Here is a 72,089-nt window from a genome sequence, read left to right as displayed (position 1 = left end):
GAAGAGACAGAGAAGAGACAGAGGAGAAGAGACCGAGGAGAAGAGACAAAGGAGAAGAGACAAAGGAGAAGAGACAGAGGAGAAGAAGAGACCGAGGAGTAGAGACAGAGGAGAAGAGACAGAGGAGAAGAGACAGAGGAGAAGAGACAGAGGAGAAGAGACCGAGGAGAAGAGACAAAGTAGAAGAGACAAAGAAGAAGAGACCGAGAAAAAGAGACAGTCGAGAAGAGACAGTCGAGAAGAGACAGAAGAGAAGAGTCAGAGGAGAAAAGAAAGAGGAGAAGAGACCGAGGAGAAGCGACAGATGAGAAGAGACAGAGGAGAAGAAACAGGAGAAGAGACAGAGGAGAAGAAGAGACCGAGGAGAAGAGACAGAGGAGAAGAGAAAGAGGAGTAGAGACCAAGGAGAAAAGACAGAGGAGAAGAGACAAAGGAGAAGAGACAAAGGTGAAGAGACAAAGGAAAAGAGACAGATGAGAAGAGATAGAGGATAAGAAACAGGAGAAGAGACAGAGGAGAAGAACAGACCGAGGAGAAGAGACCGGGAAAAGAGACCGAGGAGAAGAGAAAGTCGAGAAGAGACAGAGGAGAAGAGACCGAGGAGAAGAGACATAGGAGAAGAGACAAAGGAGAAGAGACAGATGAGAAGAGACAGAGGAGAAGAAACAGGAGAAGAGACAGAGGAGAAGAAGAGACCGAGGAGTAGAGACCGAGGAGAAGACAAGAGAAGAGACAGAGGAGAAGAGACAGAGGAGAAGAGACCGAGGAGAAGAGACAAAGTAGAAGAGATCGAGGAAAAGAGACCGAGGAGAAGAGACAGTCGAGAAGAGACAGTCGAGAAGAGACAGTCGAGAAGAGACAGAAGAGAAGAGTCAGAGGAGAAAAGAAAGAGGAGAAGAGACCGAAGAGAAGCGACAGATGAGAAGAGACAGAGTAGAAGAAATAGGAGAAGAGACAGAGGAGAAGAAGAGACCGAGGACAAGAGACAGGAGAAAAGACAGAGGAGAAGAGACAAAGGAGAAGAGACAAAGGAAAAGAGACAGATGAGAAGAGATAGAGGAGAAGAAACAGGAGAAGAGACAGAGGAGAAGAAGAGACCGAGGAGAAGAGACAGGAGAAGAGACAGAGGAGAAGAGACCGAGGAGAAGAGACAAAGGAGAAGAGACAGATGAGAAGAGACAGAGGAGAAGAATCAGGAGAAGAGACAGAGGAGAAGAAGAGACCGAAGAGAAGAGACTGAGGAGAAGAGACAGGAGAAGAGAAAGAGGAAAAGAGACCAAGGAGAAGAGACAAAAGAGAAGAGACAGATGAGAAGAGAAAGAGGAGAAGAAACAGGAGAAGAGACAGAGCAGAATAAGAGACAGAGGAGAAGAGACAGAGGAGAAGAGACCAAGGAGAAGAGACAGAGGAGAAGAAAAAGGAGAAGAGACAGAGGAGAAGAAACAGTAGAAGAGACCAAGGGGAAGAGACAGGAGAAGAGACAGTCTAGAAGAGACATTAGAAGAGGCAGAGGAGAAGAGATAGATGAGAAGAGACAGAGGAGAAGAAACAGGAGAAGAGTCAGAGGAGAAGAAGAGACCGAGGAGAAGAGGCCGAGTAGAAGAGACAGGAGAAGAGACAGAGGAGAAGAGACCAAGGAAAAGAGACAGAGGAGAAGAGACAGCGGAGAAGAGATAGAGGAGAAGAGACAGATGAGAAGAGACAGAGGAGAAGAAACAGGAGAAGAGACAAAGGAAAAGAAGAGACTGAGGAGAAGAGACAGAGGAGAAGAGAGAGAAGAGAAGAGACCGAGGAGAAGAGACAGAGGAAAAGAAAAGACCGAGGAGAAGAGACAGAAGAGAAGAGATAGAGGAGAAGAAACCGAGGAGAAGAGACTGAGGAGCTGAAGAGACAGAGGAGAAGAGACTGAGGAGAAGAAACAGGAGAAGAGACAGAGGAGAAGAAGAGACCGAGGAGAAGAATAGACCGAGGAGAAGAGACCGAGGAAAAGAGACCGAGGAGAAGAGACAGTCGAGAAGAGACAGTCGAGAAGAGACAGAGGAGAAGAGACAGAGGAGAAGAGACCGAGAAGAAGAGACCGAGAAGAAACAGAGGAGAAGCGAAAGAGGAGAAGAGACCAAGGAGAAGAATCAGGAGAAGAGACAGAGCAGAAAAGAGACCGAAGAGAAGTGACAGGGGAGAAGAGAAAGAGGAGAAGAGACCGAGGAGAAGAGACAGGAGAAGAGAAAGAGGAGAAGAGACATGAGAAGAGACAGAGGAGAAGAGATCGAGGAGAAGAGACAAAGGAGAAGAGATAGATGAGAAGAGACAGAGGAGAAGAAACAGGAGAAGAGTCAGAGGAGAAGAAGAGACCGAGGAGAAGCGACCGAGTAGAAGAGACAGGAGAAGAGACAGAGAAGAAGAGACAAAGGAGAAGAGACAGATGAGAAGAGAAAGAGGAGAAGAGACAGAGGAGAAGAGACTGAGGAGAAGAAACAGGAGAAGAGACAGAGGAGAAGAAGAGACCGAGGAGAAGAGACAGAGGAGAAGAGAAAGAGGAGAAGAGACCAAGGAGAAGAGACAGAGGAAAAGAAGAGACCGAGGAGAAGAGACAGTCGAGGAGAGACAGTCGAGAAGAGACCGAGGAGAAGAGACAGAGGAGAAGAGACAGAGGAAAAGAAGAGACCGAGGAGAAGAGACCAAGAAGAAGAGACAGAGGAAAAGAAGAGACCAAGGAGAAGAGACAGTCGAGAAGAGACAGTCGAGAAGAGACCGAGGAGAAGAGACCGAGGAGAAGAAGAGACCGAGGAGAATTGACAGAGGAGAAGAAACAGGAGAAGAGACAGTCGAGAAGAGACAGTCGAGAAGATACAGTTGAGAAGAGACAGAGGAGAAGAGACAGAGGAGAAGAGTTCGAGCAGAAGAGACAAAGGAGAAGAGACAAAGGAGAAGAGACAGAGGAGAAGAGACAGTGGAGAAGAGACAGCAGAGAAGAGACCAAGGAGAAGAGACAAATGAGAAGAGACAGAGGAGAAGAAACAGGAGAAGAGACAAAGGAAAAGAAGAGACCGAGGAGAAGAGACAGAGGAGAAGAGAAAGAGGAGAAGAGACCAAGGCGAAGAGACAGAGAAAAAGAAGAGACCGAGGAGAAGAGACAGTCGAGGAGAGACAGTCGAGAAGAGACCGAGGAGAAGAGACAGAGGAGAAGAGACAGAGGAAAAGAAGAGACCATGGAGAATTGACAGAGGAGAAGAGAAAGAGGAGAAGAGACCGAGGAGAAGAGACAGAGGAAAAGAAGAGACCAAGGAGAAGAGACAGTCGAGAAGAGACAGTCGAGAAGAAACCGAGGAGAAGAGACCGAGGAGAAGAGACCGAGAATAAGAAGAAGAGACCAAGGAGAATTGACAGAGGAGAAGAGAAAGAGTAGAAGAGACCGAGGAGAAGAGACAGATGAGAAGAGACTGAGGAGAAGAAACAGGAGAAGAGACAGAGGAGAAGAAGAGACCGAGGAGAAGAGACCGTGGAGAAGAGACCGAGGAAAAGAGACAGGAGAAGAGACAGTCGAGAAGAGACAGTTGGGAAGAGACAGGAGAAGAGACCGAGGAGAAGAGACCGAGGAGAAGAGACCGAGGAGAAGTGACAAAGGAAAAGAGACAGGAGAAGAGACCGAGGAGAATAGACCGAGGAAAATAGACAGAAGACAAGAGACAGTCGAGAAGAGGCAGTCGAGTAGAGACAGAGGAGAAGAGACCGAGGAGAAGAGACCGAGGAGAAGAGACAGAGGGGAAAAAAAAAGTGGAGAAGAGACCGAGGAGAAGAGAAAGAGGAGAAGAGACCAAGGAGAAGAGACAGATGAGAAGAGACAGAGGAGAAGAAACAGGAGAAAAGACAGAGGAGAAGAAAAGACCGAGGAGAAGAGACCGAAGAGACAGGAGAAGAGACAGTCGAGAAGAGACAGTTGAGAAGAGACAGGAGAAGAGACAGAGGAGAAGAGACCGAGGAGAAGAGACCGAGGAGAAGAAGAGACCGAGGAGAATTGACAGAGGAGAAGAAACAGGAGAAGAGACAGTCGAGAAGAGACAGTCGAGAAGAAACAGTTGAGAAGAGACAGAGGAGAAGAGACAGAGGAGAAGAGTCCGAGCAGAAGAGACAAAGGAGAAGAGACAAAGGAGAAGAGACAGAGGAGAAGAGACAGTGGAGAAGAGACAGCGGAGAAGAGACCAAGGAGAAGAGACAGAGGAGAAGAAACAGGAGAAGAGACAAAGGAAAAGATGAGACCGAGGAGAAGAGACAGAGGAGAAGAGAAAGAGGAGAAGAGACCAAGGAGAAGAGACAGAGGAAAAGAAGAGACCGAGGAGAAGAGACAGTCGAGGAGAGACAGTCGAGAAGAGACCGAGGAGAAGAGACCGAGGAGAAGAGACCGAGGAGAAGAAGAGACCAAGGAGAATTGACAGAGAAGAGAAAGAGTAGAAGAGACCGAGGAGAAGAGACAGATGAGAAGAGACTGAGGAGAAGAAACAGGAGAAGAGACAGAGGAGAAGAAGAGACCGAGGAGAAGAGACTGTGGAGAAGAGACCGAGGAAAAGAGACAGGAGAAGAGACAGTCGAGAAGAGACAGTTGGGAAGAAACAGGAGAAGAGACCGAGGAGAAGAGACCGAGGAGAAGTGACAAAGGAAAAGAGACAGGAGAAGAGACCGAGGAGAATAGACCGAGGAAAATAGACAGAAGACAAGAGACACTCGAGAAGAGGCAGTCGAGTAGAGACAGAGGAGAAGAGACCGAGGAGAAGAGACCAAGGAGAAGAGACAGAGGGGAAGAAAAAAGTGGAGAAGAGACCGAGGAGAAGAGAAAGAGGAGAAGAGACCAAGGAGAAGAGACAGATGAGAAGAGACAGAGGAGAAGAAACAGGAGAAAAGACAGAGGAGAAGAAAAGACCGAGGAGAAGAGACCGAAGAGAAGAGACAGGAGAAGAGACAGTCGAGAAGAGACAGTCGAGAAGAGACAGTCGAGAAGAGACAGGAGAAGAGACAGAGGAGAAGAGACCGAGGAGAAGAGATCGAGGAGAAGAAGAGACCGAGGAGAATTGACAGAGGAGAAGAAACAGGAGAAGAGACAGTCGAGAAGAGACAGTTGAGAAGAAACAGTTGAGAAGAGACAGAGGAGAAGAGACAGAGGAGAAGAGTCTGAGCAGAAGAGACAAAGGAGAAGAGACAAAGGAGAAGAGACAGAGGAGAAGAGACAGTGGAGAAGAGACAGCGGAGAAGAGACCAAGGAGAAGAGACAGAGGAGAAGAAACGGGAGAAGAGACAAAGGAAAAGATGAGACCGAGGAGAAGAGACAGAGGAGAAGAGAAAGAGGAGAAGAGACCAAGGAGAAGAGACAGAGGAAAAGAAGAGACCGAGGAGAAGAGACAGTCGAGGAGAGACAGTCGAGAAGAGACCGAGGAGAAGAGACCGAGGAGAAGAAGAGACCAAGGAGTATTGACAGAGGAGAAGAGAAAGAGGAGAAGAGACCGAGGAGAAGAGACAGAGGAAAAGAAGAGACCAAGGAGAAGAGACAGTCGAGAAGAAACCGAGGAGAAGAGACCGAGGAGAAGAAGAGACCAAGGAGAATTGACAGAGGAGAAGAGAAAGAGGAGAAGAGACCGAGGAGAAGAGGCAGATGAGAAGAGACTGAGGAGAAGAAACAGGAGAAGAGACAGAGGAGAAGAAGAGACCGAGGAGAAGAGACCGTGGAGAAGAGACCGAGGAAAAGAGACAGGAGAAGAGACAGTCGAGAAGAGACAGTTGGGACGAGACAGGAGAAGAGACCGAGGAGCAGAGACCGAGGAGAAGAGAACGAGGAGAATAGACCGAGGAAAATAGACAGAAGACAAGAGACAGTCGAGAAGAGGCAGTCGAGAAGAGACAGAGGAGAAGAGACCGAGGAGAAGAGACCGAGGAGAAGGAATGACCGAGGAGAAGAGACAGGGGAAAAAAAAGTGGAGAAGAGACCGAGGAGAAGAGAAAGAGGAGAAGAGACCAAGGAGAAGAGACAGATGAGAAGAAACAGAGGAGAAGAAACAGGAGAAAACACAGAGGAGAAGAAAAGACCGAGGAGAAGAGACCGAAGAGAAGAGACAGGAGAAGAGACAGTCGAGAAGAGACAGTTGAGAAGAGACAGGAGAAGAGACAGAGGAGAAGAGACCGAGGAGAAGAGACAAAGGAGAAGAGACAAAGGAGAAGAGACAGATGAGAAGAAACAGGAGAAGTGACAGAGGAGAAGAAGAGACCGAGGAGAAGAGACAGGAGAAGAGACAGAGGAGAAGAAACCGAGGAGAAGAGACAAAGGAGAAGAGACACATGAGAAGAGACAGAGGAGAAGAGTCAGTCGAGAAGAGTCAGTCGAGAAGAGACAGTCGAGAAGAGACAGGAGAAGAGACCGAGGAGAAGAGACCGAGGAGAAGAGACAAAGGAAAAGATACAAAGGAGAAGAGACAGAGGAGAAGAAACAGAAGAAGAGACAGAGGAGAAGAAGAGACCAAGGAGAGGAGACCGAGGAGAAGAGAGAAGAGACAGAGGAGAAGAGACCGAGGAGAAGAGACAGAGGAGAAGAAACAGGAGAAGAGACAGAGGAGAAGAGACAAAGGAAAAGAGACAGGAGAAGAGACCGAGGAGAATAGACCGAGGAAAATAGACAGAAGACAAGAGACAGTCGAGAAGAGGCAGTCGAGTAGAGACAGAGGAGAAGAGACCGAGGAGAAGAGACCGAGGAGAAGAGACAGAGGGGAAAAAAAAAGTGGAGAAGAGACCGAGGAGAAGAGAAAGAGGAGAAGAGACCAAGGAGAAGAGACAGATGAGAAGAGACAGAGGAGAAGAAACAGGAGAAAAGACAGAGGAGAAGAAAAGACCGAGGAGAAGAGACCGAAGAGAAGAGACAGGAGAAGAGACAGTCGAGAAGAGACAGTTGAGAAGAGACAGGAGAAGAGACCGAGGAGAAGAGACCGAGGAGTAGAGACCGAGGAGAATTGACAGAGGAGAAGAAACAGGAGAAGAGACAGTCGAGAAGAGACAGTCGAGAAGAAACAGTTGAGAAGAGACAGAGGAGAAGAGTCCGAGCAGAAGAGACAAAGGAGAAGAGACAAAGGAGAAGAGACAGAGGAGAAGAGACAGTGGAGAAGAGACAGCGGAGAAGAGACCAAGGAGAAGAGACAGAGGAGAAGAAACAGGAGAAGAGACAAAGGAAAAGATGAGACCGAGGAGAAGAGACAGAGGAGAAGAGAAAGAGGAGAAGAGACCAAGGAGAAGAGACAGAGGAAAAGAAGAGACCGAGGAGAAGAGACAGTCGAGGAGAGACAGTCGAGAAGAGACCGAGGAGAAGAGACAGAGGAGAAGAGACCGAGGAGAAGAAGAGACCAAGGAGTATTGACAGAGGAGAAGAGAAAGAGGAGAAGAGACCGAGGAGAAGAGACAGAGGAAAAGAAGAGACCAAGGAGAAGAGACAGTCGAGAAAAGACAGTCGAGAAGAAACCGAGGAGAAGAGACCGAGGAGAAGAAGAGACCAAGGAGAATTGACAGAGGAGAAGAGAAAGAGGAGAAGAGACCGAGGAGAAGAGGCAGATGAGAAGAGACTGAGGAGAAGAAACAGGAGAAGAGACAGAGGAGAAGAAGAGACCGAGGAGAAGAGACCGTGGAGAAGAGACCGAGGAAAAGAGACAGGAGAAGAGACAGTCGAGAAGAGACAGTTGGGACGAGACAGGAGAAGAGACCGAGGAGAAGAGACCGAGGAGAAGAGACCGAGGAGAAGAGACAAAGGAAAAGAGACAGGAGAAGAGAACGAGGAGAATAGACCGAGGAAAATAGACAGAAGACAAGAGACAGTCGAGAAGAGGCAGTCGAGAAGAGACAGAGGAGAAGAGACCGAGGAGAAGAGACCGAGGAGAAGGAATGACCGAGGAGAAGAGACAGAGGGGAAAAAAAAGTGGAGAAGAGACCGAGGAGAAGAGAAAGAGGAGAAGAGACCAAGGAGAAGAGACAGATGAGAAGAAACAGAGGAGAAGAAACAGGAGAAAAGACAGAGGAGAAGAAAAGACCGAGGAGAAGAGACCGAAGAGAAGAGACAGGAGAAGAGACAGTCGAGAAGAGACAGTTGAGAAGAGACAGGAGAAGAGACAGAGGAGAAGAGACCGAGGAGAAGAGACAAAGGAGAAGAGACAAAGGAGAAGAGACAAATGAGAAGAAACAGGAGAAGAGACAGAGGAGAAGAAGAGACCGAGGAGAAGAGACAGGAGAAGAGACAGGAGAAGAGACAGAGGAGAAGAGACCGAGGAGAAGAGACAAAGGAGAAGAGACCGAGGAGAAGAGACAGAGGAGAAGAGTCAGTCGAGAAGAGTCAGTCGAGAAGAGACAGTCGAGAAGAGACAGGAGAAGAGACCGAGGAGAAGAGACCGAGGAGAAGAGACAAAGGAGAAGAGACAAAGGAGAAGAGACAGAGGAGAAGAAACAGAAGAGGAGACAGAGGAGAAGAAGAGACCAAGGAGAGGAGACCGAGGAGAAGAGAGAAGAGACAGAGGAGAAGAGACCGAGGAGAAGAGACAGAGGAGAAGAAACAGGAGAAGAGACAGAGGAGAAGAGACAGTCGAAAAGAGCCAGAGGAGAAGAGACCGAGGAGAAGAGACAGAGGACAAGAAACAGGAGAAGAGACAGAGGAGAAGAGATCAAGGAGAAGACACAGAGGAGAAGAGACCAAGGAGAAGAGACAGAGGAGAAGAGACAGCGGAGAAGAGACAGCAGAGAAGAGACTGAGGAGAAGAGACAGAAGAGAAGAAACAGTAGAAGAGTCAGAGGAAAAGTAGAGACCGAAGAGAAGAGACAGAGGAGAAGAGACCGAGGAGAAGAGACAGAAAAGAAGAAACAGTAGAAGAGTCAGAGGAAAAGTAGAGACCGAAGAGAAGAGACAGAGGAGAAGAGACCGAGGAGAAGAGACAGAGGAGAAGAAACAGGAGAAGAGACATAGGAGAAGAAGTGACCGAGGAGAAGAGACAGAGGAGAAGAAACAGAAGAGACAGAGGAGAAGAAGAGACCGAGGAGATGAGACAGGAGAAGAGACAGAGGAGAAGAGACCAAGGAGAAGAGACAGAGGAGAAGAAACAGGAGAAGAGACAGAGAAGAAGAGACAAAGGAGAAGAGGCAGTCGAGAAGAGACAGTCAAGAAGTGACAGAGGAGAAGAGACAAAGGAGAAGAAACAGGAGAAGAGACAGAGGAGAAGAGACAGTCGAGAAGAGACAGTCGAGAAGAGACAGAGGAGAAGAGACCGAGGAGAAGAGACAGAGGAGAAGAAACAGGAGAAGAGACAGAGGAGAAGAGATCAAGGAGAAAAGACAGAGGAGAAGAGACCAAGGAGAAGAGACAGAGGAGAAGAGACAGTGGAGAAGAGACAGCAGAGAAGAGACTGAGGAGAAGAGACAGAGGAGAAGAAACAGGAGAAGAACAGAGGAAAAGAAGAGACCGAGGAGAAGAGACCAAGAAGAAGAGACCAAGTAGAAGAGACAGAGGAGAAGAGACAGCGGAGAAGAGACAGCGAAGAAGAGACAGCGGAGAAGAGACTGAGCAGAAGAGACAGAGGAGAAGAAACAGGAGAAGAGACATAGAAGAAGAAGAGACCGAGGAGAAGAGACCGAGGAGAAGAAACCGAAAAAAAGAAAAGACCGAGGAGAAGAGACCAAGGAGAAGAGACCAAGGAGAAGAGACAGAGGAGAAGAGACAGCGGAGAAGAGACAGCGGAGTAGAGACTGAGGAGAAGAGACAGAAGAGAAGAAACAGTAGAAGAGACAGAGGAAAAGTAGAGACCGAAGAGAAGAGACAGAGGAGAAGAGACCAAGAAGAAGAGACCGAGGAGAAGAGACAGAGGAGAAGAAACAGGAGAAGAGACAAAGGAGAAGAGACAAAGGAGAAGAGACAGAGGAGAAGAAACAGGAGAAGAGACAGAGGAGAAGAAGAGACCGAGGAGAAGAGACAGAGGAGAAGAGACAGAGGAGAAGAGACAAAGGAGAAGAGACCGAGGAGAAGAGACCGAGGAGAAGAGACCGAGGAGAAGAGACAGAGGAGAAGAGACAGAGGAGAAGAAACAGGAGAAGAGACAGAGGAGAAGAAGAGACCGAGGAGAAGAGACCAAGGAGAAGAGACCGAGGAGAAGAGACAGAGGAGAAGAGACCGAGGAGAAGAGACAAAGGAGAAGAGACAAAGGAGAAGAGACAGAGGAGAAGAAACAGGAGAAGAGACAGAGGAGAAGAGACAGAGGAGAAGAGTCAAAGGAGAAGAGACAAAGGAGAAGAGACAGAGGAGAAGAAGAGACCGAGGAGAAGAGACCAAGAAGAAGAGACCGAGGAGAAGAGACAGAGGAGAAGAGACCGAGGAGAAGAGACAAAGGAGAAGAGACAAAGGAGAAGAGACAAAGGAGAAGAGACAGAGGAGAAGAAACAGGAGAAGAGACAGAGGAGAAGAAGAGACCGAGGAGAAGAGACCAAGGAGAAGAGACCAAGGAGAAGAGACAGAGGAGAAGAAACAGGAGAAGAGACAGAGGAGAAGAGACAAAGGAGAAGAGGCAGTCGAGAAGAGACAGTCGAGAAGTGACAGAGGAGAAGAGACAAAGGAGAAGAAACAGAAGAGACAGAGGAGAAGAAACAGGAGAAGAGACAGAGGAGAAGAGACAGTTGAGAAGAGACAGTCGAGAAGAGACAGAGGAGAAGAGACTGAGGAGAAGAGACATAGGAGAAGAAACAGGAGAAGAGACAGAGGAGAAGAGATCAAGGAGAAGAGACAGAGGAGAAGAGACCAAGGAGAAGAGACAGAGGAGAAGAGACAGCGGAGAAGAGACTGAGGCGAAGAGACAGAGGCGAAGAAACAGGAGAAGAACAGAGGAAAAGAAGAGACCGAGGAGAAGAAACAGAGGAGAAGAGACCAAGAAGAAGAGACCAAGGAGAAGAGACCGAGGAGAAGAGACAACGGAGAAGAGACAGCGAAGAGACAGCGGAGAATAGACCGAGGAGAAGAGACAGAGGAGAAGAAACAGGAGAAGAGACAGAGGAGAAGAGACAGAGGAGAAGAGACAGAGGAGAAGAGACGGAGGAGAAGAGATGGAGGAGAAGAGACCGAGAAAAAGAAGAGACCGAGGAGAAGAGACCAAGGAGAAGAGACAGAGGAGAAGAGACAGGAGAAGAGACAGAGGAGAAGAGACTGAGGAGAAGAGACCAAGAAGAAGAGACCGAGGAGAAGAGACAGAGGAGAAGAAACAGGAGAAGAGACAAAGGAGAAGAAGTGACCGAGGAGAAGAGACAGAGGAGAAGAGACCGAGGAGAAGAGACAAAGGAGAAGAGACAAAGGAGAAGAGACAGCGGAGAAGAGACTGAGGCGAAGAGACAGAGGAGAAGAAACAGGAGAAGAACAGAGGAAAAGAACAGACCGAGGAGAAGAAACAGAGGAGAAGAGACCAAGAAGAAGAGACCAAGGAGAAGAGACCGAGGAGAAGAGACAACGGAGAAGAGACAGCGAAGAGACAGCGGAGAATAGACCGAGGAGAAGAGACAGAGGAGAAGAAACAGGAGAAGAGACAGAGGAGAAGAGACAGAGGAGAAGAGACAGAGGAGAAGAGACGGAGGAGAAGAGATGGAGGAGAAGAGACCGAGAAAAAGAAGAGACCGAGGAGAAGAGACCAAGGAGAAGAGACAGAGGAGAAGAAACAGGAGAAGAGACAAAGGAGAAGAAGTGACCGAGGAGAAGAGACAGAGGAGAAGAGACCGAGGAGAAGAGACAAAGGAGAAGAGACAAAGGAGAAGAGACAGAGGAGAAGAAACAGGAGAAGAGACAGAGGAGAAGAAGAGACCGAGGAGAAGAGACAGGAGAAGAGACAGAGGAGAAGAGACAGAGGAGAAGAGACAAAGGAGAAGAGACCGAGGAGAAGAGACCGAGGAGAAGAGACAGAGGAGAAGAAACAGGAGAAGAGACAGAGGAGAAGAAGAGACCGAGAAGAGACCAAGGAGAAGAGACCAAGGAGAAGAGACAGAGGAGAAGAGACAGAGGAGAAGAAACAGGAGAAGAGACAGAGGAGAAGAGAAAAGGAGAAGAGGCAGTCGAGAAGAGACAGTCGAGAAGTGACAGAGGAGAAGAGAGAAAGGAGAAGAAACAGAAGAGACAGAGGAGAAGAGACAGTTGAGAAGAGACAGTCGAGAAGAGACAGAGGAGAAGAGACTGAGGAGAAGAGACATAGGAGAAGAAACAGGAGAAGAGACAGAGGAGAAGAGATCATGGAGAAGAGACAGAGGAGAAGAGACCAAGGAGAAGAGACAGAGGAGAAGAGACAGCGGAGAAGAGACTGAGGCGAAGAGACAGAGGAGAAGAAACAGGAGAAGAACAGAGGAAAAGAAGAGACCGAGGAGACGAGACAGAGAAGAAGAGACAGAGGAGAAGAAACAGGAGAAGAGACAGATGAGAAGAGACAGAGGAGAAGAGACAGAGGAGAAGAGACGGAGGAGAAGAGACGGAGGAGAAGAGACCGAGAAAAAGAAGAGACCGAGGAGAAGAGACCAAGGAGAAGAGACAGAGGAGAAGAGACAGAGGAGAAGAGACTGAGGAGAAGAGACAAAGGAAAAGATACAGGAGTAGAGACCGAGGAGAAGAGACCGAGGAAAATAGACTGAGGAGAAGAGACAGTCGAGAAGAGACAGAGGCGAAGAGACCGAGAAGAGACCGAGGAGAAGAGACTGAGGAGAAGAGACCGAGGAGAAGAGACAGCGGAGAAGAGACAGTGGAGAAGAGACAGCGAAGAAGAGACAGAGGAGAAGAGACCAAGGAGAAGAGACCGAGGAGAAGAGACAGTCGAGAAGAGACAGAGGAGAAGACACCGAGGAGAAGAGACAAGGGAAAAGAGACCGAGGAGAAGAAGAGACCGAGGAGAAGAGACTGAGGAGAAGAGACAGTGGAGAAGAGACAGCGGAGAAGAGACTGAGGAGAAGAGACAGATGAGAAGAGACAGAGGAGAATAAACAGGAGAAGAGACAGAGGAAATGAAGAGACCGAGGAGAAGAGACCGAGAAGAGACCGGTGAGAAGAGACAGCGAAGAAGAGACAGCGAAGAAGAGACAGTGGAGAAGAGACCGAGGAGAAGAGACAGAGGAGAAGAAACAGAAGAAGAAGCAGAGAAGAAGAAACCGAGGAGAAGAGACCGAGGAGAAGAGACCGAGGAGAAGAAGAGACCAAGGAGAATTGACAGAGGAGAAGAGAAAGAGGAGAAGAGACCGAGGAGAAGAGGCAGATGAGAAGAGACTGAGGAGAAGAAACAGGAGAAGAGACAGAGGAGAAGAAGAGACCGAGGAGAAGAGACTGTGGAGAAGAGACCGAGGAAAAGAGACAGGAGAAGAGACAGTCGAGAAGAGACAGTTGGGACGAGACAGGAGAAGAGACCGAGGAGAAGAGACCGAGGAGAAGAGACCGAGGAGAAGAGACAAAGGAAAAGAGACAGGAGAAGAGAACGAGGAGAATAGACCGAGGAAAATAGACAGAAGACAAGAGACAGTCGAGAAGAGGCAGTCGAGAAGAGACAGAGGAGAAGAGACCGAGGAGAAGAGACCGAGGAGAAGGAATGACCGAGGAGAAGAGACAGAGGGGAAAAAAAAGTGGAGAAGAGACCGAGGAGAAGAGAAAGAGGAGAAGAGACCAAGGAGAAGAGACAGATGAGAAGAAACAGAGGAGAAGAAACAGGAGAAAACACAGAGGAGAAGAAAAGACCGAGGAGAAGAGACCGAAGAGAAGAGACAGGAGAAGAGACAGTCGAGAAGAGACAGTTGAGAAGAGACAGGAGAAGAGACAGAGGAGAAGAGACCGAGGAGAAGAGACAAAGGAGAAGAGACAAAGGAGAAGAGACAGATGAGAAGAAACAGGAGAAGAGACAGAGGAGAAGAAGAGACCGAGGAGAAGAGACAGGAGAAGAGACAGAGGAGAAGAGACCGAGGAGAAGAGACAAAGGAGAAGAGACCGAGGAGAAGAGACAGAGGAGAAGAGTCAGTCGAGAAGAGTCAGTCGAGAAGAGACAGTCGAGAAGAGACAGGAGAAGAGACCGAGGAGAAGAGACCGAGGAGAAGAGACAAAGGAGAAGAGACAAAGGAGAAGAGACAGAGGAGAAGAAACAGAAGAAGAGACAGAGGAGAAGAAGAGACCAAGGAGAGGAGACCGAGGAGAAGAGAGAAGAGACAGAGGAGAAGAGACCGAGGAGAAGAGACAGAGGAGAAGAAACAGGAGAAGAGACAGAGGAGAAGAGACCAAGGAGAAGAGACAGTCGAGAAGAGCCAGAGGAGAAGAGACCGAGGAGAAGAGACAGAGGACAAGAAACAGGAGAAGAGACAGAGGAGAAGAGATCAAGGAGAAGAGATCAAGGAGAAGAGACAGAGGAGAAGAGACCAAGGAGAAGAGACAGAGGAGAAGAGACAGCGGAGAAGAGACAGCAGAGAAGAGACTGAGGAGAAGAGACAGAAGAGAAGAAACAGTAGAAGAGTCAGAGGAAAAGTAGAGACCGAAGAGAAGAGACAGAGGAGAAGAGACCGAGGAGAAGAGACAGAAGAGAAGAAACAGTAGAAGAGTCAGAGGAAAAGTAGAAACCGAAGAGAAGAGACAGAGGAGAAGAGACCGAGGAGAAGAGACAGAGGAGAAGAAACAGGAGAAGAGACATAGGAGAAGAAGTGACCGAGGAGAAGAGACAGAGGAGAAGAGACCAAGGAGAAGAGACAAAGGAGAAGAGACAAAGGAGAAGAGACAGAGGAGAAGAAACAGAAGAGACAGAGGAGAAGAAGAGACCGAGGAGATGAGACAGGAGAAGAGACAGAGGAGAAGAGACCGAGGAGAAGAGACCAAGGAGAAGAGACAGAGGAGAAGAAACAGGAGAAGAGACAGAGAAGAAGAGACAAAGGAGAAGAGGCAGTCGAGAAGAGACAGTCAAGAAGTGACAGAGGAGAAGAGACAAAGGAGAAGAAACAGGAGAAGAGACAGAGGAGAAGAGACAGTCGAGAAGAGACAGTCGAGAAGAGACAGAGGAGAAGAGACCGAGGAGAAGAGACAGAGGAGAAGAAACAGGAGAAGAGACAGAGGAGAAGAGATCAAGGAGAAAAGACAGAGGAGAAGAGACCAAGGAGAAGAGACAGAGGAGAAGAGACTGAGGAGAAGAGACAGAGGAGAAGAAACAGGAGAAGAACAGAGGAAAAGAAGAGACCGAGGAGAAAAGACAGAGGAGAAGAGACCAAGAAGAAGAGACCAAGTAGAAGAGACAGAGGAGAAGAGACAGCGGAGAAGAGACAGCGAAGAAGAGACAGCGGAGAAGAGACTGAGCAGAAGAGACAGAGGAGAAGAAACAGGAGAAGAGACATAGAAGAAGAAGAGACCGAGGAGAAGAGACCGAGGAGAAGAAACCGAAAAAAAGAAAAGACCGAGGAGAAGAGACAGAGGAGAAGAGACAGAGGAGAAGAGACAGCGGAGAAGAGACAGCGGAGAAGAGACTGAGGAGAAGAGACAGAAGAGAAGAAACAGTAGAAGAGACAGAGGAAAAGTAGAGACCGAAGAGAAGAGACAGAGGAGAAGAGACCAAGAAGAAGAGACCGAGGAGAAGAGACAGAGGAGAAGAAACAGGAGAAGAGACAAAGGAGAAGAGACAAAGGAGAAGAGACAGAGGAGAAGAAACAGGAGAAGAGACAGAGGAGAAGAAGAGACCGAGGAGAAGAGACAGAGGAGAAGAGACAGAGGAGAAGAGACAAAGGAGAAGAGACCGAGGAGAAGAGACCGAGGAGAAGAGACAGAGGAGAAGAGACAGAGGAGAAGAAACAGGAGAAGAGACAGAGGAGAAGAAGAGACCGAGGAGAAGAGACCAAGGAGAAGAGACCGAGGAGAAGAGACAGAGGAGAAGAGACCGAGGAGAAGAGACAAAGGAGAAGAGACAAAGGAAAAGAAGAGACAGAGGAGAAGAAACAGGAGAAGAGACAGAGGAGAAGAGACAGAGGAGAAGAGACAAAGGAGAAGAGACAAAGGAGAAGAGACAGAGGAGAAGAAGAGACCGAGGAGAAGAGACCAAGAAGAAGAGACCGAGGAGAAGAGACAGAGGAGAAGAGACCGAGGAGAAGAGACAAAGGAGAAGAGACAAAGGAGAAGAGACAGAGGAGAAGAAACAGGAGAAGAGACAGAGGAGAAGAAGAGACCGAGGAGAAGAGACAGAGGAGAAGAGACAGAGGAGAAGAGACAGAGGAGAAGAGACAAAGGAGAAGAGACCGAGGAGAAGAGACCGAGGAGAAGAAACAGAGGAGAAGAGACAGAGGAGAAGAAACAGGAGAAGAGACAGAGGAGAAGAAGAGACCAAGGAGAAGAGACCAAGGAGAAGAGACAGAGGAGAAGAAACAGGAGAAGGGACAGAGGAGAAGAGACAAAGGAGAAGAGGCAGTCGAGAAGAGACAGTCGAGAAGTGACAGAGGAGAAGAGACAAAGGAGAAGAAACAGAAGAGACAGAGGAGAAGAAACAGGAGAAGAGACAGAGGAGAAGAGACAGTTGAGAAGAGACAGTCGAGAAGAGACAGAGGAGAAGAGACTGAGGAGAAGAGACATAGGAGAAGAAACAGGAGAAGAGACAGAGGAGAAGAGATCAAGGAGAAGAGACAGAGGAGAAGAGACCAAGGAGAAGAGACAGAGGAGAAGAGACAGCGGAGAAGAGACTGAGGCGAAGAGACAGAGGAGAAGAAACAGGAGAAGAACAGAGGAAAAGAACAGACCGAGGAGAAGAAACAGAGGAGAAGAGACCAAGAAGAAGAGACCAAGGAGAAGAGACCGAGGAGAAGAGACAACGGAGAAGAGACAGCGAAGAGACAGCGGAGAATAGACCGAGGAGAAGAGACAGAGGAGAAGAAACAGGAGAAGAGACAGAGGAGAAGAGACAGAGGAGAAGAGACAGAGGAGAAGAGACGGAGGAGAAGAGATGGAGGAGAAGAGACCGAGAAAAAGAAGAGACCGAGGAGAAGAGACCAAGGAGAAGAGACAGAGGAGAAGAAACAGGAGAAGAGACAAAGGAGAAGAAGTGACCGAGGAGAAGAGACAGAGGAGAAGAGACCGAGGAGAAGAGACAAAGGAGAAGAGACAAAGGAGAAGAGACAGAGGAGAAGAAACAGGAGAAGAGACAGAGGAGAAGAAGAGACCGAGGAGAAGAGACAGGAGAAGAGACAGAGGAGAAGAGACAGAGGAGAAGAGACAAAGGAGAAGAGACCGAGGAGAAGAGACCGAGGAGAAGAGACAGAGGAGAAGAAACAGGAGAAGAGACAGAGGAGAAGAAGAGACCGAGAAGAGACCAAGGAGAAGAGACCAAGGAGAAGAGACAGAGGAGAAGAGACAGAGGAGAAGAAACAGGAGAAGAGACAGAGGAGAAGAGAAAAGGAGAAGAGGCAGTCGAGAAGAGACAGTCGAGAAGTGACAGAGGAGAAGAGAGAAAGGAGAAGAAATAGAAGAGACAGAGGAGAAGAAACAGGAGAAGAGACAGAGGAGAAGAGACAGTTGAGAAGAGACAGTCGAGAAGAGACAGAGGAGAAGAGACTGAGGAGAAGAGACATAGGAGAAGAAACAGGAGAAGAGACAGAGGAGAAGAGATCATGGAGAAGAGACAGAGGAGAAGAGACCAAGGGGAAGAGACAGAGGAGAAGAGACAGCGGAGAAGAGACTGAGGCGAAGAGACAGAGGAGAAGAAACAGGAGAAGAACAGAGGAAAAGAAGAGACCGAGGTGAAGAGACAGAGAAGAAGAGACCAAGAAGAAGAGACCAAGGAGAAGAGACCGAGGAGAAGACACAGAGGAGAAGAAACAGGAGAAGAGACAGATGAGAAGAGACAGAGGAGAAGAGATAGAGGAGAAGAGACAGAGGAGAAGAGACGGAGGAGAAGAGACGGAGGAGAAGAGACCGAGAAAAAGAAGAGACCGAGGAGAAGAGAACAAGGAGAAGAGACAGAGGAGAAGAGACAGAGGAGAAGAGACTGAGGAGAAGAGACAAAGGAAAAGATACAGGAGTAGAGACCGAGGAGAAGAGACCGAGGAAAATAGACCGAGGAGAAGAGACAGTCGAGAAGAGACAGAGGCGAAGAGACCGAGAAGAGACCGAGGAGAAGAGACTGAGGAGAAGAGACCGAGGAGAAGAGACAGCGGAGAAGAGACAGTGGAGAAGAGACAGCGAAGAAGAGACAGAGGAGAAGAGACCAAGGAGAAGAGACAGTCGAGAAGAGACAGAGGAGAAGACACCGAGGAGAAGAGACAAGGGAAAAGAGACCGAGGAGAAGAAGAGACCGAGGAGAAGAGACTGAGGAGAAGAGACAGTGGAGAAGAGACAGCGGAGAAGAGACTGAGGAGAAGAGACAGATGAGAAGAGACCGAGGAGAAGAAACAGAAGAAGAAGCAGAGAAGAAACAGAGGCTTATTACTTGTCTGGACTTGTACTTTGTGCAGGGAAGGAAGGGAAACTCTGGACAGAGAGAATGACACATTGTATCAGCTGATCCCTGTGTGATACATCTTACAGGGTTAGATACACAGCTCAGCAGACAGTATCACACAAGATAGGATTAGATACACGGCTCAGCAGACAGTATCACACAGGATAGGATTAGATACACGGCTCAGCAGACAGTATCACACAGGATAGGATTAGATACACGGCTCAGCAGACAGTATCACACAGGATAGGATTAGATACACGGCTCAGCAGACAGTATCACACAAGATAGGATTAGATACACGGCTCAGCAGACAGTATCACACAGGATAGGATTAGATACACGGCTCAGCAGACAGTATCACACAGGATAGGATTAGATACACGGCTCAGCAGACAGTATCACACAGGATAGGATTAGATACACGGCTCAGCAGACAGTATCACACAGGATAGGATTAGATACACGGCTCAGCAGACAGTATCACACAGGAGAGGATTAGATGCTTGGCTCAGCAGACAGTATCACACAGGATAGGATTAGATACATGGCTCAGCAGACAGTATCACACAGGATAGGATTAGATACACGGCTCAGCAGACAGTATCACACAGGATAGGATTAGATACACGGCTCAGCAGACAGTATCACACAGGATAGGATTAGATACACGGCTCAGCAGACAGTATCACACAGGATAAGATTAGATACACAGCTCAGCAGACAGTATCACACAGGAGAGGATTAGATACACGGCTCAGCAGACAGTATCACACAGGAGAGGATTAGATACACGGCTCAGCAGACAGTATCACACAGGATAGGATTAGATACACTGCTCAGCAGACAGTATCACACAGGATAGGATTAGATACACTGCTCAGCAGACAGTATCACACAGCATAGGATTAGATACATAGCTCAGCAGACAGTATCACACAGGATAAGATTAGATACACAGCTCAGCAGACAGTATCAAACAGGAGAGGATTAGATACACGGCTCAGCAGACGGTATCACACAGCAGAGGATTAGATACACAGCTCAGCAGACAGTATCACACAGGAGAGGATTAGATACACAGCTCAGCAGACAGTATCAAACAGGATAAGATTAGATACACAGCTCAGCAGACAGTATCAAACAGGAGAGGATTAGATACACGGCTCAGCAGACGGTATCACACAGCAGAGGATTAGATACACAGCTCAGCAGACAGTATCACACAGGAGAGGATTAGATACATGGCTGAGCAGACAGTATCACATAGAATAGGATTAGATACAAGGCTCAGCAGACAGTATCACACAGGATAGGATTAGATACATGGCTCAGCAGACAGTATCACACAGGATAGGATTTGATACACTGCTCAGCAGACAGTATCACACAGGATAGGATTAGATACATGGCTCAGCAGACAGTATCACACAGGATAGGATTAGATACACGGCTCAGCAGACGGTATCACACAGGATAGGATTAGATACACGGCTCAGCAGACGGTATCACACAGGATAGGATTAGATACACGGCTCAGCAGACGGTATCACACAGGATAGGATTAGATACACGGCTCAGCAGACGGTATCACACAGGATAGGATTAGATACACGGCTCAGCAGACGGTATCACACAGGATAGGATTAGATACACGGCTCAGCAGACGGTATCACACAGGATAGGATTAGATACATGGCTCAGCAGACAGTATCACACAGGATAGGATTTGATACACGGCTCAGCAGACAGGATCACAGAGGATAGGATTAGATACAGATCAGCAGACAGTATCACACAGGAGAGGATTAGATACACGGCTCAGCAGACAGTATCACACAGGAGAGGATTAGATACACGGCTCAGCAGACAGTATCACACAGGATAGGATTAGATACACAGATCAGCAGACAGTATCACACAGGAGAGGATTAGATACACGGCTCAGCAGACAGTATCACACAGGAGAGGATTAGATACACGGCTCAGCAGACAGTATCACACAGGAGAGGATTAGATACAGATCAGCAGACAGTATCACACAGGATAGGATTGGATACAGTGGTGGAGTATCCCCTCAGTTGCAGGACAGGATGCTGACAGTGATGGGCAGGGAGTTTCCATCTTGCAGACATGTACCGGCTGTATGTACAGGACCTGTCTGACACCTCAGTAGCTGCCGGCCCTCTGTGCAGACGCTCAGCGATGGCTCCGCTGCATGTAGGTCCTTGATATTATCTCTTATCTGTTATCCTTGTGGTCAGGACTGATGTACAAGTGACAGCACTGATACCGGGGTCGCTGAGCTGTTATAATGGCCATACAGGTGTCCGGTACCATTATACAGAGGCAGCGTCAGGCGGCATTCGCTCCTCACACGCCACCACGACCCTATTAACCCCTTATGGACAAATTCAATGTTTGCTTTTGCTCTTTCCTTTTTTCCTCCCTGTTTTCCAAGAGACTTTTTATTTTTCCGTCCCCATCGACGTATGAGCACTTTACCGCATAATGTACTGAAAACCGGAGGAGAAAAATCCACAATTCCTCCATTGTTTTTGGGGTTTTGTTATTACAGCGTTCATTCTGCGGTAAAAATGACCCGACAATGCGATTCTCCAGCTCGGTGCGATCACTGCGAGACTAAACTTGTGTCGTGTTTTATTACTTTACCGATTTAAAAAAATTCTGAACTTTGTATAAAAAAAAATTGTTTTTCCTATTTTTCTAGGTTTGGTTAGTTTTCTCCTTGGATGGAGCTGTGTAAGCGCTTGTTTGTGCCGAGCTCTAGTTTTATCAATGTTATTTCGGGGAACATACAATATTTTTATTGCTTTTTTGGTGAAGCGGCGGAGAGCAAAAAAATGGCAATTTTTGGTTTTACGATTTGTTTTCTTTCCCGTTGTATTGCATCTGTCTGTGTCTGTCTGTGTCCAGCACATGTGTCAGGATGACACCATGTGTCCGGGTAAAGAACGTGTTTCCTTGGGCCTGCATCAGCAGCAGGTTTACACACAGACCCTCATCCTGTGTCCTGTGGAATGGCAAGAGAGACCCCCCCCTTGTCTCTAACATTGGCTTTTATAGCACCTGTCATTCCGCATATGGTAGTGAACTAAAAATACACACACAAATAGCGCATGTCAGCTAAAACCCAAACACGATGGCTGGTGCAATCTTATGTATGGTACATAATTCAGAATTAAGAATAAAATTAATATCAATAATTAATATTTAACAATTCCCCCTTTTTGAGGATGACAGACTTCAACTGAAATCCTCAAAGAAGATAGGTTCATCATTAGGATAACAGGATCACTTTTTCCTTTTCTTCTTCCTTGGCAATATCATTTAATTTTCATAATAATATCAATATCGGATTATTGTTATATAATGATGTGAATTCATGTTATGGTAAGCCGTGACTAATATTCATTTAATATGTATAATTATACTTCCCTAAATCTAAATCGAAGTAATCATGGGTCCAATCGTCATCATCTGATGTCATCGGGTCTTCGTCTCGTCTTCTTCTTGGTTCTTTTATAACACAGTCTTTGGATGAAAACTCCTTTGAAATAAATGATAGCATGTAGATATTGTACAGTCCATAATTGTATTCATTATTGTGCAGTCCATAAACTGTACTCTCTATTAGAAAGATCATGTGTGTCAATTGATTAGAAAACAAAGTCCCTGGATGAAATGTAGCTTTAATATCTGTGCAGTGTCACCTGGACTTACGTTGGATCGTCTTTGGATAATTCTGGAATCCTCCGTGTCGTCCGCAATGGTCTGGTGTCACTTTTGGAACAGATGTGACGTCTTTGGTCAGTAAAGCAAGGGTTAACTTGACACTTCCCTGCGTTATATAGCACCATAACCAGTACTCAGTCCTTTATATACAGGACACATATGTCAGGCTGGCAGAATCCTGACACTCCTTCATTGTTCACCAGCTTTCAGGTGATAGGAAACCACGGAACGTGATGAAACTTGAACACACCCCAGTTCATTCAGGATCATCGTCCTCTGCCGTCCTGGTGATCAGTGGTGTGAATTGTATTGTATGTAATGGACACAGTCTATGATCACTCAGCATTCACACCTGTTACCTTCTGAGACGTCCGGATATCGGTTGCTTCTTCTTGTAACTTTTGAGAATCTCTTTGATTTATAAATATGAAAAGTCTTTATTAAGATAGAATTCATAATTGCGATGTCTTGATTGAAGTTTTCATTCCCTAATCTGATACCAAATCTGGCAATTTTTCCTAACCTATAATATCACAGCGTACCATAGCAATCAATAATGTCCATCTAATTATTATCAAAATATTAAAATAAATTATGTTTGGAATAATAAAACAATAATAGATAGTAATTCATTATTAATCAAGTTCTTCATGTGATAGAACATTTTTATGTCATAGGTGTAATTACCTTTTCCAACCCATAGGTGTCAGTGTGTTTTGAAACAACAAGTGTTTATATCTTCTTTATTAAACCAATAATACCAAAGAATGTATGAACCAAAATGAATAAATATATGAATGAATGAATGGCTTGTTGTGTTTACTCAGAAAATGTAAACATTCGAACCATATCATCATTATATTTAATGAAGCAATATTCTTGTACTAGACATTACTTTATTAAATATTAATGTGTTTTCTCAATTGAGATATTGAACTGAAATAAAATAAAAAAAAATGAGAATTAAAAAATAAAAAATGGAAAAATAAGAAGAAAGTAAGAATAAAATTTAAAAATGAAAAATAAAATTAAGAATAAAAATAAGAATAAAAATAAAAATAAGGCCTTTATATGTTAATGGCAAATGCAGAGTAATAATATTCTTCATAAAAATATCCTTATATTTCCATTATCTGGATGATTTCATATTTGTCATAACCTTGTATCACCAAAAATGATTCAATTATGCAACTTTGCATGTAATACGATTCTTAATTTTACCATTGTACCTTATTAATATTTCTTCTTCATTAAAATGTGTGAAAAATAAGTATTGATCAAAAGTGATTATGTAATCAGGATAAAAAAAAACACATTTTCCCCCTTAATACCAAAAAATATTATTTTATAAAATAATTTATGTATCAGAACCAAATTAAAAATAATTATTCTTCTATAAATATTTTGCATAGATTTCATATCAATGTGTAGCATATATTTGTCTGAAGAGGTGTGTACCTATTTAGGTAACCATTAAAAATAATAATATCCTTGAATACTATAAAATTACCATGTGGAAAAATTATTCAAAATGTAAATTTACTTTATAAACCATTTTGATGTGCGGTTGCCCTTATCCACTATTGATTAAATCAAGAAATAATAATTACTAAAGAAATATAGAAATATATATTATGTAGATAATAATTAAATATGTATCATAATTTTCTCAGAATTAAATATATTTGTGTACCTTCACATAAAGAAACGTTTCTTTTCCTAGCACACATGAGGCCTCTGTCACACAAATCACACTTAGCAGCTGCTGAGAAATTCATCACATTTCACTCTGACTGTCACAGATTCGATCAACTCAAACATTCCACATATGAAGTTATAGATATAGATATATTTAACCCAACATTGTTGTATCCTATTTATCAATGCGCATAGTAAACTATTAAATTTAATATCTTAATATTTCTTTGAATATTCCCCAAGTACATATAATATAATATGAGAGTAATTCACTGAAATTTAGGACGCTTGAAAAAAAAAAAAAATACTCTTGACTTGCAAAAATAGAAATGTCTTAGATTCTTGTTTTACTGGCTGCCAGGTTTTAAGTTACATCAGCTGAAAATAGAATGAATGGGATTCTATACTATTTGCTCAAAGTTCAAAGGCCGCAGCTGTCACATGTCATGCTGTAAAGCTACTTTAGTTATAAAGCTCAAACGCTTCATGCACAGAAGAATTAAGTAATAAGTGTTACACATAATATAGTTCAACTAGTTATATTGTTATTATTTTAAAATGTTATACACATAAAATCATGCAATTTTTCCCAACAACCTGTGTGAATAAAGAAATAAATCCATTTTAGAGTTGCTTGATCAAATCCTGCTTTGGAATGAAAACTCTAAGGAAACATAAGAAATAAAATTAAATATCAAATTCATACAGAAACAGAATTATTTAAATATCTTATACATATATTGGTTCTAATGCAATTCAAAATATTGCTACTTTAATTTATATATGAGGTTCTAATTTATTAATTAATTATTTTAATTATATGACTATAAATATATATAAATACAATTATACACAATCTCTTCTTAGACAAGTATATATATATATATATATATATATATATATATATATATATATATGAACTAACAGATTATATATATATGAACTATTAGAAACTATGTAACTACAATTTTACTGTATAAAAGAATAAATAACTAATGATACATTGTATAACACTTTGATACAACATATAATTAAAAAATTTTCTTAGCCACTCCCTAAACCAAATCTTCTGTCTCTGTCAAAAATCTCCAGAAAAGGTCTGTTTAGAAAAGACATCTTTCTATCCTTCATAAGCTCAGATAACTGCCTGTCTCTGTCCGTCAATTTCGGCCATTTTCCTTTTTAGAGAGTCACAGTTCTGACTGAGTGTTAACTCTTTCTGTGAAGACATTGACTTTTGAATCATCTGATATGGCTTATAGCATATATGAAATCGTCTGCGTATTTCATAGATTTCATTATAGGGATGACTCAGTCTAGGAGAGTTTGATATTGACTTTTGAGAAGATTTTACCTTTTCTGGTTTTATAAATTTAACTTGATTTATTTTCTTTTCACGATTCTCATGTTTTCTAACAAAATCCAGCAACTGCGCACATTCAAGTAAAGAATGTTTTTGTGACGCAATAACTCGAGATACTGGATTTAAGAATTTGAATTTTTGTACAAAAGTTGTTATCATTTGTTGTAATTTTTCATTTTTGATGAGAGCTTTGTACAACCGTTCAAATATGGACATGAATGTATATGTACATTCCTTCCTACCAATCCTTAATTTTTGTAGATCATCTATGTTGGCGAAATCCTTTGTGGCACAATAAATCAAATATTTTAATCTGTCCAAATCATTTTTCCACTCATTAGGAGTGTCATTTTCACAGGGCATTAAATTTAAACGTCTGGAAAATGTCACCGGAATCCACATTTTAAATAATTGATTCCTCTCCTCATTGGATAGATCAAACTTATCAGAAAAGCTCTCAAATATCTCTGAATTTCTACAGACATGGATTTTGACATCATATTTTGGCATGATTTTGTATAATTTTAGCAAATTTTTCCTCATTTTAATTTGAAGTTGGGCCTCGGTAGTTTCAAAATTTTCTGCTATTTTTAGTGGCCCTTGTACGTCCGTTCCTCCTACGTCACTCATGTCTTCGCCCACATCACCAATATCTCAGTTTCTCGTATGTCACGCATGTCTCCTCCCTTGTCAGGTTTTTGTATGTCCGTCTCTTGGTCAGACCCAAGGTCACCTTCAGTTGCAGACACGTGTCTTACTTCTTGCTCAATTTCCCCATTACAGTCAGAATCAGTATCACCATTTGACACTATTTCTACACTATTGTCCTGCTTAGACCTCTCTAGCACAAGACGATGAAAGAAATCTACAAAATGTAGAATATTCCTCAATTTGTGTTTGTCTCTATTTACCAATTTAGAAGTTAACTGTAAATTCTGCAATTCACATTCTCTATATAAACTAAACCACAAAACATCTAAGTCATTTCCTTCATTAACTCTGAAGTTAATCTTACTTTGTTTAGCAAAAGAAGAAATTATATCCATATTTTGCTTACCTTCAGATTTCTTAGCTTCTGATGATCAGCAAGTACTATCCTCAGTTCGTCTGATCTGATCCTTGTAGTACTTCTGGTGCCTGTCAGTCCGTCTGTAGAATAGATCAGTCCTCAATCTGTAGGTTCTTTCTGATTCTTGTGATAAAGTTAGTGGATTTCCTGACACGTGAACAACAGCTGTTCAACTCGTCTCGTCTCTTCTCTCCCCCCTTTGTTCAAGAAGGAAATTCACTTAAAAACACGAAAAATCAGGACTGGCTAAGGCTCGCCAATGTAAAAAAATACTTCTTTCCGTATATTTTTTTCTATCGAGGACTTCTCAAAGTATCAATATCACGATATTCTTATATAAAAAATGTATTGATTTATTCTTGGATTGTCCATTAAAAAGAATGATTGCAGAAGGTACATAGAATAATTAGTTACAAAGTGATTGTTCATTTGTCCATAATTATCTTAATAGTTGAGATTCACCCATCTTTTCCTGGGATTCTGGCTGGTAGATTGCGTCTGTCTGTGTCCAGCACGTGTGTCCGGATGACACCATGTGTCCGGGTAAAGAACGTGTTTCTTTGGGCCTACATCAGCAGCAGGTTTACACACAGGCCCTCGTCCTGTGGAATGGCAAGAGACCCCCCCTGTCTCTAACATGGGCTTTTATAGCACCTGTCATTCCGCATATGGTAGTGAACTAAAAATACACACACAAATAGCGCATGTCAGCTCAAACCCTAACACGATGGCTGATGCAAACTTATGTATGGTACATAATTCAGAATTAAGAATAAAAATGAATATCCATAATTAATATTTAACACCAGCATGGGATAAATCATTTTCTATTTTGATAGATCGGATATTTATAGATGAGGTCACACCACATATGCTCTTTCTTTTTTTAATATCTACATTTTTGGGTAGGGAAAAATGGGAGGGGGGTAATTATTTTCCGCTTTTTTTCAGCTTTACATTTTTATAACCTTTTTTCTATTGCTTTACACTGTACTGTTTTTTCACTTGCACTGTGTACAGTTGTGTATGTGTGTGTATATATATAGTATATACATACACTGCTCAAAAAAATAAAGGTAACACTTAAACAACAGAATATACAGGTGCATCTCACTAAATTAGAATATCATCAAAAAGTTAATTTATCTCAGTTCTTCAATACAAAAAGTGGAACTTCTATATTATTTAGAGTCATTACACACAGAGTGATCTATTTCACGTGTTTATTTCTGTTAATGTTGATGATTATGGATTACAGCCAATGAAAACGCAAAAGTCATTATCTCAGTAAACTAAAATAATTAACAAAAAACACCTGCAAAGGCTTCCTAAGAATTTAAAAATGTCCCTTAGTCTGTTTCAGTAGGCTCCACGATCATGGGGAAGACTGCTGACTTGACAGATGTCCAGAAGGCAGTCATTGACACACTCCACAAGGTCCCAGAGTCTGGAGGAAGAGCGGAGAGGCAACAATCCAAGCTGCTGGAGGTCTAGTGTGAAGTCTCCACCATCAGTGATGGTTTGGGGGGCCATGTCATCTGCTGGTGGAGGTCCACTGTGTTTTATCAAGACCAAAGTCAGCGCCGCCGTCTACCAGGACATTTTACAGCACTTCATGCTTCCCTCTGCCGACAAGCTTTATGGAGATGGAAATGTCATTCTCCAGCAGGACTTGGCCCCTGTCCACACGGCCAAAAGTACCAATACCTGGTTTACACACAACAGTATCACTGTGCTTGATTGGCAGCAAACTCGCCTGACCTTAACCCCATAGAGAATCTATTATAGAGAATCTATGGGGTATTGTCATGAGGAAGATGAGACCCCAGACCCAACAATGCAGACGAGCTGAAGGCTGCTATCAAAGCCACCTGGGCTTCCATAACACCTCAGCAGAGCCACAGGCTGATCCCTCCATGCCACAGGCTGATCCCTCCATGCCACAGGCTGATCCCTCCATGCCACAGGCTGATCCCTCCATGCCACAGGCTGATCCCTCCATACCACATTGCCGCATTGATGCAGTAATTGATGCACAAGGAGCCGACCAAGTACTGAGGCATTTACTGAACAGACATTTCAGTAGGACAACACTTTGGATTTTAAAAACATTTTTCAAGCTGTTGTTATACAGTATTCTAATTTACTGAGATAATGACTTTTGTGTTTTCATTGGCTGTAAGCCATAATCATCAACATTAACAGAAATAAACACGTGAAATAGATCCCTCTGCGTGTAATGACTCTATATAATAGATCCCTCTGCGTGTAATGACTCTATATAATAGATCGCTCTGTGTGTAATGACTCTATATAATAGATCCCTCTGTGTGTAATGACTCTATATAATAGATCCCTCTGTGTGTAATGACTATATAATAGATCCCTCTGCGTGTAATGACTCTATAGAATAGATCCCTCTGTGTGTAATGACTCTATATAATAGATCCCTCTGTGTGTAATGACTCTATATAATAGATCCCTCTGTGTGTAATGACTCTATTTAATAGATCCCTCTGTGTGTAATGACTCTATATAATAGATCCCTGTGTGTAATGACTCTATATAATAGATCCCTCTGTGTGTAATGACTATATAATAGATCCCTCTGTGTGTAATGACTCTATATAATAGATCCCTCTGTGTGTAATGACTCTATATAATAGATCCCTCTGCGTATAATGACTCTATATAATAGATCCCTCTGTGTGTAATGACTCTATATAATAGATCCCTCTGTGTGTAATGACTCTATATAATAGATCATTCTGTGTGTAATGACTCTATATAATAGATCACTCTGTAATGACTCTATATAATAGATCCCTCTGTGTGTAATGACTCTATATAAGATCCCTCTGTGTGTAATGACTCTATATAATAGACCCCTCTGTGTGTAATGACTCTATATAATAGACCCCTCTGTGTGTAATGACTCTATATAATAGATCCCTCTGTGTGTAATGACGCTATATAATAGATCCCTCTGTCTGTAATGACTCTATATAATAGATCCCTCTGTGTGTAATGACTCTATATAATAGATCCCTCTGTGTGTAATGACTCTATATAATAGATCCCTCTGTGTGTAATGACTCTATATAATAGATCCCTCTGTGTGTAATGACTCTATGTAATAGATCACTCTGTGTGTAATGACTATATAATAGATCCCTCTGTGTGTAATGACTCTATATAATAGATCCCTCTGTATAATGACTCTATATAATAGATCGCTCTGCGTGTAATGACTCTATATAATAGATCCCTCTGCGTGTAATGACTCTATATAATAGATCCCTCTGTGTGTAATGACTCTATATAATAGATCGCTCTGTGTGTAATGACTCTATATAATAGATCCCTCTGCGTGTAATGACTCTATATAATAGATCGCTCTGTGTGTAATGACTCTATATAATAGATCCCTCTGTGTGTAATGACTCTATATAATAGATCCCTCTGTGTGTAATGACTCTATATAATAGATCCCTGTGTAATGACTCTATATAATAGATCCCTCTGTGTGTAATGACTCTATATAATAGATCACTCTGTGTGTAATGACTCTATATAATAGATCCCTGTGTGTAATGAGACTATAGAATAGATCCCTCTGTGTGTAATGACTCTATATAATAGATCCCTCTGTGTGTAATGACTCTATATAATAGATCCCTCTGTGTGTAATGACTCTATATAATAGATCACTCTGTGTGTAATGACTCTATATAATAGATCGCTGTGTGTAATGACTCTATATAATAGATCACTCTGTGTGTAATGACTATATAATAGATACCTCTGTGTGTAATGACTCTATATAATAGATCCCTCTGTGTGTAATGACTCTATATAATAGATCCCTCTGTGTGTAATGACTCTATATAATAGATCCCTCTGTGTGTAATGACTCTATATAATAGATCCCTCTGTGTGTAATGACTCTATATAATAGATCCCTCTGTGTGTAATGACTCTATATAATAGATCCCTCTGTTTGTAATGACTCTATATAATAGATCCCTCTGTGTGTAATGACTCTATATAATAGATCACTCTGTGTGTAATGACTCTATATAATAGATCGCTGTGTGTAATGACTGTATATAATAGATCACTCTGTGTGTAATGACTATATAATAGATACCTCTGTGTGTAATGACTCTATATAATAGATCCCTCTGTGTGTAATGACTCTATATAATAGATCCCTCTGTGTGTAATGACTCTATGTAATAGATCACTCTGTGTGTAATGACTATATAATAGATCCCTCTGTGTGTAATGACTCTATATAATAGATCCCTCTGTGTGTAATGACTCTATATAATAGATCGCTCTGTGTGTAATGACTCTATATAATAGATCCCTCTGCGTGTAATGACTCTATATAATAGATCCCTCTGTGTGTAATGACTCTATATAATAGATCCCTCTGTGTGTAATGACTCTATATAATAGATCCCTCTGCGTGTAATGACTCTATATAATAGATCGCTCTGTGTGTAATGACTCTATATAATAGATCCCTCTGTGTGTAATGACTCTATATAATAGATCCCTCTGTGTGTAATGACTCTATGTAATAGATCACTCTGTGTGTAATGACTATATAATAGATCCCTCTGTGTGTAATGACTCTATATAATAGATCCCTCTGTGTGTAATGACTCTATATAATAGATCGCTCTGTGTGTAATGACTCTATATAATAGATCCCTCTGCGTGTAATGACTCTATATAATAGATCGCTCTGTGTGTAATGACTCTATATAATAGATCCCTCTGTGTGTAATGACTATGTAATATAGGAGGTTCACTTTTTGTATTCAAGAACTGAAATAAATTAACTTTTTGATGATATTCTAATTTATCAAGATGCACCTGTAATTCCAAGTAAATCAAACTGTCCACTTAGGAAGCAACACTGACTGACAATCAATTTCACATGCTGTTGTGCAAATGGAATAGACAATAGATGGAAATTATTGGCAATTATCAAGACACCCTCAATAAAGGAGTGGTTCTGCAGGTGGGGACCACAGATCACATCTCAGTACCAATGCTTTCTGGCTGATGTTTTGGTCACTTTTGAATGTTGGTCGTGCTTTCACACTTTTGGTAGCATGAGACAGACTCTATAACCCACAGAAGTTGCTCAGGTAGTGCAGCTCATTCAGGATGGCATATCAGTGCGAGCTATGTCAAGAAGGTTTGCTGTGTGTCAGCGTAGTGTCCAGAGGCTGGAGGCGCTACCAGGAGACAGGCCAGTACACCAGGAGACGTGGAGGGGGCCGTAGGAGGGCAACAACCCAGCAGCAGGACCGCTACCTCCGCCTTTGGACAAAGAGGAACAGGAGGAGCACTGCCAGAGCCCTGCAAAATGACCTCCAGCAGGCCACAAATGTGCATGTGTCTGCACAAACGGTTAGAAACCGACTCCATGAGGGTGGTATGAGGGCCCGACGTCCACAGATGGGGGTTGTGCTCACAGCCCAACACCGTGCAGGACGCTTGGCATTTGCCACAGAACACCAGGATTGGCAAAGTCGCCACTGGCGCCCTGTGCTCTTCACAGATGAAAGCAGGTTCACACTGAGCACGTGTGACAGACGTGACAGAGTCTGGAGACGCCGTGGAGAGCGATCTGCTGCCTGCAACATCCTTCAGCATAACCGGTTTGGCAGTGGGTCAGTAATGGTGTGGGGTGGCATTTCTTTGGAGGGCCGCACAGTCCTCCATGTGCTCGCCAGAGGTAGCCTGACTGCCATTAGGTACCGGGATGAGATCCTCAGACTCCTTGTGAGACCATATGCTGGTGCGGTTGGCTCTGGGTTCCTCCTAATGCAGGACAATGCCAGACCTCATGTGGCTGGACTGTGTCAGCAGTTCCTGCAAGACATTGAAGCTATGGACTGGCCGCCCGTTCCCCAGACCTGAATCCGATTGAGCACATCTGGGACATCATGTCTCGCTCCATCCACCAACGTCACGTTGCACCACAGACTGTCCAGGAGTTGGCGGATGTGACGCGCCCCCTGGGCCGCGTGGGGAACCCGGAACCGGGCCTTTCGTGGGACGCTGGGGATTGTAGTCACTGTGGCGGCGACCCGGTCCCGTGGCTCAGGGTGGTCAAACCAGTGGCAGTCTTTATAGGGTTTTTGTGGTTTTATGTCTGACTATGCCACCCGTAGATTGCGGTCAGTGCGGACTGCCGCTGCAAGGTCGACCACTGGGGCTGATGGTGTATGCAGCTGAGGTAGTGTGACTCCCCACGGGAAGAGTGCAGCCCCAGGGCAGTGTAGTAGATGGTGGGGGTGATGGTGCGGGCGTCCCAGCACTAGTAGTGCTGTATGCGGTGAGAAAGCACAGAGACAAGGTGTTGCAGTTCAAGTTCTTTACTCACAGTTCTCATCCAGGTCACTTTTGCACAGATAGGACCGCCCGAGCCGTGCTGCGTCCACCAGGCAAGGGGCTCGATCAACCCCCAGGTAATTCCGGAGTGTGGCACAGGACTCCCTTCTATCCTTTCGTCAGCCGTGCCCCACCACTGACACTACTTCTGTCCAGCTGCCTCGGGTCTTCTCTTGGGAGGCTGGGTGTCCACTTTCCTGACCCTATGTGGTGTGCCTTTCTAGTAGGTGTAGTGAGGGGTCGCACCAGTAAATGGTCACGACCGCTGGTCCTTGGCTGAGGATTAGTCACCTCCACCAACTTGGGATCCGGTACCCTTTTCTGCCAACCCGTCACCCGCAATCTCCTGGGTCCTTAGGGTTCCTTCTGCCTTCGTGTCTCTGGGCCTCTCTTGGTGTTCTGTTCCTTTCTGTTTCTGTTCCTTTCTGTTTCCGTTCCTCTCTGCTGGATCTGGCCTCCTCTCCAGGCCTGCCTCGTGGAGCTGGGCCCAGACTGAGCCACAGCTCCCTGTCAGCCCTCTCTGGCTGAACTCCTTCTCTTCTCCAACTCTCTGCACTGACTTCTTCTCTTTCAGTGCTGGCTGGGCCTCACAGGCTAGGCCCGCCTCCGGAGCAGAGCTCCACAGAGGCCCTGCTCTGTCACTTCCTCTCTCAGACTGAACACTGATCTAAGATGGTGCCCACCTTATATACCTCCCTCTCTGTGTATGAGCCCAGGTGACTTGCAACCAATGGGCTCCTACCTATGCCCAGAAACCGTCCCCTCCTGCTCCTGCATCACTGGGTTTTCCTCCCTCCTCCCCACTCCAGCCAGGTACAGATTCTGTCGTGCCTGCATTACTGTCTAATGGGAGCACCGTTGAGCTGTCCCCCGGAAATGGGGTGTGTGTGATGCATGCAGCCTACCGAGCCCTGGTCCACACTCCATCCTTACCCGGGAGTGGAATATCACACCTCTGGTTTGAGGTGCAATACCCCTGTAGCAGCCGAACCCTCGGGGCGCTACAGATGCTTTAGTCCAGGTCTAGGAGGAGATCCCACAGGAGACCATCCGCACCCTCATCAGGAGCATGCCCAGGCGTTGTAGGGAGGTCATACAGGCACGTGGAGGCCACACACTATACTGAGCCTCATCAGGAGCATGCCCAGGCGTTGTAGGGAGGTCATACAGGCACGTGAAGGCCACACACAATACTCAGCCTCATCAGGAGCATGCCCAGGCGTTGTAGGGAGGTCATACAGGCACGTGGAGGCCACACACAATACTCAGCCTCATCAGGAGCATGCCCAGGCTTTGTAGGGAGGTCATACAGGCACGTGGAGGCCACACAAAATACTGAGCCTCATCAGGAGCATGCCCAGGCGTTGTAGGGAGGTCATACAGGCACGTGGAGGCCACACACAATACTCAGCCTCATCAGGAGCATGCCCAGGCGTTGTAGGGAGGTCATACAGGCACGTGGAGGCCACACACAATACTCAGCCTCATCAGGAGCATGCCCAGGCGTTGTAGGGAGGTCATACAGGCACGTGGAGGCCACACACAATACTCAGCCTCATCAGGAGCATGCCCAGGCATTGTAGGGAGGTCATACAGGCACGTGGAGGCCACACACAATACTCAGCCTCATCAGGAGCATGCCCAGGCGTTGTAGGGAGGTCATACAGGCACGTGGAGGCCACACACAATACTCAGCCTCATCAGGAGCATGCCCAGGCGTTGTAGGGAGGTCATACAGGCACGTGGAGGCCACACACAATACTCAGCCTCATCAGGAGCATGCCCAGGCGTTGTAGGGAGGTCATACAGGCACGTGGAGGCCACACACAATACTCAGCCTCATCAGGAGCATGCCCAGGCGTTGTAGGGAGGTCATACAGGCACGTGGAGGCCACACACAATACTGAGCCTCATCAGGAGCACGCCCAGGCGTTGTAGGGAGGTCATACATGCACGTGGAGGCCACACACAATACTCAGCCTCATCAGGAGCATGCCCAGGCGTTGTAGGGAGGTCATACAGGCAAGTGGAGGCCACACACAATACTTAGCCTCATCAGGAGTATGCCCAGGCGTTGTAGGGAGGTCATACAGGCACGTGGAGGCCGCACACAATACTCAGCCTCATCAGGAGCATGCCCAGGCATTGTAGGGAGGTCATACAGGCATGTGGAGGCCACACACAATACTCAGCCTCATCAGGAGCATGCCCAGGCATTGTAGGGAGGTCATACTGGCACGTGGAGGCCACACACAATACTCAGCCTCATCAGGAGCATGCCCAGGCATTGTAGGGAGGTCATACAGGCAAGTGGAGGCTGCACACAATACTCAGCCTCATCAGGAGCATGCCCAGGCATTGTAGGGAGGTCATACAGGCATGTGGAGGCCACACACAATACTCAGCCTCATCAGGAGCATGCCCAGGCATTGTAGGGAGGTCATACTGGCACGTGGAGGCCACACACAATACTCAGCCTCATCAGGAGCATGCCCAGGCGTTGTAGGGAGGTCATACAGGCACGTGGAGGCCACACACAATACTGAGCCTCATCAGGAGCACGCCCAGGCGTTGTAGGGAGGTCATACAGGCACGTGGAGGCCACACACAATACTCAGCCTCATCAGGAGCACGCCCAGGCGTTGTAGGGAGGTCATACAGACAAGTGGAGGCCACACACAATACTCAGCCTCATCAGGAGCATGCCCAGGCATTGTAGGGAGGTCATACAGGCATGTGGAGGCCACACACAATACTCAGCCTCATCAGGAGCATGCCCAGGCATTGTAGGGAGGTCATACTGGCACGTGGAGGCCACACACAATACTCAGCCTCATCAGGAGCATGCCCAGGCATTGTAGGGAGGTCATACAGGCAAGTGGAGGCCGCACACAATACTCAGCCTCATCAGGAGCATGCCCAGGCATTGTAGGGAGGTCATACAGGCATGTGGAGGCCACACACAATACTCAGCCTCATCAGGAGCATGCCCAGGCATTGTAGGGAGGTCATACTGGCACGTGGAGGCCACACACAATACTCAGCCTCATCAGGAGCATGCCCAGGCATTGTAGGGAGGTCATACAGGCAAGTGGAGGCCACACACAATACTTAGCCTCATCAGGAGTATGCCCAGGCGTTGTAGGGAGGTCATACAGGCACGTGGAGGCCGCACACAATACTCAGCCTCATCAGGAGCATGCCCAGGCATTGTAGGGAGGTCATACAGGCAAGTGGAGGCCACACACAATACTCAGCCTCATCAGGAGCATGCCCAGGCATTGTAGGGAGGTCATACAGGCAAGTGGAGGCCACACACAATACTTAGCCTCATCAGGAGTATGCCCAGGCGTTGTAGGGAGGTCATACAGGCACGTGGAGGCCGCACACAATACTCAGCCTCATCAGGAGCATGCCCAGGCATTGTAGGGAGGTCATACAGGCACGTGGAGGCCGCACACAATACTCAGCCTCATCAGGAGCATGCCCAGGTGTTGTAGGGAGGTCATACAGGCACGTGGAGGCCACACACAATACTCAGCCTCATCAGGAGCATGCCCAGGCGTTGTAGGGAGGTCATACAGGCACGTGGAGGCCACACACAATACTCAGCCTCATTGTGACTTGTTTTAAGGACATTACATCACAGTTGGATCAGCCTGTAGTGTGTTTTTCCACTTTAATTTTGGGGGTGACTCCAAATCCAGGCCTCCATTGGTTAATAAATGTGATTTCCATTGATGATTTTTGTGTGATTTTGTTGTCAGCACATTCAGCTTTATACAGAACAAAGTATTCAATGAGAAGATTTCATCCATTGAGATCTAGGAGGGGGGATTTCAGTGTTCCCTTTATTTTTTTGAGCAGTGTATATATATATATATATAGAAGTTACCGGCTCCTATAAAGCTCAGCCTGTGGCTCAACTTCACAGGAGTACCAAGATGGCGGTGACAGGGGCCTTCAGCAAGTCTCCATCCGCCATTACAAGCCATCAGAAAAAGCAAAAAAAAGCACAACCGTGCGAGCACCACCCTCCCAGCCAATTTCTTCACGGTTTATAGCGCATAAAGGTAACATAAGTGAAAATGGTGCAAAAATCACAGCATTAAGGTGTTTCACGTAATACAATCATATCCAACTATTTACTGTAATTTTTCAGGAATTTCGGCAAAAAAATACAGCGACCTGTCAGAATTTTAAAGAAATTAGACCCCATCTGTCAAAACTGTCTTAGTTACTCTTAGAAACAAGAGCTCAGCTATCATTTACCTGAGCAGCCAATCAGAGCTCAACTTTCATTTTTCAAACGTCTCTGGTACAATGAAATCTGCACTGTGATTGGTTGCCCTCGTACAATGAAAGCTGCAGTGTGATAGGTTGCTCTGGCACAATGAAAGCTGCGCTGTGATTGGTTTCTCTGGTACAATGAAAGCTGCGCTGTGTTTGGTTGCCCTCGTACAATGAAAGCTGCAGTGTGATTGGTTGCTCTGGCACAATGAAAGCTGCGCTGTGATTGGTTTCTCTGGTACAATGAAAGCTGCGCTGTGATTGGTTGCTCTGGTACAATGAAAGCTGCACTGTGATTGGTTGCTCTGGTACAATGAAAGCTGCACTGTGATTGGTTGCTCTGACACAATGAAAGCTGCACTGTGATTGGTTGCTCTGGTAATATGAAAGCTGCACTGTGATTGGTTGCTCTGGAACAATGAAAGCTGCACTGTGATTGGTTGCTCTGGTACAATGAAAGCTGCACTGTGATTGGTTGCTCTGGTACAATGAAAGCTGCACTGTGATTGGTTACTCTGGTACAATGAAAGCTGCACTGTGATTGGTTGCTCTGGAACAATGAAAGCTGCACTGTGATTGGTTGCTCTGGTACAATGAAAGCTGCACTGTGATTGGTTGCTCTGGTACAATGAAAGCTGCACTGTGATTGGTTGCTCTGGTAAAATGAAAGCTGCACTGTGATTGGTTGCTCTGGTACAATGAAAGCTGCACTGTGATTGGTTGCTCTGGTACAATGAAAGCTGCACTGTGATTGGTTGCTCTGGAACAATGAAAGCTGCACTGTGATTGGTTGCTCTGGTAAAATGAAAGCTGCACTGTGATTGGTTGCTCTGGAACAATGAAAGCTGCACTGTGATTGGTTGCTCTGGTACAATGAAAGCTGCACTGTGATTGGTTGCTCTGGAACAATGAAAGCTGCACTGTGATTGGTTGCTCTGGTAAAATGAAAGCTGCACTGTGATTGGTTGCTCTGGAACAATGAAAGCTGCAGTGTGATTGGTTGCTCTGGTACAATGAAAGCTGCACTGTGATTGGTTGCTCTGGTACAATGAAAGCTGCACTGTGATTGGTTGCTCTGGCACAATGAAAGCTGCACTGTGATTGGTTGCTCTGGCACAATGAAAGCTGCACTGTGATTGGTTACTCTGGTACAATGAAAGCTGCACTGTGATTGGTTACTCTGGTACAATGAAAGCTGCACTGTGATTGGTTGCTCTGGAACAATGAAAGCTGCACTGCGATTGGTTGCTCTGGCACAATGAAAGCTGCACTGTGATTGGTTGCTCTGGTACAATGAAAGCTACACTGTGATTGGTTGCTCTGGTACAATGAAAGCTGCACTGTGATTGGTTACTCTGGTACAATGAAAGCTGCACTGTGATTGGTTGCTCTGGCACAATGAAAGCTGCACTGTGATTGGTTGCTCTGGTACAATGAAAGCTGCACTGTGATTGGTTACTCTGGTACAATGAAAGCTGCACTGTGATTGGTTGCTCTGGCACAATGAAAGCTGCACTGTGATTGGTTGCTCTGGCACAATGAAAGCTGCACTGCGATTGGTTTCCCTCGTACAATGAAAGCTGCACTGTGATTGGTTGCTCTGCTCCATTTAAAGCTGCACTGTGATTGGTTGCTCTGGTATGATGAAAGCTGCACTGTGATTGGTTGCTCTGGCACAATGAAAGCTGCACTGTGATTGGTTGCTCTGGTACAATTAAAGCTGCACTGTGATTGGTTGCTCTGGTACAATGAAAGCTGCACTGTGATTGGTTGCTCTGGTACAATGAAAGCTGCACTGTGATTGGTTGCTCTGGAACAATGAAAGCTGCACTGTGATTGGTTGCTCTGGTACAGTGAAAGCTGCACTGTGATTGGTTGCTCTGGAACAATGAAAGCTGCACTGTGATTGGTTGCTCTGGTACGATGAAAGCTGCACTGTGATTGGTTGCTCTGGCACAATGAAAGCTGCACTGTGATTGGTTGCTCTGGAACAATGAAAGCTGCACTGTGATTGGTTGCTCTGGTACAATGAAAGCTGCACTGTGATTGGTTGCTCTGGTACAATGAAAGCTGCACTGTGATTGGTTGCTCTGGAACAATGAAAGCTGCACTGTGATTGGTTGCTCTGGTACAATGAAAGCTGCACTGTGATTGGTTGCTCTGGTACAATGAAAGCTGCACTGTGATTGGTTGCTCTGGAACAATGAAAGCTGCACTGTGATTGCTTGCTCTGGTACAATGAAAGCTGCACTGTGATTCGTTGCTCTGGTAAAATGAAAGCTGCACTGTGATTGGTTGCTCTGGTAACAATGAAAGCTGCGCTGTGATTGGTTGCTCTAGTACAATGAAAGCTGCGCTGTGATTGGTTGCTCTGGTACAACGAAAGCTGAACTGTGATTGGTTACTCTGGTACAATGAAAGCTGTGCTGTGATTGGTTGCTTTGGTACAATGAAAGCTGCGCTGTGATTGGTTGCTCTGGTACAACGAAAGCTGAACTGTGATTGGTTACTCTGGTACAATGAAAGCTGTGCTGTGATTGGTTGCTTTGGTACAATGAAAGCTGCACTGTGATTGGTTGCTCTTGTACAATGAAAGCTGCGCTGTGATTGGTTTCTCTGGTACAATGAAAGCTGCACTGTGATTGGTTACTCTGGTACAATGAAAGTTGCAATGTGATTCGTTGCCCTGGTACAATGAAAGCTGCACTGTGATTGGTTGCTCTCGTACAATGAAAGCTGCACTGTGATTGGTTGCTCTCATACAATGAAAGCTGCACTGTGATTGGTTGCTCTGGTACAATGAAAGCTGCACTGTGATTCGTTGCCCTGGTACAGTGAAAGCTGCACTGTGATTGGTTGCTCTGGTACAGTGAAAGCTGCACTGTGATTGGTTGCTCTGGCACAATGAAAGCTGCAATGTGATTGGTTGCCCTGGTACAATGGAAGCTGCACTGTGATTGGTTGCTCTGGTACAATCGAAGCTGCACTGTGATTGGTTGCTCAGGTACAATGAAAGCTGCACTGTGATTGGTTGCCCTGGTACAATGAAAGCTGCACTGTGATTGGTTGATCTGGTACAATGAAAGCTGCACTGTGATTGGTTACTCTGGTACAATGAAAGCTGCACTGTGATTGGTTGTTCTAGCACGATGAGAAGAGACAAATGAGAAGAGACAGAGGAGAAGAAACAGGAGAAGAGACAAAGGAAAAGAAGAGACAGAGGAGAAGAGACAGAGGAGAAGAGAAAGAGGAGAAGAGACCAAGGACAAGAGACAGAGGAAAAGAAAAGACCGAGGAGAAGAGACAGAGGAGAAGAGACAGAGGAGAAGAAGAGACCAAGGAGAATTGACAGAGGAGAAGAGAAAGAGTAGAAGAGACCGAGGAGAAGAGACAGAGGAAAAGAAGAGACCAAGGAGAAGAGACAGTCAAGAAGAGACAGTCGAGAAGAAACCGAGGAGAAGAAACCGAAGAGAAGAGACCGAGGAGAAGAAGAGACCAAGGAGAATTGACATAGGAGAAGAGAAAGAGTAGAAGAGACAGATGAGAAGAGACTGAGGAGAAGAAACAGGAGAAGAGACAGAGGAGAAGAAGAGACCGAGGAGAAGAGACCGTGGAGAAGAGACCGAGGAAAAGAGACAGGAGAAGAGACAGTCGAGAAGAGACAGTTGGGAAGAGACAGGAGAAGAGACCGAGGAGAAGAGACCGAGGAGAAGTGACAAAGGAAAAGAGACAGGAGAAGAGACCGAGGAAAATAGACAGAAGACAAGAGACAGTCGAGAAGAGGCAGTCGAGTAGAGACAGAGGAGAAGAGACCAAGGAGAAGAGACCGAGGAGAAGAAGAGACCGAGGAGAAGGAATGACCGAGGAGAAGAGACAGAGGGGAAAAAAAAGTCTAGAAGAGACCGAGGAGAAGAGAAAGAGGAGAAGAGACCAAGGAGAAGAGACAGATGAGAAGAGACAGATGAGAAGAGACAGAGGAGAAGAAACAGGAGAAAAGACAGAGGAGAAGAAAAGACCGAGGAGAAGAGACCGAAGAGAAGAGACAGGAGAAGAGACAGTTGAGAAGAGACAGTTGAGAAGAGACAGGAGAAGAGACAGAGGAGAAGAGACCGAGGAGAAGAGACCGAGGAGAAGAAGAGACCGAGGAGAAGAAACAGGAGAAGAGACAGTCGAGAAGAGACAGTCGAGAAGAAACAGTTGAGAAGAGACAGAGGAGAAGAGTCCGAGCAGAAGAGATAAAGGAGAAGAAACAAAGGAGAAGAGACAGAGGAGAAGAGACAGTGGAGAAAAGACAGCAGAGAAGAGACCAAGGAGAAGAGACAAATGAGAAGAGACAGAGGAGAAGAAAAAGGAGAAGAGACAAAGGAAAAGAAGAGACCGAGGAGAAGAGACAGAGGAGAAGAGAAAGAGGAGAAGAGACCAAGGAGAAGAGACAGAGGAAAAGAAGAGACCGAGGAGAAGAGACAGTCGAGAAGAGACCGAGGAGAAGAGACAGAGGAGAATAGACCGAGGAGAAGAAGAGACCAAGGAGAATTAACAGAGGAGAAGAGAAAGAGGAGAAGAGACCGAGGAGAAGAGACAGAGGAAAAGAAGAGACCAAGGAGAAGAGACAGTCGAGAAGAGACAGTCGAGAAGAAACCGAGGAGAAGAGACCGAGGAGAAGAAGAGACCAAGGAGAATTGACATAGGAGAAGAGAAAGAGTAGAAGAGACAGATGAGAAGAGACTGAGGAGAAGAAACAGGAGAAGAGACAGAGGAGAAGAAGAGACCGAGGAGAAGAGACCGTGGAGAAGAGACCGAGGAAAAGAGACAGGAGAAGAGACAGTCGAGAAGAGACAGTTGGGAAGAGACAGGAGAAGAGACCGAGGAGAAGAGACCGAGGAGAAGTGACAAAGGAAAAGAGACAGGAGAAGAGACCGAGGAAAATAGACAGAAGACAAGAGACAGTCGAGAAGAGGCAGTCGAGTAGAGACAGAGGAGAAGAGACCGAGGAGAAGAGACCGAGGAGAAGGAATGACCGAGGAGAAGAGACAGAGGGGAAAAAAAAGTCTAGAAGAGACCGAGGAGAAGAGAAAGAGGAGAAGAGACCAAGGAGAAGAGACAGATGAGAAGAGACAGATGAGAAGAGACAAAGGAGAAGAAACAGGAGAAAAGACAGAGGAGAAGAAAAGACCGAGGAGAAGAGACCGAAGAGAAGAGACAGGAGAAGAGACAGTTGAGAAGAGACAGTTGAGAAGAGACAGGAGAAGAGACAGAGGAGAAGAGACCGAGGAGAAGAGACCGAGGAGAAGAAGAGACCGAGGAGAAGAAACAGGAGAAGAGACAGTCGAGAAGAGACAGTCGAGAAGAAACAGTTGAGAAGAGACAGAGGAGAAGAGTCCGAGCAGAAGAGATAAAGGAGAAGAAACAAAGGAGAAGAGACAGAGGAGAAGAGACAGTGGAGAAGAGACAGCAGAGAAGAGACCAAGGAGAAGAGACAAATGAGAAGAGACAGAGGAGAAGAAAAAGGAGAAGAGACAAAGGAAAAGAAGAGACCGAGGAGAAGAGACAGAGGAGAAGAGAAAGAGGAGAAGAGACCAAGGAGAAGAGACAGAGGAAAAGAAGAGACCGAGGAGAAGAGACAGTCGAGAAGAGACCGAGGAGAAGAGACAGAGGAGAATAGACCGAGGAGAAGAAGAGACCAAGGAGAATTAACAGAGGAGAAGAGAAAGAGGAGAAGAGACCGAGGAGAAGAGACAGAGGAAAAGAAGAGACCAAGGAGAAGAGACAGTCGAGAAGAGACAGTCGAGAAGAAACCGAGGAGAAGAGACCGAGGAGAAGAAGAGACCAAGGAGAATTGACAGAGGAGAAGAGAAAGAGGAGAAGAGACCGAGGAGAAGAGACAGATGAGAAGAGACTGAGGAGAAGAAACAGGAGAAGAGACAGAGGAGAAGAAGAGACCGAGGAGAAGAGACCGTGGAGAAGAGACCGAGGAAAAGAGACAGGAGAAGAGACAGTCGAGAAGAGACAGTTGGGAAGAGACAGGAGAAGAGACCGAGGAGAAGAGACAAAGGAAAAGAGACCGAGGAGAATAGACCGAGGAAAATAGACAGAAGACAAGAGACAGTCGAGAAGAGGCAGTCGAGAAGAGACAGAGGAGAAGAGACCAAGGAGAAGAGACCGAGGAGAGGAAGAGACCGAGGAGAATTGACAGAGGAGAAGAAACAGGAGAAGAGACAGTCGAGAAGAGACAGTCGAGAAGAAACAGTTGAGAAGAGACAGAGGAGAAGAGACAGAGAAGAAGAGTCCGAACAGAAGAGACAAAGGAGAAGAGACAAAGGAGAAGAGACAGAGGAGAAGAGACAGTGGAGAAGAGACAAATGAGAAGAGACAAATGAGAAGAGACAGAGGAGAAGAAACAGTAGAAGAGACAAAGGAAAAGAAGAGACCGAGGAGAAGAGACAGAGGAGAAGAGAAAGAGGAGAAGAGACCAAGGAGAAGAGACAGACGAAAAGAAGAGACCGAGGAGAAGAGACAGTCGAGGAGAGACAGTCGAGAAGAGACCGAGGAGAAGAGACAGAGGAGAAGAGACAGAGGAGAAGAAGAGACCAAGGAGAATTGACAGAGGAGAAGAGAAAGAGGAGAAGAGACCGAGGAGAAGAGACAGAGGAAAAGAAGAGACCAAGGAGAAGAGACAGTCGAGAAGAGACAGTCGAGAAGAAACCGAGGAGAAGAGACCGAGGAGAAGAGACCGAGGAGAAGAAGAGACCAAGGAGAATTGACAGAGGAGAAGAGAGAGATGAGAAGAGACTGAGGAGAAGAAACAGGAGAAGAGACAGAGGAGAAGAAGAGACCGAGGAGAAGAGACCATGGAGAAGAGACCGAGGAAAATAGACAGGAGAAGAGACAGTCGAGAAGAGACAGTTGGGAAGAGACAGGAGAAGATACCGAGGAGAAGAGACCGAGGAGAAGTGACAAAGGAAAAGAGATAAAGGAAAAGAGACAGGAGAAGAGACCGAGGAGAATAGACCGAGGAAAATAGACAGAAGACAAGAGACAGTCGAGAAGAGGCAGTCGAGTAGAGACAGAGGAGAAGAGACCGAGGAGAAGAGACAGAGGGGAAAAAAAAGTGTAGAAGAGACCGAGGAGAAGAGAAAGAGGAGAAGAGACCAAGGAGAAGAGACAGATGAGAAGAGACAGAGGAGAAGAAACAGGAGAAAAGACAGAGGAGAAGAAAAGACCGAGGAGAAGAGACCGAAGAGAAGAGACAGGAGAAGAGACAGTCGAGAAGAGACAGTTGAGAAGAGACAGGAGAAGAGACAGAGGAGAAGAGACCGAGGAGAAGAGACCGAGGAGAAGAAGAGACCGAGGAGAATTGACAGAGGAGAAGAAACAGGAGAAGAGACAGTCGAGAAGAGACAGTCGAGAAGAAACAGTTGAGAAGAGACAGAGGAGAAGAGACAGAGGAGAAAAGACAAAGGAGAAGAGACAAAGGAGAAGAGACAGAGGAGAAGAGACAGTGGAGAAGAGACCAAGGAGAAGAGACCAAGGAGAAGAGACAAAGGAGAAGAGACAGAGGAGAAGAAACAGGAGAAGAGACCGAGGAGAAGAGACCAAGGAGAAGAGACAGACGAAAAGAAGAGACCGAGAAGAAGAGACAGTCGAGGAGAGACAGTCGAGAAGAGACCGAGGAGAGGAGAAGAGACCGAGGAGAAGAAGAGACCAAGGAGATTTGACAGAAGAGAAGAGAAAGAGGAGAAGAGACCGAGGAGAAGAGACAGAGGAAAAGAAGAGACCAAGGAGAAGAGACAGTCGAGAAGAAACCGAGGAGAAGAGACCGAGGAGAAGAGACCGAGGAGAAGAAGAGACCAAGGAGAATTGACAGAGGAGAAGAGAAAGAGGAGAAGATACTGAGGAGAAGAAACAGGAGAAGAGACAGAGGAGAAGAAGAGACCGAGGAGAAGAGACCGTGGAGAAGAGACCGAGGAAAAGAGACAGGAGAAGAGACAGTCGATAAGAGACAGTTGGGAAGAGACAGGAGAAGAGACCGAGGAGAAGAGACCGAGGAGAAGAGACAAAGGAAAAGAGACAGGAGAAGAGACCGAGGAGAATAGACCGAGGAAAATAGACGGAAGACAAGAGACAGTCGACAAGAGGCAGTCGAGAAGAGACAGAGGAGAAGAGACCAAGGAGAAGAGACCGAGGAGAAGGAATGACCGAGGAGAAGAGACAGAGAGGAAAAAAAAGTGGAGAAGAGACCGAGGAGAAGAGAAAGTGGAGAAGAGACCAAGGAGAAGAGACAGATGAGAAGAAACAGTGGAGAAAAGACAGAGGAGAAGAAAAGACCGAGGAGAAGAGACCGAAGAGAAGAGACAGGAGAAGAGACAGAGGAGGAGAGACCGAGGAGAAGAGACAAAGAAGAGACAAAGGAGAAGTGACAGATGAGAAGAAGCAGGAGAAGAGACCGAGGAGAAGAGACAGGAGAAGAGACAGAGGAGAAGAGAACGAGGAGAAGAGACAAAGGAGAAGAGACCGAGGAGAAGAGACAGAGGAGAAGAGTCAGTCGAGAAGAGACAGTCGAGAAGAGACAGGAGAAGAGACCGAGGAGAAGAGACCGAGGAGAAGAGACAAAGGAGAAGAGACAAAGGAGAAGAGACAGAGGAGAAGAGACAGAAGAAGAGACAGAGGAGAAGAAGAGACCAAGGAGAAGAGACAAGAGAAGAGACAGAGGAGAAGAGACTGAGGAGAAGAGACAGAGGAGAAGAAACAGGAGAAGAGACAAAGGAGAAGAGATAGTCGAGAAGAGACAGTCGAGAAGAGACAGAGGAGAAGAGACAAAGGAGAAGAAACAGGAGAAGAGACAGAGGAGAAGAGACAGGAGAAAAGACAGAGGAGAAGAGACAAAGGAAAAGAGACAGAAGAGAAGAGATAGAGGAGAAGAAACAGGAGAAGAGACAGAGGAGAAGAAGAGGCAGAGGAGAAGAGAGAGGAGAAGAGACAGAGGAGAAGAGACAGAGGAGAAGAGACCGAGGAGGAGAGACAGAGGAAAAGAGACCGAGGAGAAGAGATAGAGGAGAAGAGACCGAGGAGAAGGAACAGGAGAAGAGACAGAGGAGAAGAAGAGACCGAATAGAAGAGACTGAGGAGAAGAGACAGGAGAAGAGACAGAGGAAAAGAGACAGAGGAGAAGAGACAAAGGAGAAGAGACAGATAAGAAGAGAAAGAGGAGAAGAAACAGGAGAAGAGACAGAGCAGAAGAAGAGACAGAGGAGAAGAGACAGAGGAGAAGAGACAGAGGAGAAGAAACCAAAGAGAATAGACAGAGGAGAAGAAACAGGAGAAGAGACAGAGGAGAAGAAACAGTAGAAGAGACCGAGGGGAAGAGACAGGAGAAGAGACAGATGAGAAGAGACAGAGGAGAAGAAACCAAAGAGAATAGACAGAGGAGAAGAAACAGGAGAAGAGACAGAGGAGAAGAGACAGAGGAGAAGAGACAGAGGAGAAGAAACCAAAGAGAATAGACAGAGGAGAAGAAACAGGAGAAGAGACAGAGGAGAAGAAACAGTAGAAGAGACCGAGGAGAAGAGACAAAGGAGAAGAGACAGATGAGAAGAGACAGATGAGAAGAGACAGAGGAGAAGAAACAGGAGAAGAAACAGAGGAGAAGAGACCGAGGAGAAGAGACCGAGGAAAAGAGACCGAGGAGAAGAGACAGTCAAGAAGAGACAGAGGAGAAGAGACAGAGAAGAAGAGACAGAGGAGAATAGACAGAGGAGAAAGACAGAGGAGAAGAGATAGAGGAAAAGAGACAGAGAAGAGACAGTGGAGAAGAGACAGAGAAGAAGAAACAGGAGAAGAGACAGAGGAGAAGAAGAAGAGACCGATGAGAAGAGACAGAGGAGAAGAGACAGAGGAGAAGAGGCAGAGGAGAAGAGACTGAGGAGAAGAGACAGAGGATAAGAGACCAGGGAGAAGAGACAGAAGAAAAGACAGAGGAGAAGAGACAGAGGAGAAGAGACCGAGGAGAAGAGACAATGGAGAAGAGAGAGAGGAGAAGAGACAGAGGAGAAGAAACAGGAGAAGAGACAGAGGAGAAGAAGAGACCGAAGAGAAGAGACTGAGAAGAAGAGACACGAGAAGAGACAGAGGAAAAGAGACCAAGGAGAAGAGACAAAGGAGAAGAGACAGATGAGAAGAGAAAGAGGAGAAGAAACAGGAGAAGAGACAGAGCAGAAGAAGAGACAGAGGAGAAGAGACAGAGGAGAAGAGACAGAGGAGAAGAAACCAAAGAGAAGAGACAGAGGAGAAGAAACAGGAGAAGAGACAGAGGAGAAGAAACAGTAGAAGAGACCGAGGGGAAGAGACAGGAGAAGAGACAGAGGAGAAGAGACCAAGGAGAAGAGACAAAGGAGTAGAGACAGATGAGAAGAGACAGAGGAGAAGAAACAGGAGAAGAAACAGAGGAGAAGAGACCGAGGAGAAGAGACCGAGGAAAAGAGACCGAAGAGAACAGACAGTCAAGAAGAGACAGAGGAGAAGAGACAGAGAAGAAGAGACAGAGGACAATATATAGAGGACAAGAGACAGAGGAGAAGAGACCGAGGAGAAGAAACAGGAGAAGAGACAGAGGAAAAGAAGAGACCGAGGAGAAGAGACAGAGGAGAAGAAGAGACCGAGGAGAAGAGACCGAGGAAAAGAGACAGGAAAAGAGACCGAGGAGAAGAGACCAAGGAGAAGAGACCGAGGAAAAGAGACCGAGGAGAAGAGACAGTCGAGAAGAGACAGAGAAGAGACAGAGGAGAAGAGACCGAGGAGAAGAGACAAAGGAGAAGAGACAAAGGAGAAGAGACAGAGGAGAAGAAGAGACCGAGGAGTAGAGACAGAGGAGAAGAGACAGGAGAAGAGACAGAGGAGAAGAGACAGAAGAGAAGAGACCGAGGAGAAGAGACAAAGTAGAAGAGACAAAGAAGAAGAGACCGAGAAAAAGAGACAGTCGAGAAGAGACAGTCGAGAAGAGACAGAAGAGAAGAGTCAGAGGAGAAAAGAAAGAGGAGAAGAGACCGAGGAGAAGCGACAGAGGAGAAGAAACAGGAGAAGAGACAGAGGAGAAGAAGAGACCGAGGAGAAGAGACAGAGGAGAAGAGAAAGAGGAGTAGAGACCAAGGAGAAAAGACAGAGGAGAAGAGACAAAGGAGAAGAGACAAAGGTGAAGAGACAAAGGAAAAGAGACAGATGAGAAGAGATAGAGGATAAGAAACAGGAGAAGAGACAGAGGAGAAGAACAGACCGAGGAGAAGAGACCGGGAAAAGAGACCGAGGAGAAGAGAAAGTCGAGAAGAGACAGAGGAGAAGAGACCGAGGAGAAGAGACAAAGGAGAAGAGACAGATGAGAAGAGACAGAGGAGAAGAAACAGGAGAAGAGACCGAGGAGTAGAGACCGAGGAGAAGACAAGAGAAGAGACAGAGGAGAAGAGACAGAGGAGAAGAGACCGAGGAGAAGAGACAAAGTAGAAGAGATCGAGGAAAAGAGACCGAGGAGAAGAGACAGTCGAGAAGAGACAGTCGAGAAGAGACAGAAGAGAAGAGTCAGAGGAGAAAAGAAAGAGGAGAAGAGACCGAAGAGAAGCGACAGATGAGAAGAGACAGAGGAGAAGAAATAGGAGAAGAGACAGAGGAGAAGAAGAGACCGAGGACAAGAGACAGGAGAAAAGACAGAGGAGAAGAGACAAAGGAGAAGAGACAAAGGAAAAGAGACAGATGAGAAGAGATAGAGGAGAAGAAACAGGAGAAGAGACAGAGGAGAAGAAGAGACCGAGGAGAAGAGACAGGAGAAGAGACAGAGGAGAAGGGACCGAGGAGAAGAGACAAAGGAGAAGAGACAGATGAGAAGAGACAGAGGAGAAGAATCAGGAGAAGAGACAGAGGAGAAGAAGAGACCGAAGAGAAGAGACTGAGGAGAAGAGACAGGAGAAGAGAAAGAGGAAAAGAGACCAAGGAGAAGAGACAAAAGAGAAGAGACAGATGAGAAGAGAAAGAGGAGAAGAAACAGGAGAAGAGACAGAGCAGAATAAGAGACAGAGGAGAAGAGACAGAGGAGAAGAGACCAAGGAGAAGAGACCGAGGAAAAGAGACCGAGGAGAAGAGACAGTCGAGAAGAAGAGACCGAGGAGAAGAAACAGGAGAAGAGACAGAGGAAAAGACGAGACCGAGGAGAAGAGACAGAGGAGAAGAAGAGACCGAGGAGAAGAGACCGAGGAAAAGAGACAGGAAAAGAGACCGAGGAGAAGAGACCAAGGAGAAGAGACCGAGGAAAAGAGACCGAGGAGAAGAGACAGTCGAGAAGAGACAGAGAAGAGACAGAGGAGAAGAGACCGAGGAGAAGAGACAAAGGAGAAGAGACAAAGGAGAAGAGACAGAGGAGAAGAAGAGACCGAGGAGTAGAGACAGAGGAGAAGAGACAGGAGAAGAGACAGAGAAGAAGAGACAGAAGAGAAGAGACCGAGGAGAAGAGACAAAGTAGAAGAGACAAAGAAGAAGAGACCGAGAAAAAGAGACAGTCGAGAAGAGACAGTCGAGAAGAGACAGAAGAGAAGAGTCAGAGGAGAAAAGAAAGAGGAGAAGAGACCGAGGAGAAGCGACAGATGAGAAGAGACAGAGGAGAAGAAACAGGAGAAGAGACAGAGGAGAAGAAGAGACCGAGGAGAAGAGACAGGAGAAGAGACAGAGGAGAAGAGACAAAGGAGAAAAGACAGAGGAGAAGAGACAAAGGAGAAGAGACAAAGGTGAAGAGACAAAGGAAAAGAGACAGATGAGAAGAGATAGAGGATAAGAAACAGGAGAAGAGACAGAGGAGAAGAACAGACCGAGGAGAAGAGACCGGGAAAAGAGACCGAGGAGAAGAGAAAGTCGAGAAGAGACCGAGGAGAAGAGACCGAGGAGAAGAGACATAGGAGAAGAGACAAAGGAGAAGAGACAGATGAGAAGAGACAGAGGAGAAGAAACAGGAGAAGAGACCGAGGAGTAGAGACCGAGGAGAAGACAAGAGAAGAGACAGAGGAGAAGAGACAGAGGAGAAGAGACCGAGGAGAAGAGACAAAGTAGAAGAGATCGAGGAAAAGAGACCGAGGAGAAGAGACAGTCGAGAAGAGACAGTCGAGAAGAGACAGTCGAGAAGAGACAGAAGAGAAGAGTCAGAGGAGAAAAGAAAGAGGAGAAGAGACCGAAGAGAAGCGACAGATGAGAAGAGACAGAGGAGAAGAAATAGGAGAAGAGACAGAGGAGAAGAAGAGACCGAGGACAAGAGACAGGAGAAAAGACAGAGGAGAAGAGACAGAGGAGAAGAGACAAAGGAAAAGAGACAGATGAGAAGAGATAGAGGAGATGAAACAGGAGAAGAGACAGAGAAGAAGAGACCGAGGAGAAGAGACAGGAGAAGAGACAGAGGAGAAGAGACCGAGGAGAAGAGACAAAGGAGAAGAGACAGATGAGAAGAGACAGAGGAGAAGAATCACGAGAAGAGACAGAGGAGAAGAAGAGACCGAAGAGAAGAGACAGGAGAAGAGAAAGAGGAAAAGAGACCAAGGAGAAGAGACAAAAGAGAAGAGACAGATGAGAAGAGAAAGAGGAGAAGAAACAGGAGAAGAGACAGAGCAGAATAAGAGACAGAGGAGAAGAGACCAAGGAGAAGAGACAGAGGAGAAGAAAAAGGAGAAGAGACCAAGGGGAAGAGACAGGAGAAGAGACAGTCTAGAAGAGACATTAGAAGAGGCAGAGGAGAAGAGATAGATGAGAAGAGACAGAGGAGAAGAAACAGGAGAAGAGTCAGAGGAGAAGAAGAGACCGAGGAGAAGAGGCCGAGTAGAAGAGACAGGAGAAGAGACAGAGGAGAAGAGACCAAGGAAAAGAGACAGAGGAGAAGAGACAGCGGAGAAGAGATAGAGGAGAAGAGACAGATGAGAAGAGACAGAGGAGAAGAAACAGGAGAAGAGACAAAGGAAAAGAAGAGACTGAGGAGAAGAGACAGAGGAGAAGAGAGAGAAGAGAAGAGACCGAGGAGAAGAGACAGAGGAAAAGAAAAGACCGAGGAGAAGAGACAGAGGAGAAGAGATAGAGGAGAAGAAACCGAGGAGAAGAGACTGAGGAGCTGAAGAGACAGAGGAGAAGAGACTGAGGAGAAGAAACAGGAGAAGAGACAGAGGAGAAGAAGAGACCGAGGAGAAGAATAGACCGAGGAGAAGAGACCGAGGAAAAGAGACCGAGGAGAAGAGACAGTCGAGAAGAGACAGTCGAGAAGAGACAGAGGAGAAGAGACAGAGGAGAAGAGACCGAGAAGAAGAGACCGAGAAGAAACAGAGGAGAAGCGAAAGAGGAGAAGAGACCAAGGAGAAGAATCAGGAGAAGAGACAGAGCAGAAAAGAGACCGAGGAGAAGTGACAGGGGAGAAGAGAAAGAGGAGAAGAGACCGAGGAGAAGAGACAGGAGAAGAGAAAGAGGAGAAGAGACATGAGAAGAGACAGAGGAGAAGAGATCGAGGAGAAGAGACAAAGGAGAAGAGATAGATGAGAAGAGACAGAGGAGAAGAAACAGGAGAAGAGTCAGAGGAGAAGAAGAGACCGAGGAGAAGAGACAGGAGAAGAGACAGAGAAGAAGAGACAAAGGAGAAGAGACAGATGAGAAGAGAAAGAGGAGAAGAGACAGAGGAGAAGAGACTGAGGAGAAGAAACAGGAGAAGAGACAGAGGAGAAGAAGAGACCGAGGAAAAGAGACCGAGGAGAAGAGACAGAGGAGAAGAGACAGAGGAAAAGAAGAGACAGAGGAAAAGAAGAGACAGAGGAGAAGAGACAGTCGAGGAGAGACAGTCGAGAAGAGACCGAGGAGAAGAGACAGAGGAGAAGAGACAGAGGAAAAGAAGAGACCGAGGAGAAGAGACCAAGAAGAAGAGACAGAGGAAAAGAAGAGACCAAGGAGAAGAGACAGTCGAGAAGAGACAGTCGAGAAGAGACCGAGGAGAAGAGACCGAGGAGAAGAAGAGACCGAGGAGAATTGACAGAGGAGAAGAAACAGGAGAAGAGACAGTCGAGAAGAGACAGTCGAGAAGATACAGTTGAGAAGAGACAGAGGAGAAGAGACAGAGGAGAAGAGTTCGAGCAGAAGAGACAAAGGAGAAGAGACAAAGGAGAAGAGACAGAGGAGAAGAGACAGTGGAGAAGAGACAGCAGAGAAGAGACCAAGGAGAAGAGACAAATGAGAAGAGACAGAGGAGAAGAAACAGGAGAAGAGACAAAGGAAAAGAAGAGACCGAGGAGAAGAGACAGAGGAGAAGAGAAAGAGGAGAAGAGACCAAGGCGAAGAGACAGAGGAAAAGAAGAGACCGAGGAGAAGAGACAGTCGAGGAGAGACAGTCGAGAAGAGACCGAGGAGAAGAGACAGAGGAGAAGAGACAGAGGAGAAGAAGAGACCATGGAGAATTGACAGAGGAGAAGAGAAAGAGGAGAAGAGACCGAGGAGAAGAGACAGAGGAAAAGAAGAGACCAAGGAGAAGAGACAGTCGAGAAGAGACAGTCGAGAAGAAACCGAGGAGAAGAGACCGAGGAGAAGAGACCGAGAATAAGAAGAAGAGACCAAGGAGAATTGACAGAGGAGAAGAGAAAGAGTAGAAGAGACCGAGGAGAAGAGACAGATGAGAAGAGACTGAGGAGAAGAAACAGGAGAAGAGACAGAGGAGAAGAAGAGACCGAGGAGAAGAGACCGTGGAGAAGAGACCGAGGAAAAGAGACAGGAGAAGAGACAGTCGAGAAGAGACAGTTGGGAAGAAACAGGAGAAGAGACCGAGGAGAAGAGACCGAGGAGAAGAGACCGAGGAGAAGAGACAAAGGAAAAGAGACAGGAGAAGAGACCGAGGAGAATAGACCGAGGAAAATAGACAGAAGACAAGAGACAGTCGAGAAGAGGCAGTCGAGTAGAGACAGAGGAGAAGAGACCGAGGAGAAGAGACCAAGGAGAAGAGACAGAGGGGAAGAAAAAAGTGGAGAAGAGACCGAGGAGAAGAGAAAGAGGAGAAGAGACCAAGGAGAAGAGACAGATGAGAAGAGACAGAGGAGAAGAAACAGGAGAAAAGACAGAGGAGAAGAAAAGACCGAGGAGAAGAGACCGAAGAGAAGAAGAGACCGAGGAGAATTGACAGAGGAGAAGAAACAGGAGAAGAGACAGTCGAGAAGAGACAGTCGAGAAGAAACAGTTGAGAAGAGACAGAGGAGAAGAGACAGAGGAGAAGAGTCCGAGCAGAAGAGACAAAGGAGAAGAGACAAAGGAGAAGAGACAGAGGAGAAGAGACAGTGGAGAAGAGACAGCGGAGAAGAGACCAAGGAGAAGAGACAGAGGAGAAGAAACGGGAGAAGAGACAAAGGAAAAGATGAAATCGAGGAAAAGAGACAGAGGAGAAGAGACAGTCGAGAAGAGACAGTCGAGAAGAGACAGAAGAGAAGAGTCAGAGGAGAAAAGAAAGAGGAGAAGAGACCGAAGAGAAGCGACAGATGAGAAGAGACAGAGGAGAAGAAATAGGAGAAGAGACAGAGGAGAAGAAGAGACCGAGGACAAGAGACAGGAGAAAAGACAGAGGAGAAGAGACAAAGGAGAAGAGACAAAGGAAAAGAGACAGATGAGAAGAGATAGAGGAGAAGAAACAGGAGAAGAGACAGAGGAGAAGAAGAGACCGAGGAGAAGAGACAGGAGAAGAGACAGAGGAGAAGAGACCGAGGAGAAGAGACAAAGGAGAAGAGACAGATGAGAAGAGACAGAGGAGAAGAATCACGAGAAGAGACAGAGGAGAAGAAGAGACCGAAGAGAAGAGACTGAGGAGAAGAGACAGGAGAAGAGAAAGAGGAAAAGAGACCAAGGAGAAGAGACAAAAGAGAAGAGACAGATGAGAAGAGAAAGAGGAGAAGAAACAGGAGAAGAGACAGAGCAGAATAAGAGACAGAGGAGAAGAGACAGAGGAGAAGAGACCAAGGAGAAGAGACAGAGGAGAAGAAAAAGGAGAAGAGACAGAGGAGAAGAAACAGTAGAAGAGACCAAGGGGAAGAGACAGGAGAAGAGACAGTCTAGAAGAGACATTAGAAGAGGCAGAGGAGAAGAGATAGATGAGAAGAGACAGAGGAGAAGAAACAGGAGAAGAGTCAGAGGAGAAGAAGAGACCGAGGAGAAGAGGCCGAGTAGAAGAGACAGGAGAAGAGACAGAGGAGAAGAGACCAAGGAAAAGAGACAGAGGAGAAGAGACAGCGGAGAAGAGATAGAGGAGAAGAGACAGATGAGAAGAGACAGAGGAGAAGAAACAGGAGAAGAGACAAAGGAAAAGAAGAGACTGAGGAGAAGAGACAGAGGAGAAGAGAGAGAAGAGAAGAGACCGAGGAGAAGAGACAGAGGAAAAGAAAAGACCGAGGAGAAGAGACAGAGGAGAAGAGATAGAGGAGAAGAAACCGAGGAGAAGAGACTGAGGAGCTGAAGAGACAGAGGAGAAGAGACTGAGGAGAAGAAACAGGAGAAGAGACAGAGGAGAAGAAGAGACCGAGGAGAAGAATAGACCGAGGAGAAGAGACAGAGGAAAAGAGACCGAGGAGAAGAGACAGTCGAGAAGAGACAGTCGAGAAGAGACAGAGGAAAAGAGACAGAGGAGAAGAGACCGAGAAGAAGAGACCGAGAAGAAACAGAGGAGAAGCGAAAGAGGAGAAGAGACCAAGGAGAAGAATCAGGAGAAGAGACAGAGCAGAAAAGAGACCGAGGAGAAGTGACAGGGGAGAAGAGAAAGAGGAGAAGAGACCGAGGAGAAGAGACAGGAGAAGAGAAAGAGGAGAAGAGACATGAGAAGAGACAGAGGAGAAGAGATCGAGGAGAAGAGACAAAGGAGAAGAGATAGATGAGAAGAGACAGAGGAGAAGAAACAGGAGAAGAGTCAGAGGAGAAGAAGAGACCGAGGAGAAGAGACCGAGTAGAAGAGACAGGAGAAGAGACAGAGAAGAAGAGACAAAGGAGAAGAGACAGATGAGAAGAGAAAGAGGAGAAGAGACAGAGGAGAAGAGACTGAGGAGAAGAAACAGGAGAAGAGACAGAGGAGAAGAAGAGACCGAGGAGAAGAGACAGAGGAGAAGAGAAAGAGGAGAAGAGACCGAGGAAAAGAGACCGAGGAGAAGAGACAGAGGAGAAGAGACAGAGGAAAAGAAGAGACAGAGGAGAAGAGACAGTCGAGGAGAGACAGTCGAGAAGAGACCGAGGAGAAGAGACAGAGGAGAAGAGACAGAGGAAAAGAAGAGACCGAGGAGAAGAGACCAAGAAGAAGAGACAGAGGAAAAGAAGAGACCAAGGAGAAGAGACAGTCGAGAAGAGACAGTCGAGAAGAGACCGAGGAGAAGAGACCGAGGAGAAGAAGAGACCGAGGAGAATTGACAGAGGAGAAGAAACAGGAGAAGAGACAGTCGAGAAGAGACAGTCGAGAAGAAACAGTTGAGAAGAGACAGAGGAGAAGAGACAGAGGAGAAGAGTCCGAGCAGAAGAGACAAAGGAGAAGAGACAAAGGAGAAGAGACAGAGGAGAAGAGACAGTGGAGAAGAGACAGCGGAGAAGAGACCAAGGAGAAGAGACAGAGGAGAAGAAACGGGAGAAGAGACAAAGGAAAAGATGAGACCGAGGAGAAGAGACAGAGGAGAAGAGAAAGAGGAGAAGAGACCAAGGAGAAGAGACAGAGGAAAAGAAGAGACCGAGGAGAAGAGACAGTCGAGGAGAGACAGTCGAGAAGAGACCGAGGAGAAGAGACAGAGGAGAAGAGACCGAGGAGAAAAAGAGACCAAGGAGTATTGACAGAGGAGAAGAGAAAGAGGAGAAGAGACCGAGGAGAAGAGACAGAGGAAAAGAAGAGACCAAGGAGAAGAGACAGTCGAGAAGAGATAGTCGAGAAGAAACCGAGGAGAAGAGACCGAGGAGAAGAGACCGAGGAGAAGAAGAGACCAAGGAGAATTGACAGAGGAGAAGAGAAAGAGGAGAAGAGACCGAGGAGAAGAGGCAGATGAGAAGAGACTGAGGAGAAGAAACAGGAGAAGAGACAGAGGAGAAGAAGAGACCGAGGAGAAGAGACAGAGGAGAAGAGAAAGAGGAGTAGAGACCAAGGAGAAAAGACAGAGGAGAAGAGACAAAGGAGAAGAGACAAAGGTGAAGAGACAAAGGAAAAGAGACAGATGAGAAGAGATAGAGGATAAGAAACAGGAGAAGAGACAGAGGAGAAGAACAGACCGAGGAGAAGAGACAGAGGAGAAGAGAAAGTCGAGAAGAGACAGAGGAGAAGAGACCGAGTAGAAGAGACAGGAGAAGAGACAGAGAAGAAGAGACAAAGGAGAAGAGACAGATGAGAAGAGAAAGAGGAGAAGAGACAGAGGAGAAGAGACTGAGGAGAAGAAACAGGAGAAGAGACAGAGGAGAAGAAGAGACCGAGGAGAAGAGACAGAGGAGAAGAGAAAGAGGAGAAGAGACCGAGGAAAAGAGACCGAGGAGAAGAGACAGAGGAGAAGAGACAGAGGAAAAGAAGAGACAGAGGAGAAGAGACAGTCGAGGAGAGACAGTCGAGAAGAGACCGAGGAGAAGAGACAGAGGAGAAGAGACAGAGGAAAAGAAGAGACCGAGGAGAAGAGACCAAGAAGAAGAGACAGAGGAAAAGAAGAGACCAAGGAGAAGAGACAGTCGAGAAGAGACCGAGGAGAAGAGACCGAGGAGAAGAAGAGACCGAGGAGAATTGACAGAGGAGAAGAAACAGGAGAAGAGACAGTCGAGAAGAGACAGTCGAGAAGAAACAGTTGAGAAGAGACAGAGGAGAAGAGACAGAGGAGAAGAGTCCGAGCAGAAGAGACAAAGGAGAAGAGACAAAGGAGAAGAGACAGAGGAGAAGAGACAGTGGAGAAGAGACAGCGGAGAAGAGACCAAGGAGAAGAGACAGAGGAGAAGAAACGGGAGAAGAGACAAAGGAAAAGATGAGACCGAGGAGAAGAGACAGAGGAGAAGAGAAAGAGGAGAAGAGACCAAGGAGAAGAGACAGAGGAAAAGAAGAGACCGAGGAGAAGAGACAGTCGAGGAGAGACAGTCGAGAAGAGACCGAGGAGAAGAGACAGAGGAGAAGAGACCGAGGAGAAAAAGAGACCAAGGAGTATTGACAGAGGAGAAGAGAAAGAGGAGAAGAGACCGAGGAGAAGAGACAGAGGAAAAGAAGAGACCAAGGAGAAGAGACAGTCGAGAAGAGACAGTCGAGAAGAAACCGAGGAGAAGAGACCGAGGAGAAGAGACCGAGGAGAAGAAGAGACCAAGGAGAATTGACAGAGGAGAAGAGAAAGAGGAGAAGAGACCGAGGAGAAGAGGCAGATGAGAAGAGACTGAGGAGAAGAAACAGGAGAAGAGACAGAGGAGAAGAAGAGACCGAGGAGAAGAGACCGTGGAGAAGAGACCGAGGAAAAGAGACAGGAGAAGAGACAGTCGAGAAGAGACAGTTGGGACGAGACAGGAGAAGAGACCGAGGAGAAGAGACCGAGGAGAAGAGACCGAGGAGAAGAGACAAAGGAAAAGAGACAGGAGAAGAGAACGAGGAGAATAGACCGAGGAAAATAGACAGAAGATAAGAGACAGTCGAGAAGAGGCAGTCGAGAAGAGACAGAGGAGAAGAGACCGAGGAGAAGAGACCGAGGAGAAGGAATGACCGAGGAGAAGAGACAGAGGGGAAAAAAAAGTGGAGAAGAGACCGAGGAGAAGAGAAAGAGGAGAAGAGACCAAGGAGAAGAGACAGATGAGAAGAAACAGAGGAGAAGAAACAGGAGAAAACACAGAGGAGAAGAAAAGACCGAGGAGGAGAGACCGAAGAGAAGAGACAGGAGAAGAGACAGTCGAGAAGAGACAGTTGAGAAGAGACAGGAGAAGAGACAGAGGAGAAGAGACCGAGGAGAAGAGACAAAGGAGAAGAGACAAAGGAGAAGAGACAGATGAGAAGAAACAGGAGAAGTGACAGAGGAGAAGAAGAGACCGAGGAGAAGAGACAGGAGAAGAGACAGAGGAGAAGAGACCGAGGAGAAGAGACAAAGGAGAAGAGACCGAGGAGAAGAGACAGAGGAGAAGAGTCAGTCGAGAAGAGTCAGTCGAGAAGAGACAGTCGAGAAGAGACAGGAGAAGAGACCGAGGAGAAGAGACCGAGGAGAAGAGACAAAGGAAAAGAGACAAAGGAGAAGAGACAGAGGAGAAGAAACAGAAGAAGAGACAGAGGAGAAGAAGAGACCAAGGAGAGGAGACCGAGGAGAAGAGAGAAGAGACAGAGGAGAAGAGACTGAGGAGAAGAGACAGAGGAGAAGAAACAGGAGAAGAGACAGAGGAGAAGAGACAAAGGAAAATAGACAGGAGAAGAGACAGAGGAGAATAGACCGAGGAAAATAGACAGAAGACAAGAGACAGTCGAGAAGAGGCAGTCGAGTAGAGACAGAGGAGAAGAGACCGAGGAGAAGAGACCGAGGAGAAGAGACAGAGGGGAAAAAAGAAGTGGAGAAGAGACCGAGGAGAAGAGAAAGAGGAGAAGAGACCAAGGAGAAGAGACAGATGAGAAGAGACAGAGGAGAAGAAACAGGAGAAAAGACAGAGGAGAAGAAAAGACCGAGGAGAAGAGACCGAAGAGAAGAGACAGGAGAAGAGACAGGAGAAGAGACAGTTGAGAAGAGACAGGAGAAGAGACAGAGGAGAAGAGACCGAGGAGAAGAGACCGAGGAGAATTGACAGAGGAGAAGAAACAGGAGAAGAGACAGTCGAGAAGAGACAGTCGAGAAGAAACAGTTGAGAAGAGACAGAGGAGAAGAGTCCGAGCAGAAGAGACAAAGGAGAAGAGACAAAGGAGAAGAGACAGAGGAGAAGAGACAGTGGAGAAGAGACAGCGGAGAAGAGACCAAGGAGAAGAGACAGAGGAGAAGAAACAGGAGAACAGACAAAGGAAAAGATGAGACCGAGGAGAAGAGACAGAGGAGAAGAGAAAGAGGAGAAGAGACCAAGGAGAAGAGACAGAGGAAAAGAAGAGACCGAGGAGAAGAGACAGTCGAGGAGAGACAGTCGAGAAGAGACCGAGGAGAAGAGACCGAGGAGAAGAGACCGAGGAGAAGAAGAGACCAAGGAGAATTGACAGAGGAGAAGAGAAAGAGTAGAAGAGACCGAGGAGAAGAGACAGATGAGAAGAGACTGAGGAGAAGAAACATGAGAAGAGACTGAGGAGAAGAAACAGGAGAAGAGACAGAAGAGAAGAAGAGACCGAGGAGAAGAGACCGTGGAGAAGAGACCGAGGAAAAGAGACAGGAGAAGAGACAGTCGAGAAGAGACCGAGGAGAAGAGACCGAGGAGAAGTGACAAAGGAAAAGAGACAGAAGAGACCGAGGAGAATAGACCGAGGAAAATAGACAGAAGACAAGAGACAGTCGAGAAGAGGCAGTCGAGTAGAGACAGAGGAGAAGAGACCGAGGAGAAGAGACCAAGGAGAAGAGACAGAGGGGAAGAAAAAAGTGGAGAAGAGACCGAGGAGAAGAGAAAGAGGAGAAGAGACCAAGGAGAAGAGACAGATGAGAAGAGACAGAGGAGAAGAAACAGGAGAAAAGACAGAGGAGAAGAAAAGACCGAGGAGAAGAGACCGAAGAGAAGAGACAGGAGAAGAGACAGTCGAGAAGAGACAGTTGAGAAGAGACAGGAGAAAAGACAGAGGAGAAGAAAAGACCGAGGAGAAGAGACCGAAGAGAAGAGACAGGAGAAGAGACAGTCGAGAAGAGACAGTTGAGAAGAGACAGGAGAAGAGACAGAGGAGAAGAGACCGAGGAGAAGAGACCGAGGAGAAGAAGAGACCGAGGAGAATTGACAGAGGAGAAGAAACAGGAGAAGAGACAGTCGAGAAGAGACAGTCGAGAAGAAACAGTTGAGAAGAGACAGAGGAGAAGAGACAGAGGAGAAGAGTCCGAGCAGAAGAGACAAAGGAGAAGAGACAAAGGAGAAGAGACAGAGGAGAAGAGACAGTGGAGAAGAGACAGCGGAGAAGAGACCAAGGAGAAGAGACAGAGGAGAAGAAACAGGAGAAGAGACAGAGGAGAAGAGATCAAGGAGAAGAGATCAAGGAGAAGAGACAGAGGAGAAGAGACCAAGGAGAATAGACAGAGGAGAAGAGACAGCGGAGAAGAGACAGCAGAGAAGAGACTGAGGAGAAGAGACAGAAGAGAAGAAACAGTAGAAGAGTCAGAGGAAAAGTAGAGACCGAAGAGAAGAGACAGAGGAGAAGAGACCGAGGAGAAGAGACAGAAGAGAAGAAACAGTAGAAGAGTCAGAGGAAAAGTAGAGACCGAAGAGAAGAGACAGAGGAGAAGAGACCGAGGAGAAGAGACAGAGGAGAAGAAACAGGAGAAGAGACATAGGAGAAGAAGTGACCGAGGAGAAGAGACAGAGGAGAAGAGACCAAGGAGAAGAGACAAAGGAGAAGAGACAAAGGAGAAGAGACAGAGGAGAAGAAACAGAAGAGACAGAGGAGAAGAAGAGACCGAGGAGATGAGACAGGAGAAGAGACAGAGGAGAAGAGACCGAGGAGAAGAGACCAAGGAGAAGAGACAGAGGAGAAGAAACAGGAGAAGAGACAGAGAAGAAGAGACAAAGGAGAAGAGGCAGTCGAGAAGAGACAGTCAAGAAGTGACAGAGGAGAAGAGACAAAGGAGAATAAACAGGAGAAGAGACAGAGGAGAAGAGACAGTCGAGAAGAGACAGTCGAGAAGAGACAGAGGAGAAGAGACTTAGGAGAAGAGACAGAGGAGAAGAAACAGGAGAAGAGACAGAGGAGAAGAGATCAAGGAGAAAAGACAGAGGAGAAGAGACCAAGGAGAAGAGACAGAGGAGAAGAGACAGTGGAGAAGAGACAGCAGAGAAGAGACTGAGGAGAAGAGACAGAGGAGAAGAAACAGGAGAAGAACAGAGGAAAAGAAGAGACCGAGGAGAAAAGACAGAGGAGAAGAGACCAAGAAGAAGAGACCAAGTAGAAGAGACAGAGGAGAAGAGACAGCGGAGAAGAGCCAGCGAAGAAGAGACAGCGGAGAAGAGACTGAGCAGAAGAGACAGAGGAGAAGAAACAGGAGAAGAGACATAGAAGAAGAAGAGACCGAGGAGAAGAGACCGAGGAGAAGAAACCGAAAAAAAGAAAAGACCGAGGAGAAGAGACCAAGGAGAAGAGACCAAGGAGAAGAGACAGAGGAGAAGAGACAGCGGAGAAGAGACAGCGGAGAAGAGACTGAGGAGAAGAGACAGAAGAGAAGAAACAGTAGAAGAGACAGAGGAAAAGTAGAGACCGAAGAGAAGAGACAGAGGAGAAGAGACCAAGAAGAAGAGACCGAGGAGAAGAGACAGAGGAGAAGAAACAGGAGAAGAGACAGAGGAGAAGAAGAGACCGAGGAGAAGAGACAGAGGAGAAGAGACAGAGGAGAAGAGACAAAGGAGAAGAGACCGAGGAGAAGAGACCGAGGAGAAGAGACCGAGGAGAAGAGACAGAGGAGAAGAGACAGAGGAGAAGAAACAGGAGAAGAGACAGAGGAGAAGAAGAGACCGAGGAGAAGAGACCAAGGAGAAGAGACCGAGGAGAAGAGACAGAGGAGAAGAGACCGAGGAGAAGAGACAAAGGAGAAGAGACAAAGGAGAAGAGACAGAGGAGAAGAAACAGGAGAAGAGACAGAGGAGAAGAGACAGAGGAGAAGAGACAAAGGAGAAGAGACAAAGGAGAAGAGACAGAGGAGAAGAAGAGACCGAGGAGAAGAGACCAAGAAGAAGAGACCGAGGAGAAGAGACAGAGGAGAAGAGACCGAGGAGAAGAGACAAAGGAGAAGAGACAAAGGAGAAGAGACAAAGGAGAAGAGACAGAGGAGAAGAAACAGGAGAAGAGACAGAGGAGAAGAAGAGACCGAGGAGAAGAGACAGAGGAGAAGAGACAGAGGAGAAGAGACAAAGGAGAAGAGACCGAGGAGAAGAGACCGAGGAGAAGAAACAGAGGAGAAGAGACAGAGGAGAAGAAACAGGAGAAGAGACAGAGGAGAAGAAGAGACCGAGGAGAAGAGACCAAGGAGAAGAGACCAAGGAGAAGAGACAGAGGAGAAGAAACAGGAGAAGAGACAGAGGAGAAGAGACAAAGGAGAAGAGGCAGTCGAGAAGAGACAGTCGAGAAGTGACAGAGGAGAAGAGACAAAGGAGAAGAAACAGAAGAGACAGAGGAGAAGAAACAGGAGAAGAGACAGAGGAGAAGAGACAGTTGAGAAGAGACAGTCGAGAAGAGACAGAGGAGAAGAGACTGAGGAGAAGAGACATAGGAGAAGAAACAGGAGAAGAGACAGAGGAGAAGAGATGAAGGAGAAGAGACAGAAGAGAAGAGACCAAGGAGAAGAGACAGAGGAGAAGAGACAGCGGAGAAGAGACTGAGGCGAAGAGACAGAGGAGAAGAAACAGGAGAAGAACAGAGGAAAAGAAGAGACCGAGGAGAAGAAACAGAGGAGAAGAGACCAAGAAGAAGAGACCAAGGAGAAGAGACCGAGGAGAAGAGACAACGGAGAAGAGACAGCGAAGAGACAGCGGAGAATAGACCGAGTAGAAGAGACAGAGGAGAAGAAACAGGAGAAGAGACAGAGGAGAAGAGACAGAGGAGAAGAGACGGAGGAGAAGAGATGGAGGAGAAGAGACCGAGAAAAAGAAGAGACCGAGGAGAAGAGACCAAGGAGAAGAGACAGAGGAGAAGAGACAGGAGAAGAGACTGAGGAGAAGAGACCAAGAAGAAGAGACCGAGGAGAAGAGACAGAGGAGAAGAAACAGGAGAAGAGACAAAGGAGAAGAAGTGACCGAGGAGAAGAGACAGAGGAGAAGAGACCGAGGAGAAGAGACAAAGGAGAAGAGACAAAGGAGAAGAGACAGAGGAGAAGAAACAGGAGAAGAGACAGAGGAGAAGAAGAGACCGAGGAGAAGAGACAGGAGAAGAGACAGAGGAGAAGAGACAGAGGAGAAGAGACAAAGGAGAAGAGACCGAGGAGAAGAGACCGAGGAGAAGAGACAGAGGAGAAGAAACAGGAGAAGAGACAGAGGAGAAGAAGAGACCGAGAAGAGACCAAGGAGAAGAGACCAAGGAGAAGAGACAGAGGAGAAGAGACAGAGGAGAAGAAACAGGAGAAGAGACAGAGGAGAAGAGAAAAGGAGAAGAGGCAGTCGAGAAGAGACAGTCGAGAAGTGACAGAGGAGAAGAGAGAAAGGAGAAGAAACAGAAGAGACAGAGAAGAAACAGGAGAAGAGACAGAGGAGAAGAGACAGTTGAGAAGAGACAGTCGAGAAGAGACAGAGGAGAAGAGACTGAGGAGAAGAGACATAGGAGAAGAAACAGGAGAAGAGACAGAGGAGAAGAGATCATGGAGAAGAGACAGAGGAGAAGAGACCAAGGAGAAGAGACAGAGGAGAAGAGACAGCGGAGAAGAGACTGAGGCGAAGAGACAGAGGAGAAGAAACAGGAGAAGAACAGAGGAAAAGAAGAGACCGAGGAGAAGAGACAGAGAAGAAGAGACCAAGAAGAAGAGACCAAGGAGAAGAGACAGAGGAGAAGAAACAGGAGAAGAGACAGATGAGAAGAGACAGAGGAGAAGAGACAGAGGAGAAGAGACAGAGGAGAAGAGACGGAGGAGAAGAGACGGAGGACAAGAGACCGAGAAAAAGAAGAGACCGAGGAGAAGAGACCAAGGAGAAGAGACAGAGGAGAAGAGACAGAGGAGAAGAGACTGAGGAGAAGAGACAAAGGAAAAGATACAGGAGTAGAGACCGAGGAGAAGAGACAGTCGAGAAGAGACAGAGGCGAAGAGACCGAGAAGAGACCGAGGAGAAGAGACTGAGGAGAAGAGACCGAGGAGAAGAGACAGCGGAGAAGAGACAGTGGAGAAGAGACAGCGAAGAAGAGACAGAGGAGAAGAGACCAAGGAGAAGAGACCGAGGAGAAGAGACAGTCGAGAAGAGACAGAGGAGAAGACACCGAGGAGAAGAGACAAGGGAAAAGAGACCGAGGAGAAGAAGAGACCGAGGAGAAGAGACAGTGGAGAAGAGACAGCGGAGAAGAGACTGAGGAGAAGAGACAGATGAGAAGAGACAGAGGAGAATAAACAGGAGAAGAGACAGAGGAAATGAAGAGACCGAGGAGAAGAGACCGAGAAGAGACCGGTGAGAAGAGACAGCGAAGAAGAGACAGCGGAGAAGAGACCGAGGAGAAGAGACAGAGGAGAAGAAACAGAAGAAGAAGCAGAGGAGAAGAGACAGAGGCTTATTACTTGTCTGGACTTGTACTTTGTGCAGGGAAGGAAGGGAAACTCTGGACAGAGAGAATGACACATTGTATCAGCTGATCCCTGTGTGATACATCTTACAGGATTAGATACACAGTTCAGCTGACAGTATCACACAAGATAGGATTAGATACACGGCTCAGCAGACAGTATCACACAGGATAGGATTAGATACACAGCTCAGCTGACAGTATCACACAGGATAGGATTAGATACACGGCTCAGCAGACAGTATCACACAGGATAGGATTAGATACACAGCTCAGCTGACAGTATCACACAGGATAGGATTAGATACACGGCTCAGCAGACAGTATCACACAGGATAGGATTAGATACACGGCTCAGCAGAGAGTATCACACAGGATAGGATTAGATACACGGCTCAGCAGACAGTATGACACAGGGCAGGATTAGATACACGGCTCAGCAGACAGTATCACACAGGATAGGATTGGATACACGGCTCAGCAGACAGTATCACACAGGATAGGATTAGATACACGGCTCAGCAGACAGTATCACACAGGATAGGATTAGATACACGGCTCAGCAGACAGTATCACACATGAGAGGGTTAGATACACGGCTCAGCAGATAGTATCACACAGGATAAGATTAGATACACAGCTCAGCAGACAGTATCACACAGGATATGATTAGATATATGGCTCACCAGACAGTATCACACAGGATAGGATTAGATACACAGCTCAGCAGACAGTATCACACAGGAGAGGATTAGATACACGGTTCAGCAGACAGTATCACACAGGATAAGATTAGATACACAGCTCAGCAGACAGTATCACACAGGAGAGGATTAGATACACGGCTCAGCAGACGGTATCACACAGCAGAGGATTAGATACACAGCTCAGCAGACAGTATCACACAGGATATGATTAGATACACGGCTCAGCAGACAGTATCACACAGGATAGGATTAGATACACGGCTCAGCAGACAGTATCACACAGGAGAGGATTTGATACACGGCTCAGCAGACAGTATCACACAGGATATGATTAGATACACGGCTCAGCAGACAGTATCACACAGGATAGGATTAGATACACGGCTCAGCAGACAGTATCACACAGGATAGGATTGGATACACGGCTCAGCAGACAGTATCACACAGGATAGGATTGGATACACGGCTCAGCAGACAGTATCACACAGGAGAGGATTTGATACACGGCTCAGCAGACAGTATCACACAGGATATGATTAGATACACGGCTCAGCAGACAGTATCACACAGGATAGGATTTGATACACGGCTCAGCAGACAGTATCACACAGGATAGGATTGGATACACGGCTCAGCAGACAGTATCACACAGGAGAGGATTTGATACACGGCTCAGCAGACAGTATCACACAGGAGAGGATTAGATACACGGCTCAGCAGACAGTATCACACAGGATAGGATTTGATACACGGCTCAGCAGACAGTATCACACAGGAGAGGATTTGATACACGGCTCAGCAGACAGTATCACACAGGATAGGATTTGATACACGGCTCAGCAGACAGTATCACACAGGATAGGATTAGATACACGGCTCAGCAGACAGTATCACACAGGAGAGGATTTGATACACGGCTCAGCAGACAGTATCACACAGGAGAGGATTTGATACACGGCTCAGCAGACAGTATCACACAGGATAGGATTAGATACACGGCTCAGCAGACAGTATCACACAGGATAGGATTTGATACACGGCTCAGCAGACAGTATCACACAGGAGAGGATTTGATACACGGCTCAGCAGACAGTATCACACAGGAGAGGATTTGATACACGGCTCAGCAGACAGTATCACACAGGATAGGATTAGATACACGGCTCAGCAGACAGTATCACACAGGATAGGATTTGATACACGGCTCAGCAGACAGTATCACACAGGATAGGATTTGATACACGGCTCAGCAGACAGTATCACACAGGAGAGGATTTGATACACGGCTCAGCAGACAGTATCACACAGGATAGGATTTGATACACGGCTCAGCAGACAGTATCACACAGGATAGGATTGGATACACGGCTCAGCAGACAGTATCACACAGGAGAGGATTTGATACACGGCTCAGCAGACAGTATCACACAGGATAGGATTAGATACACGGCTCAGCAGACAGTATCACACAGGATAGGATTTGATACACGGCTCAGCAGACAGTATCACACAGGAGAGGATTAGATACACGGCTCAGCAGACAGTATCACACAGGATAGGATTAGATACAGGGCTCAGCAGACAGTATCACACAGGACAGGATTAGATACACGGCTCAGCAGACAGTATCACACAGGACAGGATTAGATACACGGCTCAGCAGACAGTATCACGTAGGAGGGGATTAGATACATGGCTCAGCAGACAGTATCACACAGGATAGGATTAGATACATGGCTCAGCAGACAGTATCACACAGGATAGGATTAGATACATGGCTCAGCAGACAGTATCACACAGGATAGGATTAGATACACGGCTCAGCAGACAGTATCACGTAGGAGGGGATTAGATACATGGCTCAGCAGACAGTATCACACAGGATAGGATTAGATACATGGCTCAGCAGACAGTATCACACAGGATAGGATTAGATACACGGCTCAGCAGACGGTATCACACAGGATAGGATTAGATACATGGCTCAGCAGACAGTATCACACAGGATAGGATTAGATACACGGCTCAGCAGACAGTATCACATAGGATAGGATTTGATACACGGCTCAGCAGACAGGATCACACAGGATAGGATTAGATACAGATCAGCAGACAGTATCACACAGGAGAGGATTAGATACACGGCTCAGCAGACAGTATCACACAGGATAGGATTAGATACAGATCAGCAGACAGTATCACACAGGAGAGGATTAGATACACGGCTCAGCAGACAGTATCACACAGGATAGGATTAGATACACGGCTCAGCAGACAGTATCACACAGGATAGGATTAGATACACAGCTCAGCAGACGGTATCACACAGGATAGGATTAGATACACGGCTCAGCAGACAGTATCACACAGGATAGGATTAGCTACATGGCTCAGCAGACGGTATCACACAGGATAGGATTAGATACACTGCTCAGCAGACGGTATCACACAGGATAGGATTAGATACACGGCTCAGCAGACAGTATCACACAGGATAGGATTAGATACACAGCTCAGCAGACGGTATCACACAGGATAGGATTAGATACATGGCTCAGCAGACGGTATCACACAGGATAGGATTAGCTACATGGCTCAGCAGACGGTATCACACAGGATAGGATTAGATACACAGCTCAGCAGACGGTATCACACAGGATAGGATTAGATACACGGCTCAGCAGACAGTATCACACAGGATAGGATTAGATACACGGCTCAGCAGACAGTATCACACAGCATAGGATTAGATACATGGCTCAGCAGACAGTATCACACAGGATAGGATTAGATACACGGCTCAGCAGACAGTATCACACAGGAGAGGATTAGATACACGGCTCAGCAGACAGTATCACACAGGATAGGATTAGATACAGATCAGCAGACAGTATCACACAGGATAGGATTGGATACAGTGGTGGAGTATCCCCTCAGTTGCAGGACAGGATGCTGACAGTGATGGGCAGGGAGTTTCCATCTTGCAGACATGTACCGGCTGTATGTACAGGACCTGTCTGACACCTCAGTAGCTGCCGGCCCTCGGTGCAGACGCTCGGCGATGGCTCCGCTGCATGTAGGTCCTTGATATTATCTCTTATCTGTTATCCTTGTGGTCAGGACTGATGTACAAGTGACAGCACTGATACCGGGGTCGCTGAGCTGTTATAATGGCCATACAGGTGTCCGGTACCATTATACAGAGGCAGCGTCAGGCGGCATTCGCTCCTCACACGCCACCACGACCCTATTAACCCCTTATGGACAAATTCAATGTTTGCTTTTGCTCTTTCCTTTTTTCCTCCCTTTTTTCCAAGAGACTTTTTATTTTTCCGTCCCCATCGACGTATGAGCACTTTACCGCATAATGTACTGAAAACCGGAGGAGAAAAATCCACAATTCCTCCATTGTTTTTGGGGTTTTGTTATTACAGCGTTCATTCTGCGGTAAAAATGACCCGACAATGCGATTCTCCAGCTCGGTGCGATCACTGCGAGACTAAACTTGTGTCGTGTTTTATTACTTTACCGATTTAAAAAAATTCTGAACTTTGTATAAAAAAAAATTGTTTTTCCTATTTTTCTAGGTTTGGTTAGTTTTCTCCTTGGATGGAGCTGTGTAAGCGCTTGTTTGTGCCGAGCTCTAGTTTTATCAATGTTATTTCGGGGAACATACAATATTTTTATTGCTTTTTTGGTGAAGCGGCGGAGAGCAAAAAAATGGCAATTTTTGGTTTTACGATTTGTTTTCTTTCCCGTTGTATTGCATCTGTCTGTGTCTGTCTGTGTCCAGCACATGTGTCAGGATGACACCATGTGTCCGGGTAAAGAACGTGTTTCCTTGGGCCTGCATCAGCAGCAGGTTTACACACAGACCCTCATCCTGTGTCCTGTGGAATGGCAAGAGAGACCCCCCCCCCCCGTCTCTAACATGGGCTTTTATAGCACCTGTCATTCCGCATATGGTAGTGAACTAAAAATACACACACAAATAGCGCATGTCAGCTAAAACCCAAACACGATGGCTGGTGCAATCTTATGTATGGTACATAATTCAGAATTAAGAATAAAATTAATATCAATAATTAATATTTAACAATTCCCCCTTTTTGAGGATGACAGACTTCAACTGAAATCCTCAAAGAAGATAGGTTCATCATTAGGATAACAGGATCACTTTTTCCTTTTCTTCTTCCTTGGCAATATCATTTAATTTTCATAATAATATCAATATCGGATTATTGTTATATAATGATGTGAATTCATGTTATGGTAAGCCGTGACTAATATTCATTTAATATGTATAATTATACTTCCCTAAATCTAAATCGAAGTAATCATGGGTCCAATCGTCATCATCTGATGTCATCGGGTCTTCGTCTCGTCTTCTTCTTGGTTCTTTTATAACACAGTCTTTGGATGAAAACTCCTTTGAAATAAATGATAGCATGTAGATATTGTACAGTCCATAATTGTGTTCATTATTGTGCAGTCCATAAACTGTACTCTCTATTAGAAAGATCATGTGTGTCAATTGATAAGAAAACAAAGTCCATGGATGAAATGTAGCTTTAATATCTGTGCAGTGTCACCTGGACTTACGTTGGATCGTCTTTGGATAATTCTGGAATCCTCCGTGTCGTCCGCAATGGTCTGGTGTCACTTTTGGAACAGATGTGACGTCTTTGGTCAGTAAAGCAAGGGTTAACTTGACACTTCCCTGCGTTATATAGCACCATAACCAGTACTCAGTCCTTTATATACAGGACACATATGTCAGGCTGGCAGAATCCTGACACTCCTTCATTGTTCACCAGCTTTCAGGTGATAGGAAACCACGGAACGTGATGAAACTTGAACACACCCCAGTTCATTCAGGATCATCGTCCTCTGCCGTCCTGGTGATCAGTGGTGTGAATTGTATTGTATGTAATGGACACAGTCTATGATCACTCAGCATTCACACCTGTTACCTTCTGAGACCTCCGGATATCGGTTGCTTCTTCTTGTAACTTTTGAGAATCTCTTTGATTTATAAATATGAAAAGTCTTTATTAAGATAGAATTCATAATTGCGATGTCTTGATTGAAGTTTTCATTCCCTAATCTGATACCAAATCTGGCAATTTTTCCTAACCTATAATATCACAGCGTACCATAGCAATCAATAATGTCCATCTAATTATTATCAAAATATTAAAATAAATTATGTTTGGAATAATAAAACAATAATAGATAGTAATTCATTATTAATCAAGTTCTTCATGTGATAGAACATTTTTATGTCATAGGTGTAATTACCTTTTCCAACCCATAGGTGTCAGTGTGTTTTGAAACAACAAGTGTTTATATCTTCTTTATTAAACCAATAATACCAAAGAATGTATGAACCAAAATGAATAAATATATGAATGAATGAATGGCTTGTTGTGTTTACTCAGAAAATGTAAACATTCGAACCATATCATCATTATATTTAATGAAGCAATATTCTTGTACTAGACATTACTTTATTAAATATTAATGTGTTTTCTCAATTGAGATATTGAACTGAAATAAAATAAAAAAAATGAGAATTAAAAAATAAAAAATGGAAAAATAAGAAGAAAGTAAGAATAAAATTTAAAAATGAAAAATAAAATTAAGAATAAAAATAAGAATAAAAATAAAAATAAGGCCTTTATATGTTAATGGCAAATGCAGAGTAATAATATTCTTCATAAAAATATCCTTATATTTCCATTATCTGGATGATTTCATATTTGTCATAACCTTGTATCACCAAAAATGATTCAATTATGCAACTTTGCATGTAATACGATTCTTAATTTTACCATTGTACCTTATTAATATTTCTTCTTCATTAAAATGTGTGAAAAATAAGTATTGATCAAAAGTGATTATGTAATCAGGATAAAAAAAAACACATTTTCCCCCTTAATACCAAAAAATATTATTTTATAAAATAATTTATGTATCAGAACCAAATTAAAAATAATTATTCTTCTATAAATATTTTGCATAGATTTCATATCAATGTGTAGCATATATTTGTCTGAAGAGGTGTGTACCTATTTAGGTAACCATTAAAAATAATAATATCCTTGAATACTATAAAATTACCATGTGGAAAAATTATTCAAAATGTAAATTTACTTTATAAACCATTTTGATGTGCGGTTGCCCTTATCCACTATTGATTAAATCAAGAAATAATAATTACTAAAGAAATATAGAAATATATATTATGTAGATAATAATTAAATATGTATCATAATTTTCTCAGAATTAAATATATTTGTGTACCTTCACATAAAGAAACGTTTCTTTTCCTAGCACACATGAGGCCTCTGTCACACAAATCACACTTAGCAGCTGCTGAGAAATTCATCACATTTCACTCTGACTGTCACAGATTCGATCAACTCAAACATTCCACATATGAAGTTATAGATATAGATATATTTAACCCAACATTGTTGTATCCTATTTATCAATGCGCATAGTAAACTATTAAATTTAATATCTTAATATTTCTTTGAATATTCCCCAAGTACATATAATATAATATGAGAGTAATTCACTGAAATTTAGGACGCTTGAAAAAAAAAAAAAATACTCTTGACTTGCAAAAATAGAAATGTCTTAGATTCTTGTTTTACTGGCTGCCAGGTTTTAAGTTACATCAGCTGAAAATAGAATGAATGGGATTCTATACTATTTGCTCAAAGTTCAAAGGCCGCAGCTGTCACATGTCATGCTGTAAAGCTACTTTAGTTATAAAGCTCAAACGCTTCATGCACAGAAGAATTAAGTAATAAGTGTTACACATAATATAGTTCAACTAGTTATATTGTTATTATTTTAAAATGTTATACACATAAAATCATGCAATTTTTCCCAACAACCTGTGTGAATAAAGAAATAAATCCATTTTAGAGTTGCTTGATCAAATCCTGCTTTGGAATGAAAACTCTAAGGAAACATAAGAAATAAA

Source organism: Phyllobates terribilis, unplaced genomic scaffold (genome assembly GCF_046119375.1).
Source record: "Phyllobates terribilis strain yellow unplaced genomic scaffold, ASM4611937v1 Scaffold_2__4_contigs__length_985480577, whole genome shotgun sequence".
NCBI lineage: Eukaryota > Metazoa > Chordata > Amphibia > Anura > Dendrobatidae > Phyllobates > Phyllobates terribilis.
The sequence above is the reverse complement of the archived record's forward strand: the minus strand, read 5'-3'. Positions refer to the sequence as shown.